Source organism: Neofelis nebulosa, chromosome 3, assembly GCF_028018385.1.
Source record: "Neofelis nebulosa isolate mNeoNeb1 chromosome 3, mNeoNeb1.pri, whole genome shotgun sequence".
NCBI classification, from domain to species: Eukaryota; Metazoa; Chordata; class Mammalia; order Carnivora; family Felidae; genus Neofelis; species Neofelis nebulosa.
The window spans coordinates 101,290,587-101,362,675 of record NC_080784.1 but is presented as its reverse complement, the minus strand read 5'-3'; the positions used below and the strand labels follow the sequence as shown (position 1 = coordinate 101,362,675).

Sequence of the window (72,089 nt, the reverse complement as noted above, 5' to 3'; positions counted from 1 at the left end):
ACAACCTCCCCCTTGGTTATACAGTGTAACAGAACCAATTCCTACCATTCCACTGAAAGTATTCCCTTGCACAGAAGATCGTTGCCTCTGTGCTCATGAAAAGGAATCCTAAATATTCCTAAAACAACTTGTTTTCTTCTAAGGAGACACACGGAAGGGTTTTGTTTGCTTTGTTGGCATTGTTTTAGTATCCTTAGGAGAGCACAAGGAGCAGGTGTTGGTTGGCTCTACTTAATGCTTGAAGGAACTGAAATTTAACAAAATTAAAGGACTTCTGTTGTCAAAGGAAAAAAATCAGAGGCCCAAATCCACCTCCTGGAAGATCTACTTGCTCTGTGCCAGGTCCAGTATTAAATTCCACCCCTCCCTAAGACTTGGCTGTCGACACCTCTTAAGTCTATGTGGCATTAAGCTAAGTATTCTAACTTCTCACCTCTCAACTTCTCAACTGCAGAATGATTGTCACCTAGTTGATATCTCTTTGTGCGTTGGTATAGAGGTTATATGTGAAGGCTTGACCATGACCTTACTTTTTCCAAACCAGAACTTTTAGCAGCCTAGATTTGTGGTAAGAGCTATCTATATTGCCTGGTTATAATAAACACACATGAAAATCAAAGAAAATATTCAAAACTGTAAGCATAAGCAGATAATCGTCTTTCTCACATAAAACTATTTTTTGCAGGTCTTCATAGGTATATATAACTGTCTTTGGGTTACTTAAGTATTTTTTATCACGTGTTTCCTAGTGGCAAATAAACACTACATGCCTAAATTAGAGCCCAGAAATAACTGCACAAGCCTAGGGGGGTGGTGCAAGTGCATTTTCAACACAATCTGCTCTCTAATTATAAGGTCCAGCTTACTCGATGTATCTTGAAACATAATTAATTATGATTTGTTTAAACACTGCTTAAAATACATTATTCTTGATTTCCTAAGAGCTGGATTACAGGGAAAATTTTAATTTTAAAACTACTAGTGTTTATAAACATCTTAGTATAATTTGCATTGTATTGCATTAAAGTTAATGCAATAATTATAAAATTATCCGCAAAACATCATACAATATAAAGGGGTATAAATTACAGGAAAGAAAAAATATTTTTATATCAAATCAACTCATAATGGAAACATTCTTATTTAGATAAAAGAATCCAAATGTTGTTCACATCAGAAATTCTGGTCATGGGGCACCTGGGTGGCTCAGTCGGTTAAGCGTCCGACTTCGGCTCAGGTCATGATCTCGCGGTCTGTGATTTCAAGCCCCGCATCGGGCTCTGTGCTGACAGCTCAGAGCCTGGAGCCTGTTTCAGATTCTGTGTCTCCCTCTCTCTCTCTCTGACCCTCCCCCGTTCATGCTCTGTCTCTCTGTCTCAAAAATAAATAAATGTTAAAAAAAAATTAAAAAAAAAAATCTGGTCATAATTTGCATATTTATTGTTGTAATGTAAAATTTACCATCTTAGCCATTTCTAAGACTACAGTTCAGTAGTGTGAAGTATGTTCCCATTGTACAACCAATCTCTGCAACTTGTTCATCTTGCAGAATCAAAGTTCTATACCCGTTGAACAACTCCCAGTTTCCCTAATCTCCCCTCCCCATCAAGCTCTTGGCAACCACCATTTTACTGTTTATGAATCTGGCTACTCTTAGATACCTCATGTAAGTGCAGTCATATAGTATTTGTCTTTCTGTGACTGGTTTATTTTACTTAGCATGATGTCCACAAGGTTAACCCATGTTGTAGCATACATAAGAATTTCCTTCTTTTTTGAAGCTAAATAATATACTACATTCTGCTTATCCTTTCATCTGCTGATGGCCTCTGGGGTTATTTCCACCCATTAGCTCTTGTGACCAGTGCTGCTATGAACATGGGTATACAAATATCTCTTCAAGATTCTACTTTCAATTCTTTTGGATATTTACCCACAAATGGAATTGCTGGATCATAATGGTAATCTTATTTTTAATCATTTCAGGAACCACCATACTATTTTCCATAGTAACTGTGCCATTTTACATTCCCACTGACACAAAGTTTCCAGTTTCTCTGCATCCTCAACAACGCTTATTTTCTGTATTTTTGATAATAGCCACCACAGTGGGTGTGAAGTGATACCTTATTATGGTCTTGATTTGAATTTCCTTAATGGCTAGTGATGTTGAACATTGTTCCACATGTTTGTTGGCAATTTGTACACCCTCTTTGGAGAAATGTCTGCTCAAGTCCTCTACCTAGAGATAATTTTTTTATCAGTCTCATGTATTTGCTACCTTTTCTAAATAAAAGGTTTGTTGGTTTGTCTGTTTTAAATCAGGGTTAATAAGATTCAATATTAGACGAGAGGAAATTTGTGAAATAGTTCTCAGGAAATTTTGTTTTGTTTTGCCTTCTAGTTTGTCTTCAGACTTCACCAGTTCATAAGAGAAAAGAAAAAGAATTGTGCATTGGTCAATCAGTTGAATTTGCTGAAAACAAATTCTGACCTAGGTTTGACTTGATGAGGAAATTCTTGTACCCTCAGCCAGAAATGTTTACAAAGGTGGATCAACAGTGGCAGTAACACCACAGGCTAGAATACTTTCAGGACCCAGCAGAGGGCCCCACCAGCCCTGAGGCTGTGGTCCTTTGAAGACCAGTAGTGGTTTCAGAGTCCTGAAGTTGCTGAGTTTCAAAGCCAGAATCTCTCACTGGCCTTAACTGTATTTCTAAAGAGCAGTCTTTGTTGCTCTTGACCTCCCTGCCTGGTAATTTTCTAGGCTTTTGTTACAGTCACTTGAGCAGGATACTGCCTGGTTCTTCTCCTTTGGAAGTATTAGTCTCAATCCTCTTCACACATTCTAATTTCTGCTCTTGCTTCCTTGTCCTTGGTCCCTCTAACCAAGCGTCCTCAGCTTAAGCATAACTGATGATTTTTCTTCTCATTCTCAGGTACATTACCTACACCCAGCTGCACAAAACTAGTCCTTTTTTTCTGGCAATCTCACCCTTTTATTTTTCAAAGCTATTATTTTCTCTACTTAACCTTGAATTTTTAATAACTGCTCACATTGATTGGACCCTACCTTCCTTGTCAAAGTTGAGGGTGAGCCAATCTCAATTCTTCCCTGGGAAGAGAAATCCTTCTCTAGTGACAGCTTTATGTGATTCGAAGATTGCCAACCTCTGAAAGAAGCTGATCTACAAACAGAAGAGGGACGGTCAGGAGGGTGTCATGTTCCAAGTTTAGTCACCCCTTAGGTCAAGCTGCATCTTGCCCTTCAATGGCTAGGCAATCCAGCTTTTCAATAAAATCCCCTCCTTGCCAGAAAGAATTTAAATGGATTTCTATTACTTGCAAACCAAAAGATTCAAAATGAATATATTTATCTCCTGTGGCCACTGAATCCCCCTCCCTTTATGAGATCCTAAATCTGGCCTGGTCAGGACTTAGCTTTCCTTTGTTTGGCTGGCATGACCTTTCTACAAGACTTTACTGAAAATATATGAAGCAAATATACTACCATTGTCCTGTGAGAATTTCTCCTAGGTAGTAGGTTTTCAAAGATACTTCAAGATTTAATAATTTTTCCTTTAAGAAGGCATTTAAAACAAAAATTGTCCCTCTATTACCCAGGTTAGAAGGCCTTGCATCTATATGTACTTGTGTTTTCTTTTCTTTTTTTTTCTTTTTTTAAGTGTTTATTTATTTTTGAGAGAACGAGAGCATATGAACACAGGGGAGGGGCAGAGAGAGAGGGAGACACAGAAAGTGAAGCAGGTTCCAGGCTCTGAGCCGACAGGACAGAGCCTGACACAGGACTTGAACCCACAAACTGCGAGATATGACCTGAGCCAAAGTCGGATGCTTAACTGACTGAGCCACCCAGGCGCCCCTGTACTTGCGTTTTCTGATGAAGCATCTATGAACATCAGTCTTGCCCTCTTGGCTAGATAGCAAGTTCATTTAGGTTTGGTATGAGTGCACCTGTCTCATCTTTTTCCAGGCCCTACAACGTTGATTTGAATTTGGACTTTGATCAAAGAGGACTTATGTACAAATGACCTCAGGGCATTACAGGTAAATATACAAGAGCATTCTTAATGTAATGGTTTCAGGACTGTAGGATGGGAATGGGTTTGGGGCACAGGAGCCATTTTGGTTCATTATTAATTTTATGATGAATGTCCATCTGTGAGGGGTAGGGCAGACTGAAGCCCAGTGCTGTAATCAGTCATATATGAACGTAAATCGAAATGTGAAGTTTGTAATGAGTCTACAACCAGGGACTTTTAGCAGCTCACGTCACAGAACTCCAATCTCACAGCCTAGCCCATGTCCTGATTCTGATGTAAGGAGATAGTTCAAATATTCCATGAGAAATACACCTCTGTACATGTTCAGAAAATCCTTTGTGTTCTTTGCTCCCATGAAGGGTAATCCAAAACGGACAAAAAAAAAAAAAAAAACATAAACAAAAAAAACAGGGCAACACCTCTACTCATAAACTAATCATTACTTTACACCTTAGTCTGTTCATGCCTGCTTCAGGCAAATTTCCATGAGAATTCTAAATGTTTTCATTGCTCAATAAACCACTGACAAAATGCAAGGGGCCTGAGCAGCCATAGCAGGCCTCCCCAAGCATGAATTCCCAAAACCTACTTATTTGCCAGCAGATGCAATCTTCTGATCTCCAAAGTTACATTTGCTTGGAGCCCAGCCTTTGTTTAGATCAATTAAAGTGCCCTGGGCAAAATGCATGTCTCTTCCTTTTATGTACTTTTCCCTCTGAGTTGCCTGCAATGCATTTATTATAAAGAGAAATTTACCAATATGAAAACGCTCATTTGGGAGATTAAAAACAAGGCTATTTGGTTCTAGAAATTCAAATTTCCTCTCACCTTTTTATTCACAAATTGGAAGTATCATCAGAACCTTCTTTGGGAGGGGGAGGATATGTTCTTGAATCCTATGTCAATTGCTAACTGAAATATACTATTTCATAGTAAAGGAGATACATGCATGTTTTGGAAAAAAGAGGCTGTTTAAAGAATCTGGCTGTTCCTGTTTTGACTGAACTTCTTTAGGGAACATATGCCTATTCCAGTCTTATCAAAATTAGAGAGGGTTTTGAAACTCTTTGTTGGGACTTGGTGCCATGTGAAGGGTAGCTATGGAGCTCAAGTTTAATCTGGAATTAAAAATAGAAGTGACGGGTTAACCTTAGGGATCCATTGATCATATAGCTTTCCAAAAGGTTAAGAAATGTCAGTTACAGGACAGAAAATACAAGGCAACATTGCCACCACAGCCCAGCATTATAGGGAGGCTAAGCTAAACAAAATGCAAACAGATGGCCAACTACTATCAGTAAGTGAAATATCTCTTACAATATTAGAATATGGATTTCAAATTTTCTCTCTTATTATAGCCTGCTTGTTTTCTTCTTTGTAAATGTTCGAGATTTCATGTGACCTTGTTATTGGGAATATACTGGAATTTATGACTACTCAAATTTAATTCTGAAGATTTTAATTTTATCAAAATTTAGAAATATTACATTGAGTCTCCAGAATTAAAAATTACCTGTATTTTAAATCTAGATATAATATCTCTTGTAAAATATTTTCATATAATCCTATGAAGAGCTAGAAGAACAGGAATTATTATTTCTAATTTATAAATGATAAAGCAGTGTCTCAGGAATCAATATGGAGCAAAGAACAGCAAAGCAGAGATAACTTTTCAGGTCTCCTGGAAACTCAGTGCTCTTTCCAACATAACACAAGCCATTTAAAAAAAAAAAAATCTCCAAATATCATACTAGCAGTGAAACAGTTTCTATAGAAACATATGAAATGAAGTTTTGTTGTTTTAGTTTTTGAAGTGTTCTACATACATTAACATTGATGCTGAAGATAAATTTGCCAAGAATAAAGCTTACATGTAGGTGCGAGAGACTTTCCAACTTAGCATTTGAATCCTTACTGGATGGAATTTATGTTTCATGGCAACAGACATCTCAATCCCATTAATCCTCAAGTTTTACTAAAAGGTAGCAACACCATATTTATCCTTGCTAATTGATGGATCTCTGTGAAAAGGTAGGAACACAGTTTGCTGTTGTCATAGTTTTAATGAATCAGTTGTGGATTGTTTTTATAGGTGTTTGTTGTTTTGCTTTCTCATTTTGCTAAGATGAGGGCTTTAAGGTTGTATCAGGATCCTGCTTCGAAATCAGTTTATATATAGGGGAGCCTGGGTGGCTCAGTCAGTTAAGTATCTGACTCTTGGTTTCAGCTCCAGTCATGATCTCGTTGGGCTCTGTGCTGACAGCGTGGAGCCTGCTAGGGATTCTCTCTCTCCCTCTCTCTGCCCCTCCCCTGCACACATGCACTCTCACTCTCTCTCTCAAAAATAAATAAATAAACTTAAAAAAAAAAATCAGTCTGAGCACCTCGGTGGCTCAGTCGGTTAAGCGACAGACTTCGGCTCAGATCATGGTCTCGCAGGTTTATGGGTTTGAGCCCCGCGTCTGGCTCTGGGCTGACAGCTCAGAGCCTGGAGCCTGCTTCAGATTCTGTGTCCTCTTCTTTCTCTCTGCCCCTCCTCCACTAACACTCTATCTCTCTGTCTCTCTCTCTCTCTCTCTCAAAAATAAATAAACATTAAATAAAATTTTAACAAAAATAAAAATATCAGTTTATATATAATAGCTTATCATATTTTCAACTTAGTTCTTTCCTATACTCAAAGATAACCAAATGCCTATGGCAATGATTCCTCTCTTTATACATTCAAAGTCATGCTGACAACGAACCAGATTCTCACTTTCTGAACCTTGCTGAGAATCCTCATGGATGATTTCCTGACTACTGAAAGTCTCTGCATACAAATTTCAGAAAAGAAAAAGAAACTCATATGATCATCTGGCCCTTCTTTTACTTCCACTGATGCATCATCAGGTTTGGTCATCTTTGCCCATCTCATAACAAAGAGATAATAAGAGATAATAATTAAGAAATCATTTCTTTTCAAATCTTCCCTATAGGCAGATCTTCTCCATCAAAATCATATAACTTTTTATTTTTTAATATTTTCTAAGTATTGTTACCTTTAACTTAAATTCTTCCTATTACAAAGATCATTCATTAATATTAAACATTGTTTTGAATGTGAGTTAAGACCTTTTTTCTTCTTCTATATGTAAGTATAAAACTATTTAACTATTTAACATTTTCCTGATAGTGTAACTATTTAACATTTTCCTGGTAACTATACTGGAAATAAAATTTTAAATTTAATTAAAAAAATTTCTTTTTTGATTTTATGAATTGGGAAATAATACTGAGTCACCCTTCACCTTTTATTTTCCATATTTTCCAGTCTCAGTTTCTGTGACTCATCCATAGACCTCATATTGTCACCTATTTCTTCAGCTTTTCCTTCTACTTAATATTCAGTAATGACAAACACAAAAGCTTGGCGCTGTGTTTTCACTTATTTTTTTGACAATGAACAAGTTACTTAAGCTCTCTAACATGATTTTCGTAATTGATAAAATATGCATAGTAAAGCTTACTTCATAAAATTTTGTAAGGATTAAGTGCAAAGTAATTGTATACGATGCATTTAGCACAGTGCATGTAAGCACGTGGTAGATAGTATGCTCTCTGTAGCTCCTAAGCAGAGGAGAGGAGCATGGGGAAGGTCTATAACTTACGAGATATTTCTCTGTAGAAAAGGAAGGAAGGAAGGAAGGTAGGAAGGAAGGAAGGAAGGAAGGAAGGAAGGACCACTAAATTAGCCTTTACTACAATTCATGGATTCCAAGGAAAGGACTTTCTCCCCACGCTGGTCAGTTCACAAATGCTGTCTGTCTTTTAACTATCCACTGCAATGGTGTTAGCAGGGATGGACAGTGTTTTTGGTTTTGCCTACTGGCCTCATCCTAAGTAGGCTATTTCTTTGCAAACGTATACTCTGATTGCTTTACACCCCTATATTCTGCCTGCTGTTCTCATTTCCCCAACTCCAGAACTGATGTTACTATTCTTCAAATTGAGGGCACCCTGGGGATGGAAACCTGCAGGGAAGCAGAATGAACTTAATCCCATTGTTAGTTTCTATTCTAAACTGCTCAGCAAGCAAAGAGCAACTCCTTACAGAATGTGTTGCTCCTGAGAGTGAAAGGGTAATGAACTGTAAAACCAGATGGCTCAGTCCCCTAAAGCCATTACAGGGTTAACTTCCCACAAACATGGGAGCAGCAAGGGTGCCACCTCCTGCCGATCATCTCCTCACATCCCCAGTATAACTACCCGGGTCTTAAAAGAAGTCTCCTTTTATTGGGGAAAAAGAAAATGTTCAAATTTGTTAAGATGAACAAGCAAGAACACAACTTCTCAATTCAATGTTGTAGAAAACTGAGAGAGACTGTTTACATTTCCTCCCGGTAATTCCAAAGAGTTGATACTGTAATGTGGGAAGGTAGATGGAAGTTCTTGCCTGTGGGTTGGGAGAGCACAAATGCAGGTCAGTCTCTTAACAGTGAGCTCTGTGAGAAGCTCCATGCCAGGGTTCCTCTTTTTCTTTCTTTTTTTTTTTTTTTAATTTTTTTTTTTTGATGTTTATTTATTTTTGAGACAGAGAGAGACACAGCATGAACGAGGGAGGGTCAGAGAGAGAGGGAGACGCAGAATCCCAAGCAGGCTCCAGGCTCTGAGCTGTCAGCAAAGAGCCTGACCTGGGGCTCGAACTAACAGACCTTGAGATCGTGACCTGAGCCGAAGTCGGAAGCTCAACCGTCTGAGCCACCCAGGCGCCCTGGGTTCCTCTTTTTCTTATGACCTTTCTGTCTATAATTTGATGTAAAGAATTCACAGGGATATATGGCCCCTGTAAAAGGCTAATGACAACTGCATATGCACATCAAGGGAAGGTTCTTCTCATGAAAAAAATTAGAGCTTTACTACAAATAAAAGAATACTGAAATCCTAGCCCTGGTCCTGTCCCTTTCTCTCCATTCTAGTTTTTAAATAATTTTTTTACGGACAATGACAGGGACCACATGTGGTATTATTGGTCAATGTATTTTTTTTTAAGTTTATTTATTCTGAGAGAGTGAACAAGTGGGGGAGGAGCAGAGAGAGAGGGAGAGAAAGAATCCCAAGCAGGTTCTTCATTGTCAGTGTGGAGCCCAAGGTGGGGCTCGAACTCATTAACTGTAAGATAGAGACCTGAGCTGAAGTCAGATGCTTAACTGACTTAGCCACCCAGGCACCCCTGGTCAATGTAGTTCTAAAGACATCTCTTTTTCTCAAAACTTAGTGGAAAGTGCCTTCATCCAATAAAGGTAAGATGAGAAGGAGAAGCCAGCATTGTTCATTTGACCCACATTACAATTTTTATTGTCCTCCAGCTTCTTTTTTTCAAATTGTAATACTGTGAGAAATCAAATACAACTACAAATCTTTCAACACTATTTTCATTACAGATTGTTCTCAAATATGGCTATTTTGCTTATGACATGAAATTTCAGAAAACTCTTCCAGAAATTCATTTGTGAGACCAAATGCCATCCCTTTGATATCTAGTTTCTACAAGGCACACACAGTCTTTATGGGAAATCCCAAATAAATCACAGGTTCCCACTGGAGGACATAACTCACAGTTTCATTTTCCTAAGTAGAATATTTCAGAGTATTTATTAGTCTTTGAAGAGAAAGCTTGTTGGTAATGTTAATTTGGCTTTTAATTTGCTTTATCTATTTCTTATTTCCTGCTGCTTACCTTCATTACTAACAGGGTAGGCATCAGGTATAAAATTTTATGCTACCTCTAGTTGCTAAATCCAAGCATGTAGCTGCATCCACTACACTTAATCCTGATTAGTAAGGAAGAAAAAAAAAAGTCTGCACCCAAAACCCCATTTAGCTGTTTTCACGGAATTAACTTGCCCCAAGAAATCTATGAGCCAGCAATCAGTCAGCATTTTGCGAAGGAATATGCTATTCATTTAAACTAGCAACCTACACTGAACATCCATGGGCTGTGTCTATGGTCTTAGTCATAATACCAGAGAAAAGCAGAACAGCTCGTGTGACGCAAGAGTTAAGACGGAGCTATTCACGCTAAAGCAGATCAATGACCACAAGAATTCTAAATGAATGAAGAAGGGATAGTTATTTGATTGAAGTCAGTTAACGTAGAGTATCATTTGCTAAACTTAGCAAGTCAGGTGGGAAAAAAAGGCAACTGGCACCTGTCCCGTGCCTCAACAGGTGTGTTACGTGAGTCAGCTCCTTTAATCTTCACCACCTTGCAGCGAAGGCATTATTATCTCCATTTTGTGAAAAGGAAACTGAAGCTAGCAGGGGTGAAGTCATTTGCTAGGAAATGGGAGATGCTGGATATGAAATGAACTCTGACTAAAAGAGTTTACACCTTATCCGTGGCCTGCTGCCCAGGTAGGAAACCTGTCTGGCATCCTTCACTAATTCATGGGGCTGCAAACAGGGCACACTGAAGAGGTGCTGTACTGGGTCATCGTGGGGTAGTTCCAGCCGGTGGACAAATCGACAAATGGGCCCACTTAACGTACAGGGGAGAAGATTGAATGGGCCCCTAATGAATAAACAATATTTTAAAATATTGACCTGGAAAATGAGTATTAAATTATCCCATTTCGTTGGCCTTTCTTTTTGAATTGGGAACACATTCAGTGGGTAAATAAATAAGAGCTGTCCAGTGTTAAGTGGGCATCTACCTTGGCCCCAAGGGCCCGGTGCCCATCCTCTTCCTCCCATATGTGAACTGTTGTTTATGCAGGTCTTACTGCCATCATTCTTATGCAAAAGGTAGCATAAGATACACATCGTTGGGCACCAAGCTTTTTTCCCATGACAACATGTGGTGGGGCTTTCTCAGTGTTAGTGCCTGGTGAAGCTTCCCCACTCGCATTTGCCAGTTGTACTGCTGAAATGCATAGGGACACAAGAATATATTTAATGAGTCTCCTTCCTATTGATTGACACGCTTTTCAAATTTCTTGCCATCTCAATTTTTGTTTCTTTACCGTGCGTCCATTTTTGTCTCTTTCAGTGAATTAACTTGTACCTTCTTCGTTTCAAACATGTCCAGGCCTATCTGTAGGTAAACTCTCCAAGTGGGATTTCCAGATCAAAGAGAAAATGAATTTGCGATTTTATTACCTAGCAAGTAAATCGCTTCCAGAGGAATTGTAGCAGCCTGTATGCCCTTTTGCGGTGTAGGAGCATGCCTGTTCTCTCGTGGACTTTCAGAAGAGAAGTTTTTAAACAATCAGATTTGGGGATCTTTGTCTGATAGACATTTCTGATAGACAAAAATGTCATTTTTGTATACCTCTTCCACTGTATGTTGCCCTTGGTTGTTGTTTGCATATGTGAACTGCTGGAAATATGTGTTGATTGTATACCTCACCGCTTTATTGAAATCTTTAGTTGCTTATGGTGGTTTTTCCGGTGATTCACTGGGACTTTTCCAAGTATATGATGACAGTGTCTGCACAGCGTGATAGCGTCACCTTTCTTTACAAACTCAATCCTTGTTTTTTTCCTTTTCTAATTGTAATGGCTACTAACTTCAGAACAATGTTAAATAATAATGGTGATAATGAATTTTCTTGATTTAACCTTGACGTCAGTCGGCTGTATCTCCTCTTCTTTATTAAGCACAAAATGATTTTTATGCTGAGGACTAAATTGTATCCTGTTTCTATAGTGTTTTTATCAAGAACCATTGTTGTAATTCATTAAATGTCTTTTGAGAATCCATGAAGGATATATATATTTCTCTTTAGGTATGTAATTACAAGAACTGCTATATTAATAGCTTTCCCAATATTCAACTGTGCTTGAATTCCAGGAGTAACGCACTGGTCATGATAAAATGTTTTTTAATGTAGTGTTGGCTTCTGGTTGGCTTCAGGTTTTTTTTAATAAAAAATGATAAGCTAGTTAGGTCTATGGGTCTATTACTTTCTTTTTCATGTCATTTTTGCCATGTTTTGTACCAATTTACACAGGAAGTCCTCATTTTGCACTGTAGTGTGAAACTGTAAAAATGACCATGTCCCCTAAAACCATGCAAAGGGGTCTTAATAACCTTTGAAATCTGGGCAGATGTTTCCCAGCAGCACCCATAGTTGTGCTAACTGTTTCACCAAATAATGTTAATCAATTCATGCCAACTCCTAAGACAATGAAACCAACTTTTACCGGCCGGCAGTCAAGTTCAGTCTCCTCATAATCACTATATATAGTTTCAACCATAGTGGCTTCCTGTCCTCAGCACATTTTAACTAAAAGATGTTGAAACAACTTTGGTTTGCTTTTTTTATATTTAAGAAACTTTGCTGACATGGTTCGCACTGTAACTTCATGGAGACTTGGATCTCACCTTATCTTTGCTTTGCTGTTGCTATGTTTCCTTTTTTTTTTAATTTTAGAGAGAAAGAGGCAGGTGGGGGAGGGGTAGATGGAAAGAAGAGAGAGAGAGAGAGAGAATCCCAAACTGCAGAGCCTGAAGTGGGGCTTGATCCCATGACCCTGGGGTCATGACCTGAGTGGAAATCAAGAGTCAGACTCTCAACTGATGAGCCATACAGGCACCCCTGTTGCTCCTTTTAAATCTTCTCTTGTATCCAATTCTACTCCAGCATCATCAATTGTCATGTCTTTGCTGCACTTAAACCTTTGTTGGCCAATTTCCTCTTTCAATATTCCATTCTTGTAAAACGATACATGGGTTTGTCATTGGGAAAACAAGAAACAACACGATCTCATGTTTTGCTCTCTGTGCGTAAAGCGAATGACAGATACTCAATGACCCGTCACCAATAGACTTTGAAAGAGGTGACATGATGGACACTGGTCATAATGCACATCTGTTATGTACATAGTGATTTGTGGACAGAGAGCCAGCAGTGAAGTGTTTACTTTATGCAATTACTCATGGTTAATACATCATGGTTACTGAAATTTGAACCCTGTTGTTGAGGGACTAGTGTTATTTAACAAAACTATAATAACAAGTTCATGCATTATGAAGATTGCATACAAAGTGTCTGAAAAGTTGTTTTTTCCACAGTGTTTTAGAACAGTTTTAAGGACATTAAAATTTTCAGCCCTGTCTCAGAATTCTCCCGTGAAATGATCTATTCTTGCTTCTTCTTTTTTTTTTTTTTTTCCCGCCCCAAGATAGTTATATTTCTTCTATGGAAATAAGATGTTTAGAGTTTTAAAAATCTTATCTGGGGTCAGTAATGGTCAATTATATTTTCTAAGAAAATGATCATTTTTCTTCAAGGTTTTCAAATTTATCTGAGCAGCATGAAATAGATAGATCTCAGTGTATGCACCAAATATAGATGGGTTACTTCAGGTTGATCTTTCACCTTAAAAAAGTATGTTTTTGCTTCATTCTTCTGTTATCTGAGTTCTGCTGCCATTGGGCCGTCTTGCTGTCCCCCTTCCCCTGAAACAATATTTGCTGCCCTTCATCCCAAGAAGCTTAGAAGGTACTCTTACCTGATCACAGCACACCCTCCCCTTTTATTTGAATGTGTGGATTATGTCTGTCTTCTGATTTCACTGAAAGTGAGGCATACAGGTTTTATTAATGTCCATCTTGTTAGTCTTGCATAAAATCCAGAAAGACAAAGGGAAATTGCTACCTTGCCTTCATGTTTATACTAGAAGTAGTCACTGGCTTTTCAACACAAAGCTAAACAATTCTTTTTTGATATGTACATTTGGCTCAATAAAGTTGGAGTTCTTAAAACTAAATTATTTGTGAATTCTTTTGTCATGGTAGCTGCCAGGGGCTTGGTTTGTGGGAAAAGTGTGATTATTAAGGGAGAGTTTGATAATGTGGTTTTTGGGGGATGACGGAACTGTTCTGTATCCTGATTGTAGCAGTGGTTATATAAATCCATGTCTGTGATAAAATTTCAGAGAACTATTAAAAAATGAAAAAAAAAACAAACCGTGGGGAGTACAAATAAGGCCTGTGGGTTTTTTTTTTTTTTTAAGTATTTTTCAAAGTCAGTTTCCTGGTTTTAGTAAGTGTACTATGATTATGTAATATCACTGGGAGAATCCAGGTGAAGAGTACACAAAAACCCTAAATCATTTTTGCAAGTAAAATAAAAAGTTTGCTCACATTTGAGCAAATTTTTGCTCTAATTCTTAGATCTATTTCTTCCTATAGAAACTTAGACCTTCCAGATATTTAGATATACCACAAATAGGTAGTAGGAAACCCAATAATATTGTTTAGTCTATGCACATTCAAGACTCATATGTGTTTCATTATGTCATGGTTGTATTTTCATATAACATGGTTACTTTCACTTGAAAAATTGGATAAAAAACTTCTCAAAACTGGGATATGTATGACTGATTTCTATACTGATCTTCGATGGGAAAATAGAGGCATCTCTGTTCAGTAGTGTGATAGGTTAAAGAAGGAAATATGATCCACTTTTCTTTGAAATAATCAAACTTCACTGTGCATTCTCTTATGGGGAAAGAAGAATGTCAGAATAATTAATACAAAAAGTGAAGTGTAAAATCTTAGAGGTTGATGTGGGAGACCTGGGAATGGGAAACCATTCTGCTTGGATTAAGATCTGTCACATGATTGAGATTAACTTTTCTGTGTCAGTTCATTAAAGGAGGAAGTTGAACTAGATGGCCCAAGGCAGCACTTTACAAAGTGTGGCCAGTTTTCAGATAATACTGAGAAGCTGCTAAGGTGGCTGGCTGGGTTTGGAAAGCCACCAATCCAAGATAAATTTTACATCAGAAATGATTGTTTTAAGCAGGACTGTAACAATATCCATTGCAGAAATAGTGATATCCCTGACAACCGATTGAAAAAGTGAGAGTTCTTAAACCAACTCGTAAATTCATTTTCAGACCTTAGGGAAACAGTTATTCTTAATTATAATTGCTTTTTATCCATTGGAAATTCTGGATCACCTTCAATCTTTATTCTTAAGCATTCCCCTATGAGTATATTTGACTGAAATATATCTTAAATAGCAGCTTTAGTGCCATGAAGTCAAAATTTTCTTTGAGATTTTCTGAAGTACATCATTATCATGAAGGAATTCATTACTCAAGATCTGAATAGGGTCACTACAAAGAAAAAAAAGGAGGAAATACTTCAGATAAAGCCTCTATTTGACTTTATAACTAATAACACATTTCTTTATTGTAAGCTTTATTTTATATTCTCTCTAGCTTTTCATTTAGTTTAAAAATGACTGACCAGTTTTTCTTTCCCTTAAAATATATCTTTTAAATTGTTTACCACCTCCATGGGGTAACTACTTGAAGTTTTTACTCTCTTTTCAATCTATATTAGCATGTACTTCAGTAAAAAAGGAAAAAAAAAATATTTTTCTTTAATGCTAATTAAAGACTCCTTTTTTTTTTTCCTTAACACTAATTCTTACCCTGAAGCCATTGACATGTTTTTAAACTATTCCTCTGAATATTCCTGAGAGACACATTACAGGAGAACCAAATACAGGCAGATGACTAGGGGGACATTGCCCACACTTGCCCTTCTTCTCTCACAAAGGTTAAGGGTGTCACTCTGGGCACTGTCATCGCTGCCCTGTGACAACGGCTGGAACCTACAATGACTGAGTTTGGTTTCTTTTCTTCCAGGAAGTACCTGTGAGTTTGGACAGAGAAGATGCCTATATCATACAGAGTAAGGTTTGATGGGGTAAATATTTAGCATGTGGCCAAGCATGATGTGGCCACAATGGGCTTCTCCCTTCTGCTGAAAGGCCTCGACACTACTAAGACAGTAGTAGGGTCGAGGCTAAGAAAGGCCTCGACACTACTCTGGGAATACCAAAGGACAGCTTGTTGAGTGAAGTGTAAGTATCCAGTCACTAAGGCAGTGACATGAAGCTGATCTCTTGATTGAGTCCCAAACAGCTCTGCCTGATCTCCACATATTCTCGCATCTTCTTCATAAATACATTTATATAATTCTTCAAGTTCCACCAAATAGATGGAGGCACACACTGGCAAAAAGATCCATCCAGTTCCTGGTGTTGTCAGCCTGCCTGTCACATTCCAGCAACAAACGACCTTCGGGGTTTGAGGACACCTCCCAACAGTAGCACCAGCTTCGCTGCCTTGTTCCCTCTGAACCTACAAAGCCTAAAGCTCTCAGCTTATTTTACCCTCTAGTCCCTTCGAACTTGAGTTCTAATGTCTTGGCCATTGGTTTCTCTCTTCATTTGATTTGAATCATACTTGCATCTATCAATGTCTCTTTGCCCCCTTCAACTCATCCTCTGACCTTGTTGGTAGACAACTCCCCATGAATCCCTCATGTTTCTGCCCATCTTGTGACATCATTTGTCTGGAATATCTTTTCGAGGATGTCTGTGTAGCAAATAGCCTTGGAAATATAGTATTTCCCCTCAGTGCAGAGGGCAGATTTCTTTGCCGTCTAAGATAAAAACAATGGCTTTCTCCCGAACAAAGTTTGGGCAAGTCTACTAGCGGCACTTTAATAAGATGGAGGGTCCTAGGCTCATAGTTCCTTAGTTGTGCATGTAGGGTCCTCCTGGGTCTGCTTCTGCATCATTCCCATAGAGCCTGGGGCAAGGAGAACCGATGCAAACGCGAAGCCCATGATGCCTGCTGTTCTATGAGTAATAAATGTCTTTGTCCCTGACCTAAAGTCTTGTGTCTTCTGCTCGTGTCTATGAAACTGCGGCACGCTGACTTGTGAGCTTGTAAGTGGGGTGAAGTGTGATGTTACAGTTCTCGATATGCTTCAGTTGACATAAGCACTGTGGCTAGCATTTTCTAGCTGGGGTTTCCTAGCATTTGTGTCCTTTTCCTAATTTCACCCTGATTCCCTCTTCAGAATTCTGTATTCCCTATCGGATGCTATCTGAGGAATATAATTTGATGTTCTGTCCTCTCCCACCTAACAGATGGGAGCATAACCCAAGCTAAACTTGCTGAAACTTAAACAGAATGACAGAAACAATGAAAACAATTAGCATTCTTTATCCCAGCTCCCTAAACAAATACTTCCTGCTATTTCTGACTATCCTTTTCCTAAAATCTATAGATAACCTGAACTCTGCCTGTGTCCTAACCAGTTTTGTGACACTTCCCATGAATTTTTTGAATTTCTAATATTTGCCACATACATTTCCTTTGGCTTGAGTTACTTCTGTTTCCTTCAACCAAAGATTTCTAGAAGAAGCAGCCTGGGTCTAGCACCCTGGAAGTCATAATGTGTTTCATATGTGTGAGGATTGCCTTTTCACACAACATGGTTACCCTTCACTACAGTTTGGGATTTGGAAACAAGACAATATTAGACACATAAATAAAAAGAATAAAGGACTCTAAATTTCTAGATTTTGTAGATCTTTTCTCTGTCTACAAACTTATTTCAAAGCATTAATTTGTATCTACTGAGCACCTCCTTTATACAAAAACTGCTAGGAATATGGCAGTGAACAAAAGAGAAAACGTCTCTTTTCTCATAGAGTTTACAATCTTATTCTATTCTATATCCCATTTTTACTCTTTCTTTAAAAAGAGGCTGTTAAAATATAAATCCTTTGTGGGCATAAACCTTGTGCGTTTTTTATCACTTTTATTGGTGACTAGTTATTAAGTGTCCGACAAATATTTACTGACTAAATACACAAATCTCACTTCCAATGAGAAGTTGCTAACACTGAAACATCTGCATTTTTGGTCACAAATAATTGCCCAAGACAAAGACTAAGAGCATTAGAACCCAAAGGGATGAAGGGATAAATAAAGTTCTCTTTGTATTTAAATGAGGGCAATTTAAAGGTCTTAAGTTAGTATCAGTTTGACAAATTCTCAACGTCTGATGGACACTGAAAGTCATTCTTTATTAAATAAGAATTTACTAGAAACTAAATATGATTACTATTAAAGAGAACAAATAATAAGTATGAGAAATGCAAATAATAAAATAAATGGCATTTTTTGCACAAATAAAATGAAATAGAATTCAGAACTTTAAGGCAAAACCATAGTCTTCATTAATTAGCTTATACAATCTCATCTTGCTTTCTCTTTTAGAGCCTCTATTTTTGTTTTAAGATCATATCTTCATTTGTCTTTCATTCTGGTACTCATTTTTTAAATTTTATGTCATCAGTTTTATTTCATTTTTAGTGCGCTTTTTTTTCTCACATGTCCAACTGTTTTTATTGCAGCTTTCTATTAAAATCTACATCAAATGAATTATTACCAGGTCTCAGATCAGATGTGTGTTATTATTGTACCAGGAGAACTTCTGGTGGATTCTTAGAGAAAGGGTCAGGGAGTGACGTATCTGTGATGTGGAGCAGGGCTGACAGCCTACACTTACCTTGTTGCTTCCCTGAAAACCACTGATAAAAGGTTTGCTACATAATTAAAGGACAAATGGATAAGTTTTCTCGATTTTAGTGACAATTACTAAGTTCTTCTTAAAAGAATAAACTGAATTCAACTTAGCTGTCTCTGGTTACAAAGAGGTCAGGTCAGGTTATCAGCTAAAAGCAATCCAACAGTCAGCCACATATGTTCTAATAAATGTTGAATAATTGGCTTGTTTTTCTGTTATATTCAATACACGCTAAGTGAATGGAACAGATGGGAAAGCAGTGATAAGAGAATACATACTATTTTTTTACTGAGTTTGATCACTCTTAGAGCTTGAGTAAGCTCAGTATGTTTTAACAAGTGGACCAAAATAGCAGAATTTAAATATTTCTCCCACAGCTGTTTCTGAATGAAAAGAAAGTGCCATGAAAGGAATAGTAACTGAATACTTACTATGTATGAGATAACCCAAAAGATACAAAGATGAGTAAGACTCAATTCCTGTCTGAAAGAAGATTGCAGTGGGAGAAAAGGAGACAATATGTTTCACATAATGCAGAAAAAGAACCATAAAAGTATGAAATACGACAGTAATTTAAAAAGCACTTCTCGGGGCGCCTGGGTGGCGCAGTCGGTTAAGCGTCCGACTTCAGCCAGGTCACGATCTCGCGGTCCGTGAGTTCGAGCCCCGCGTCAGGCTCTGGGCTGATGGCTCGGAGCCTGGAGCCTGTTTCCGATTCTGTGTCTCCCTCTCTCTCTGCCCCTCCCCCGTTCATGCTCTGTCTCTCTCTGTCCCAAAAATAAAAAAAAAAAAAAAAAAAAAAAATAAAAAATAAAAAGCACTTCTCTATGGTTGGGAGACTGGGACAAAGATCGATGTGAGCAGAGAAACAGCTCTGGAGGAGCATTGAGGGTTCTAGCAAAAGCAACTGAGTCTATGGGGATTGGGGAGCAGAGGGTTTGGTGTGTGGTCAGTGGCAGGTGGGGGCGGGGGGAAGGGAGTGGTAGCAGAAATGGAGGCAGCAGCAGCAGCAGCAGCAGGAAAGACAGGTGAGAGAGAGTCTGTGCAAGGCTTTCTGTGCCATTCTATAAGACATGATAGATCTTGACGGTTTCTAGGAGCAAACCGTCCTCAGAGCAACGTTCTCAAAAGATCACTGGTGCCTTCCTGAAGGACAGACCGCTGAGGAGACAGACTGAAGGCTGGCTGGAGTCTGTGACCAGAAGAGGGCCATGCTTTAAGAGATGCATCTCAGTTTGCATGGCTGGAGAAGGCACAGCACAGAGGAGAGGAGTGCTGGAGGGACTTCTGGCAGACCAGGTGAGGCCCTAAACAATGATGGTAGAGACAGGCACAAGAATAGGAATGTCTAGAGAGTTAAGAGTTAGAGTCCCCCGGTAAGGACTGCTTTCTGAGGCACCATGAACCTGCCGTGCATTTTCTAACCCATGTTTTAACAGGAATTCTTTAAAAGACTGTGGAGCGGGCCACTCTTCTCTTCACAATTTATTTTTGGGAAAGCAAAAGAGAACAAAACATTAGTCTATGCAAAGTTAAATTAACTTATTTTTTCCTGAAGGACGTCTCAGAGATGTGAATATGATAATATGCGTGTTGACTGCTCAAGAGAGGAGACTAGCACACGGCATTTGGGAAGCCTAGTAGAGCATTAAAATGTGTTTTAGACCTGGCCACGCATTTTGGGAGCCAAGTGCGGTAACGTTACCTTGGAGTTTTAAACCTACGTGCCTGAGAAAGTCATGTGGGAAGTAGAAGCCCTCTTAGTGATTCAGCTGGGATGGGTATTTGATTTTCTAATCAAACTATTGATTATTTAAAATTTCAGTCACAACACGTTGTATTTTAACTTAAAACGTATAGCAGGGCATCCCTTGGTGAATTTCTTGAGGCTTTTCTGCCAAGGTCTCCCTCGGGATTTTCATGTCCAATTCCATGTCTAAGCCATACCCATACAGTTCATCCACAATATCCGATGTCAGTTTCTTTAAAGTAGAATGGAAAACTCTATTCACAGAAGAACAGAGCTGATATTTAGGTAAGAAAGTTGATGGCTATTGGTTTCGATATACTGAACATACAGTGTCTTTAAAAATACACCTGTGGCTTTTTGGCAGGTATTCAGAAATGAATAAATTGCCTTTCCATAGGAGAATTAATCACAATTACCGCATTTAAAAAAAAAATTAATGTTTTATTTATTTTTGAGACAGAGAGAGACAGCATGAGCAGGGGAGGGTCAGAGAGAGAGAGAGAGAGAGAGAGACAGAATCCGAAGCAGGCTCCAGGCTCTGAGCCATCAGCCCAGAGCCCGACGCAGGGCTCGAACTCACAAACTGTGAGATCATGACCTGAGCTGAAGTCGGACAATTAACCGACTGAGCCACCCAGGCGCCCCAGTAGCAGCATTTTTTTTTTTTAATGTATACAAGTGTTTGTGCTTGTTGTGTCTACCTACTAAAATGTACTAATGGAGTTATTAAGTTACAATCAAATCTCATAAAATCAAATGGTCTCGTTTAACCTCTACCTTCACAATAAATATTATTTTCAGACACAGGAGGTTTATATTTAGATACGTGGTTATGGCCTACATCTTGGTCAGGGTGATGGTCAAATAGATATGTTCGGTTTGTAAAAAATTATAGGACCGTGCCTTAAGATTTGCATATTTTCCTGTATAGGTTATCATTCAGTGTAAGTTTACAAACAAAATGGGAGGAATGTACATCAATTCTTTTGGGACCTATCATTAGATCACATTTCAACAAGTAGACCAAAAATAAGTAAAAGCTGTAAGTAAAACTTCTTCTAAACATTACAAATATATTATTCTATGAATGCGTTTCTTGTTATCTAAATTTTGTCGGTATGGGTAATGATCATGTACATTTAAGACTAGTAATCTAGGGGCACCTGGGTGTCTCCGTCAGTTAAGTGTCTGACTCTTGGTTTCAGCTCAGGTCATGATCCCAACAGTTCCTGGGTTCAAGCCCTGTGTAGGACTCTGCACTGACAGTGAGGAGCCTGCTTGGGATTCTCTCTCCCTCTCTCTGCCCCTCCTTTTGTGCTCTTTCTCTCTCTCTCAAATATAAATTAACATTAAAAAGGAAACAAAAAGGAGTATATCTAAATATGCAGTAAGTTTCAAATGACTCCATTGTAATACTGGATAATTTTAATTTTACTATACTAGCAAGATGGGTAAGCAGAGGCCCTATCCTGAAACAGGATTAAAAAAAAAAATTTTTTTTAATGTTTTTATTTACTTTTGAGACAGAGAGAGACAGAGCATGAGCAGGGGAGAGGCAGAGAGAGAGAGAGGGAGACACAGAATCTGAAGCAGGCTCCAGACTCTGAGCTGTCAGCACAGAGCCCAACACGAGGCTCGAACTCACAGATTGAGACCATGACCTGAGCCGAAGTTGGACGCCTAACCGACTGAGCCACCCAGGCGCCCCTATCCTGAAATAAGATTTAGTGCATATATTTGCTTGATAATTGAAAATTTCCCCCAAATCCAGGAATCTAAGCCTTCAGAGTGTATATCACTATTAGTTGGAATCCTTCCAACTACTAGGGCAAAGGAATGGAAACCTTAGTCATTGCGAAGTTCTCACAGTGTATGTCTTTGGACCACCAGCTAGAAAACTCCATAAAAGTTTTAGTCAACCAGTCTGTTTTAAAATGCTTTACTTTCATCACCCATTTGTGTTTAATTAAGCATTGTTATTAAAAAGTTTGAGTTGGATTCTTATTAATACATTTAGAAAGAATGTATGGTAATTACTGCAGAACTCTGTAATTATCATAAAATTGACAGATAATACCTAGGTGGCCTTTTCAGAAACCTCTCTTTCGAATAATATACTGTATGTATTTACACACACGCTCATACATGTACAGGATGTTGTGTTCTGGTGGGAAAAGCAGAACATGAAGCGATTCAGCTTTACCGAGTGAAGAATACACAGAAATTTATTTAGAAAACGAATGACCACACTTGCAATAAACTCCAAAATATAAAATGTGAGATGGCCATACTGCTCTGATGATCACGGAGCACGCACGCACACAACTTATCAGGTTACGCAACCTCAGAGTCATGAAGCCAGACATGGGGAGGTACAGCAGTTACACGGTGATCAGTCGGGGGAGGGGCGGGGGGGGGGGGGGGGGAAGAACACCAGGTCCTTACAGAAACTTTTCAGAGACATAAAGTCTAGATCTTTTTGGTTTTCTACCTTCCTCTGTGAAGTTTTTACATCTTAGTTTTTTTCTTTTCTTTTTTTCTTTTTTGGTAGAATGTTCCCAAATTCATTTTCTCCGTACTCCGTATTTATTTAAAATAAGCTAACAACTTAAAACTAATAGTTGTTTCTACTGTAAACATGTCATGCACGTTCTGGTGGTTCAAGGGTAAAATTAAAACAAGATATCCTCTAGAGAGCAAATATATTTATTATGCACTTTCATATACATAGGGATTTTTGCTTAATATAATACAAGGAATAAAATAAAACTTTTACAATGTGAAATTCAATGTACATTTTAGGCTATTTACATACCCCAAACCAAGGAAACAATAAAAAGAAACCATTTGTCTGCAACTACATTTGCTGAGAAGTGTAAATGGAGCAACATGAAGCAAAACGAACATTCGCATAGCCAAACAATAATGAGAAAACTACTCCTGTTTCTAAGTAGTGACTTGTTTTTGGTAAGGACTCCAGTAGGGGTGGGGAGTGAGGAAGGAGGACCAAAGGTACTGGCATCACCTTGCAGTATGCGGAGTGCCAGTCAGTTTTCCTTCCAAAACCTTTCCTACACACATTCAGATTTTAATTTTTCATTAGTGTTGTTGTTGTTTTAATCGCTTCCCTTATTATCAACTCATGACTTTTAGGGAATGGGCACAGGCGGAATGTTAAAAAGTTATAAGCACACAGCATCATATGAGTGTAGTGACGTCAGGTGATTTACAAAATTGAAGCATTTTGATGTTTAAAATAGCTCTTTAGGCATTTTAAGTTGGGGGGACTAGTTTTTACTCTTCTTAATGAAGCAAAAGCTGTTTTCAGTCATGCTGTTAAATCCCCAAAGAAACAAGTAGGCAAAGCAGGGTATCTCCAGCACTCTTAATCATCCTTATCCTAACTAAAAGCCTCTTCTGTCCTATTCCAAAATGCAATGAATATAAAAACACCCAGAGGACTACTTACTTTTGAAAATCATATTTTCCCAACAGGTTCTCTTCCTACCAACTGTTTCAAGTGTACATAATATGGATACGAAAACATTTAGCTCTTTGAAAAACATAAATCCCTTATGTAATGAGTCATATCTTTGCCCTTTGGCCACAAGGTGCATTTTTGTAAAAAACAATAAAATTAAATAAATACAATTCCAATAATTCAAGGTTAATAGAAAAACTGGCAGCTTTCAGGGTTCTCTTTCTAAAGAAAAATACACCTAATAAGAAATTAGAGCTTCATCTTCTACAGTAATGTAAATGTACTGTATTTGAGATATGAGTAACATTGGTTCTAGTAATAGTATGTATTCATATTTATCAATAGAATCATTAACACTTTTAAGGCTACTTTGCAAGAGTCCTATTAAGTGTATTTAATCAATGTCCCATAGGGACAAAAATTCAATACTTGAAACATTCACATTCGAGTTATCAATATTGCCATGTCACCTTAGTATCGATTGACCTTATCTCCTATTCCTGATTATGACTGATGACACAAACAGAATGTGTTTTGATGACTTTAAAAAATAAAAACAAAAGCCTCACACGAAGATTCAAGTGAGACACTTATCACAACTAATCACACGTTTCTATTCCTGTGAACAATGTATCCCATGTACCCTTCATGTATGAAGAGGACAGTACTGACCTCTGTTATTAACTAAGACATTTTCTAAAGATTGTTTTTCCGGTAGTGGCAATGTTGTTGTGCTGAATCTCCAAATTCTCTTTCCTCATTTCTCTTTCTTATCAATAGCACATGGGAAACAGAATTTCTGGGCTTTCTAAAATTCACAAGGCTTATTCAAAGATCAGACTCAGAACCTTGGCTTCTTAACAATAAATCCCAGCCTTTCCGGACATACACACGGCCCATCTAAGCCAGCTCCACTGGTTTAGAGTCCATCAAGAAGGCCAGGCCGTGGGTCCGATGGTCATCTGAGCCAGTCAACTTTGTGTTCCTTGTCATAGACTTCACCTTTAACCCTGCCATCCAGTTATCCTGTGAGCAATTGTCCAAAGAAGAAAACAGGAAAGAGTATGTGGACAGAAAAGTGCAAATCCATCACTATCGTTTACCAAATACCAGTAAAAAAAAATACACACGTGCTATGACTGACAGGTTAATGGCGTCATCTGTGAAGGATGGCACATATTACACATTCATCAAAAATATTTATCCAATTAACCACTAAAATGGATTCCAGTGATTTTTGAGTTGGGGCTATTTGGGTCATGAAGTGATTTATAAGATAGAAAGGACTGAGAGAAAAGCCAGCATTAAAATTGACACTGGTAAATTATTTTGTACTTCACTGGACAGTTGAGGTAAGTGTAGTCGATGAATTGTTCAGGGATCAAAAATCTACCCTCAGACAGGTGCATCTCCCTCTACGTACACACGCCCTGAGGCATGGCTTTGTCCCTGAGAATTTTTATGCCTCAGAAATGATAGTCTGTCTTCTTGGAGGTGGAATGACAAGCGAGTGGAAGGTGAAATTGCATCCCAGTGAATGAAACAGAACTTTGTTCTGCCTATAGTGTGTTTTTTCCTCTATCTCTCTCCCTTTCATCCTTTCCTCTCTTTTTCTTTTTTTCCTCTTTAGCCAGAGATCAGAAGGATTCTACTGGGAAATCCATATTTAAACTACTTAGAGCAGCTCCCTAAAATACTAGGATTATTTTCAAAAAATCTGTCAAGAAACCATTTTTCACTTCAGTGTGGCATTAAATAGAAACACATTTTCAACCAATGCCGAAGGTGTACTGAACATAAAATAGTTGCATGGTTTATTTTATTGAGCAACATTTTTAAAGATACAAGAAACAAGCCATACACTACAACGATGCAAATGTGAAACAATATGCTTAAGTTTCATTTGCCACAAAAAGAAAAAAATAAAATAAATACAAAGGACACTGCCTTTTTGTATATATTTGATCATGGCACATGCACATTTATCAAATCTTAACTTAAAATACTTTACGCAAATTTTTTTTTCAGCTTTTATCAGGGAACTGCAGTATACATCTGCATTTTTTTCAAAAAAGTGCTTATTCTTATGTAGTGAATACAAAGCACACAAAATGAAATTTTTTAAGCACAGAGGGTTACATTGAGAAGGCAGCCTTACTATTTAGGCACATGACAGTAATTAAGGTAACTGTACTGCAGATATCACATTCTTCACTTTTTTTTTTCAGCAAATCAACAGGCATTTTATGTTTTCATCCAGTAGCTGAAGAACCACTCCAATCACAATGTCTTCTGTTTCACAGAATAGGAAACTAATGCAAAAGTTAAAAAAAAAATTAATGTCTACATTATACTTATTATATAACTACATATAGTTTTAAGACCCTATATAATTATATATATTTATGTATTTACTATATAAAACATAAAGTGGACCCATCTATTAGAGATTCATTATTTAACTTACAATCACTTTTAAAGAATCCACAAAATGTTTACCTTCATTAATGTGTTTTACTGTGTAATATATACGTATACTTTGCCTTTACAAAAGATAGCACAAGAGTTAGAGGGTTGTACCATCAGAACTAAGTATTTTTAAAATAAGTCACATTGGAGAATGAACTAACTACTTTATACAAATTATTTCGGAATGAGATTTGACCAGTCATCCATCGATTCAGATTGAAAGGTGTTTACTATTAGAAAGCACAGGAAATTTACAATTTATAATAATGTTTCACCTAAAATACCCCTAAAATATATCTCCAAAGACAAAAAAAAGCAAGAAAGCAAGAAAGAAAGCAAGAAAGCAAGAAAGCAAGAAAGAAAGAAGGAAAAACAAACCAGAAAGACAAGGGATATTTCAGTTTGCTAAAGAGTACATTTTTTTTTTAAAGAATGAAAAATGATTAAGCAAAGTGGGATAAATATACTTGTAGTATAAAATAGCAAAGATTCCTAATGAAACCATTGGATTTATCTCTAATGAGAGAGCTGTGCTTCTGAAAAAGTATCTATTATATAAAATTATATATATATTTTCTCACTAAATTCCCCTATGTAATTAGTGAAGTGTCCATTGTGGTGGAAAGAAAAAAAAAATGTTTGTATTTAAATCTGATTTTATTTTGAGGTTTAAACATGTAATTCTTATGTGTAAATATAGTGGGCTCTAAATACCCTCTTGTGCATACATCCAACTTAACATCTTTCGTCACCTCTTCTTGGTGTGTGCAAATTTTATTTGGAAGATTCTTAAGAGATCTGCCATAGTAAAAATTACCTTTAGCTGATTAAATCTTTGACTTCTTCCAGGGTGAAAAAGGAAGGAAATTAACACTGACTACCTATCTACTAAGCACTACATATACTATCTTATTCAAACCAAAAAGTGAGTATTACAGAAATGGTCCTCTCCTCTCCCTCCATTGCCACCAAAGAATTTCTAAGAAGGGAAATGACTATGTAAGAAGAAATTCTTACTGAGATTCATAAGTAGTATATTCATTCATCCATTCACCTACTCAATACATTTTTACTGAAAAACTAATATAGGTCCAAACAGTATTCCAAGTACATGGAATATAGCAGAGAACAAACAGATAAAAACCCCTACCTTCACAGAACTTATATTTTAGTTGGGAAGAGACAAATAATAAACATAATAATAAATACATAACGTATGTGAAATAATAAGTTCTTTGGATAACAAAAAAAACAGGAAAGGCAAAAAGAGAATGCTGGTGGTGTGGGGCAATTCAAATTCACAAGGGCACTAAGGGAAGGTACTGCTGAGAGGATGTCATCTGAACTGATTAGGCGAGGGAACTGGCCACATGACTATTAGGGAAAAGAGTATCCTCAGTAGAGGGAACCATACTTTTGATATTTTATTCTTTATATTGATGAAATGTTACCTTTTATAATGGTGTTTCCTTTTTATAGTTGAAGCTAGGGTCAGAACCCTCGATCTGAAGCTTCAGGGCTTGTTTAAGGCTTAATTCCGTCTCTGAGGAAGGATATCCCTCTAACACTTCCTGATGCCCTCTGTCTTGTATTGTCCGTGGGACTGAAACCCTACCAAGAAAGACCTGGTTGCTCTGAAGATGATAATTGGGATTTGTCATTATTCCATTTCTCTTCTTCTGCTCCCCACTTTGTTGATGAATAAGAAATTGCTGTTGAGATCGACCAATTTCTTGCTGAGTTGAAGGTACCATAATTTTGCACTGAGATTCTGCTGGCGTCTGTTTAGGGGGTGCACTAGTACCAGATTTGGCTGTAGGTCCTCTTTTATCAAACTGAGTCATTTCATACTCTAAAACCTTTGGCTGTGAAGAATTATTTTGTTTAGCCTTTTTTCCAGCTGCCCCCGATTTGCTGGAATTTTCTGACTTCCCCCCTTTATTTGTTTTAGTTGACTTCAAACTGGGTTTTACTTGACTCCACTCAAATTCACTACTCGGTGAATTATGGCTCTGTCCCAGGGACTGTGTTGTGGAAGACGGGGAAACGATGGACTGTCGACTTCTACTGCGCGGCAATGAATGCTGCTGAATTTGTTCTGTAAATGACAGGTTATGAAAGCTATCAATTGGCACTGTTTGGGCTGTTGCTGTAGATGAAGTAGTTCTCAAAGATGAGTTTTTTGAGCTTTTCAGGGAATTATTTGACAATGACGACTTCTGACGATCGACTGTAGAATCTGGAGATTCCGAAGGAGAACTGAATGCATGAGCTGGCCCATTAGGTAAACCACGCAGTGAAGGCTGCACATCCCCTCCACCAGTACTGCCAGAACTATTTGATTTAATTGTTAATGACTGCATTTTTGAAGACGCCGATTGTAGAGGTTTTTGCTCCATTGTATGAACAGGAGACGGGGAACAGCCATTCAAAGTAGATGCACCATATTTTTCTAATAATTTAATTATTTGAGAATGTCCATTTTTGGCTGCAACCCGCATAGCAGTGCGTCCAAATTGATCGGCATGGTTTGGATCAGCACCGTGCTCTAACAAAACCTGCACAACATCAATGTGCCCTTCCTGGGCTGCAATACAGAGGGCGGTCGCACCTTGGTTGCACGTATGGTCAACTATGGCGCCATGCTCAATCAGAAGCTGAACCACTTTTACGTGGCCCTGCCAAGCTGCAGACTGCAAGGCAGACCGCTTTTCATTGTCTGCAGCGTTGACGTCAGCATGGTAGGTTATCAGAACCTGCACCATTTCCAAATGGCCTTGCCAGCAGGAAACATGAAGTGCTGTCCTTCCTTCGGCATCGCTTGCTTCTACATTTGCACCGTTTTCTAAAAAATACTCAGCCATCGTCAGTTGGTTTTCTAAGGCCAAAATATAAAGCGTAGGCCTACCATCAGCATCTTTGTAGTTAACGTCAGCTCCGTGGCTAAAAAGTAATTCGACAATGTCCCTATGCCCTTCTAACGCAGCAACACGCAGTGCATTTCTTCCATCATAACCTCTCTGATCAACGTTGGATTTATTTTCCAATAAGATTTGAACACAATCATAATGACCCTCTTGCGAAGCTAATATGAAAGGTATCCGTCCATCGTTATCGATCTCATTTGTTCTAGCACCTTGTTCAATAAGTGCTTCACATATTAATCTGTGACCTTCAAAAGCTGCCATATGCAAAGGTGTCCATCCAGCATCATCTCTGTGATTTTCATCTAACCCTCTATCCAGTAGGGTACGTACTACCTCCACATTTCCTTGGGCTGAAGCTATGCTGAGGACTGTCCTGCCCTCGCTGTCAATGCTGTCCACTGCTGCACCCCAAAACAAAAGTGTGTTTACAACTGACGCATGGCCCATAGAAGCTGCTGCCAGGAGGGGTGTGCGACCGTTGTTATCTGTATGGTCGACATCTGCTCCCCCTTCTAGAAGCAAGTCAACCACATCGACATGTCCTTCATAAGCAGCTACCAGCAACGGAGTCATGCCATCTTTATCACAATGATCTACTTCAGCACCTCGGTCAATTAAAAGACTGACAACCGATGCATGTCCTTTACTTGCAGGCACACAAAGTGCAGCTACAGACAGAGCGGTCCTGCCGTCGACATCCTCATGATTCACTTCTGCTCCGTGGTCCAGCAGGTGTTCCACAATTTCTCTATGTCCCATGTAGGCTGCTGCTATCAATGCAGTTCGACCTTCATTATCAGCTTTGTTGACTTCAGCACCATGTTGTAGCAAATTCAGTACAATATCCTCGTGACCTCCCCACGCTGCTGCTCTCAAGGCTGTTCGGCTATCAGCATCTGCACAATCCACTTTTACGCCAGCATAAAGTAGCGCAGAAACTACCTCCGTATGGCCACCCCAAGCAGCAGATCTTAATGCTGTCCAACCATCTTGATCAGTATGATTAATGTTTGCTCCACACCCGATCAAACAATTAACCACCTTGGTATGTCCTTGTCTAGCAGCTAGGGTAAGTGGTGTATGTCCATGAGCATCTTCTATCTCTAAATCTGCTCCCCTGGAGACAAGTAAATTCACGACATCAAGATTGCCACTGTATGCAGCATTAGCCAATAATGTTCTCCCATTTGAATCACATTGATTTACTGAAGCTCCATTATCTAATAATGTCCGAATGGAATCCTCTCTTTCTAAGGCTTGTCGGACTATGCATGATGTGCGGTCATCTTCACTGTTGACGTGCGCACCAGCTTTAACCAACAGCTGTAGCACTTCTTGTTCCTTGGGTATTAAAGTAGACAGAGAATCTCTGACAGGTGTACCATTCCATATCATCCAGAGAGCTAACTCAGCTGTCTCTAACTGCAAGTTTGAATTAATTAAATGCAATGCAAATTCTTGTGCTTCCAATGGTGTTAAATTCTTGGCTTGACAGGTATAACTCATAGCCAACATTCTGTGTCCTTCTGCTGCATTACATAAATACTTCTGAGTGCAGTGTTTCACATCCAGAAGCCACTCTGCAAAACTGTAGTGAAACAGTATTTTAGTATTTCCTAGTCCATCAACAAGAAGTTTGGAGAGGACATCTAACTTACGTTGAAAGTCCTCCAAGGTTAATGACATATTTTTAGTCCAGACTGCATGATACAATTCCGTTATGGTCAAAGGCCGGCAGGCTGCAAGAATCACATTCAAAATGGGCTGGACTTTTGCAAACTGTTTTCTTACAAAAAGTCTCTGACACAGCCAGAGATACAGACCATTAAGAGTTCCTGGGATGTCACGAATCTCTCTCAACATAATAAAATTTTCTACAACTCCGTCTAGAACTCGTTCTAGATAAAGAAAGCATCCACTGCTTTTAATGTGAAGTTGATTTAACATCTCTGCAGTTTCTTTAGTGAGATGTTGTCGCAAAGCTTCTTCTTGATCTAAACGATGAAGGATGTACTGCTGAACATCCTTAACGATGTATGCCTTCCGAAGGTCATCTAAACTTATTTTTCGAAAACCTACAGAGAGAAAAAAGTCGGTGTCATCAGTTGAAAATGATCACAGAAGTTGCCATATATTCAAAGAGGATGTCTTCAATACATAATAAACTAATAAGCAAATAAATAGATAACAAATCAATTAATACCAATAAATTAACATCTATGAGTATACAAATCAGTTCTCTTTTCCCTCTGTAAACACATTAAAGGTAGATAAATTATTTCATTTTTCTGTCTACGAATGCAACTGTTTCTTATTCTTTTAGTGGCTCAGAGCTCTGCTCAACTTTAGTGATAAGGGGTACTAAACTCAGCATTAGGACAGTCTTACATGCGTATCCATAAAAGCACCTTGGTGAGATTTTCTGAAGTCCCAAATGACCAGGAAAAAAAGTTGCCAGAGAAAACCAACAATACTTGTTTGTTTTTATGAGCTGATTTTTTCACATGAAAAATGTATATATTTCCATCCACATACCTGAATATACGCTAGCTTTACTTATAGGACTGGATATTTACATCCAATTAGAGTATCATCTGTCACTGCCTTTAAATTACCACTGTAAAAGTACTTTCATAAAGAATACATATAAAATGCTTATGATTTGGAAAATAAAGCTCTTTCACCTCTAAATGCTTCGTAATATGAATTTAGATAGAATAAATTTTTTTTAAATGCTTATTGATTTTTGAGAGAGACATGCACACATGGAGGCAGGACAGAGAGAGGGACAGAGAGAGTCCTAAGCACGCTTTGTGCTGTCAATGCAGAGCCCGATGCAGGGCTTGAACCCATGAATCATGAGACCATGCCCTGAGCAGAAATCGAGAGTCTGACACTTAAGTGACTGAGCCATCCAGGTGCTCCTGGATAGAATAAATTATAAAGTTCATCATTCATGATAGTTATCTGTTCACTGAAACAGAACTAAGAATATCTGTTAATCAGTCATCTGAATATCCTGAGTTAAAGTTACTGAAAATAATTACTTTTTTAAAATTGCAACTTCTAATCCCTATACATGTAATTCCCTTAGTATGAATACGCGCAATTTAATACATTGGTATCACAACACTTTTAGCCATTTTTTTTATAAGAAAAGGCTGAAAAATGCTCAAAATTTTTAGGGGAATAAAAACATGATTTACTGAAATGTTGGACCATGTGTCTGTTGAACCACTTTTGTATTACTGAAAATATTTCTTAGGGATGGAACTTCTCAGTGCTGGTGACAGAATGACAGTGATAGGATGTGTGCCAATATTATAAACTGATGTTCACTGCAATTATTTATTATCCTGAAGAATCTGTGAGAACAGGGACTAGTTCTGTTAAATCCTCAGATATGAGTAGATGAAACTTACTTAGAGCCAGTAAAACTCTTAATGTTCTTTCCCTGTAGTGATACACTCGCAAATTCAATTCTGAATACATACATTTCAATTCAAAACCCATATATTTCAACTTAAAACATTAGCAAAAAGCAGAAAGAAATGTATAGGACATATACAAGGAAAACTGAAAAAAGATCTAAGAAAAAAAGTTGAATAAAGAAAAAATATGCTATGTTCATGGATGGAAAGAAAGAGTATATTTCAAACTTCTCCTAAATTAAAAGTTTTAACCAAACTTAATAATTCTTTGGTTTATATCATTAATAGTTCCAATTTTTAAAAGTATGCTATTAAAGTCAATCTAGAGGAATAAAGGTAAAAATATGATTTAGAATAATAATATTGGTGACAAAGAGGGCTGGGAAATAACTGAACAACAACAACAAAAAAAATAGAAATACTAAATCGATGTGGCATTTACACCAAATGCCAACAGATAGTTTAGAAGACATGACACACGGTTTAGAAACAGATTATTAACACACAGAAAGTACACACAAGGCATTAATTACACTTACCAGTAAACATTTTAGTAACAGCCTTACTCTGTTTTCGGGCAGAACACAGAAGCAATAGCCATGGTGGAAAGAACTCATGGTGACCAGCTAAGAGCTCCGCAACAGTTCCAGATAAGCTGGTAGATGTTTGTTCACCTTCAGTAATGTTACACCCTTCATCCACAGAGTCAACAAGTAGATACAGGCTTTGTTGGGGAGGCTTCATTCCCAAAAGAGGGAGTAGAACACACCTGTAAAATACATCTGTATGAGCATTCTCAATATTACTGGCTACAATGTTATTAAGATTTATCATTCAGATATTAGTAATATAGATTATAAATGTTTTAAGAAGAAATAAATTTAGGTTTTAGAATAAAAATATTGTGTAAGTTTCAGTTCCTTACTTTAAGAATACTAGTCCCAAATAGTTCACATTTTCGGTAACAAAATTTTCCACAATAAAGGGTGTGCATGAGTGTGTGTGTATATGTGTGTATTAGTAAGTCAGCATAATTAAGGGGAAGGATAATAGGACCTTTAGGAAACTAGATTTCAATACTCCTTTCCTGATTTTTTAAGTCACCAATAAAAAGCTTGAGTTGCTTATAACCAAGTTAAAATGTGTTGCAAAGGAAAAAGAAAACAACTTTGGGGATCACTTTAATAAAAAGAAAATACCAAGTGTCCTACAGAATTTAGAAATGTTTTATCATCATTTCTCTTATAAAATGACTGCAGGCTATACTAGCTTGTCACATATAAATTTTATTTTAAAAGATCGTTTAAAGATAAATTACTATAACCTAGGTACCATTTGATATATGTTCAAATTTCAATGAAAGAGCAAATTTCTAGGTTTAATTCCACAGAACAATGCATTTCCTACTCAAAATTTACATAGCAATTGAATATAACTTTTTCATAACTGAAACAATGCTCATTCATTTTCTTCAAATGTTTACTTGAGCATGTCATGTGGTGAATAAGGCACTGAAAAATACAATAGTGAAAAGGACATGATCCATATAGTTATTAATACCAAAAATTTACAGATAATCCTTTCTACAACTCTCTTCTTAAACTTTCAATCCCATAGCAACCACGATCGTTTTTATCACCTCGTCCTACCAACATTTCTTTATAAATGTCTCTCAAACCCACCTCAGTCTGTAACATCATTTCTCTCACCTGGACTGCCACAATCACTTGTATGCTCTGTATGTTACATGTTTCCAACTACTTCCCCAGAGTTCCTGCTGCAGCCAAAGAACCTTTTTAGAATATTACTCCAGCCACACTAGCCTTCTTTCAATAACTTTTATTAGACACAATTACACAAGGACCTTTTCATTAGCAGTTTTCTCTGCCAGAAATGTGCTTCTTTTCTCTCTTCATGTAATTAACTCCTCCTTAATCTTTAATTGTAAGCTTGAGAGTCACTTTCCAAAGGTTGAATCCCTATAGTAAGCTTTCATTGTATTAAATATTTCTCTTTCGTAGCAGTGTCAAATTTGCAATGTTATACTTACTAATTTAATGCCATTAATTTTTATTTCTTCCTTTATACTGTGAGCATCAAGACACAAGGACTATGTCAGTTTTGCTCATGAGTGTACCCCAGGACTTAGCATAGTGCTGTGCCCATAGTAGATCCTAAATGAAGACTTGACATTGTTGTACTCTAGAATGGAAAACAAATAACTTCAATGCAGTATACTCAGTGCTATGATAAAAAGCAGTCAAATTACTAATGTGGTAGATAAGAAATGACCAACTCAAGACGGGTAGACAGGAAAGGCAGAGAATGTCAGAGAAATATTCAAATATTAGGTGCTCAAGATGAGTTAAGTTTTGAAGAAACAGTTATTCTCCAGGAACTGGGAAAATTTTACAATAAACTGTAATAAAAGGAAAGCAGAACAATCTTGGCAGAAGGAATATACTAAATTTGGGAAAACAATTTATTGTACCTTATTGTACATATTTCCTCTATCATGAGAACAAAGAAGTTTGATGAAAAGCAAGTACTACAGTAATATATATACTATAATATATGATATACTAATGTACTATATGATCACTACCACTTGATAAATAACACACAATGCTGTGGGAGTACACAGAACCTACTTTTGATAGGGATGGGAGTTGGGGGGAGGGAAGCCAAATAAACAAGCTTAGCCAACAGAAAGAGCTAGGGTAAAGACAACACATAGGACAAAAAAAAAAAAAAAAAAAAAAAATCTAGTTTAGGCAACAGCACATTTATCTTGAAGAAAAGAAAGACTTGTGAACAAAGTCTGGAAGAGAAGAGTTAGGAAAATGAGTAAATATTGTGTTTTATAAACGTTATTATGAAATTTGGGCTATGACCTAAGGGTAACTAAGGAGTCAACTGAAATATTTTAGACAGGAAATTGATACATTTATATCTCTGCTTAGAAAGATAACTGGCTACATTTGAAGGAAAGCCTGAAGCAGGTAAGTAGAAGAAAAGAGTGAGATCGGAGGCCACTGCTTATAAAAAACGGTGGGGCAAGGGGAGAAGCAGGGGGACCACTTCTAACTTTAATTCAGTGTTTTACATGCTTTAAGTACTTTACATACCAATTAACTCATTTTATTCTCACATAAACTTAAGATGAGTACTATTATAATACCAATTTCCAGATAAGGAAATCAAGGCACGTGAAGATAAGTCATTTATCCAGTTAAAGAAAGGAATTCAAGTCCAAGCTGTGACTCCAGAACTTAGGTAAGGATGGACCTTCATCCTGGTTTGCCTAGGACTTTCCAAGTTTTAAGCACGGAGTCCTAGAAACTAGCTGTCCTTCATCCCCACTCCCCACCCCCAGTCCTGGGCAAACCAAGGCAGTCAGTCACATTAGTCTACACTCTTATCTACTAGGGTCTACTGATTATACTTACAGCAAATATTATAACAGAGTTGAGGGAAATCTGGTGGGTGAAATTGATGATTTTATTGCTTTTGCTTACTCTGGGTTGTTTTTCTTTGCTTAGTTTCTTAGAAACTAAAATAATTGTTTCACACTTTTCTTCTTTTTTTAGTTTTTGTTTAATGTTTGTTTATTTTTGACAGAGGGAGAGCGCGTGTGTGCAAATGGGGGAGGGGCAGAAAGAGAGGGGAAGACACAGAATCCGAAGCAGGCTCCAGGCTCTGAGCTGTCAGCACAGAGCCCAATGCAGGACTCAGTCAAACTCACAAACCATGAAATCATGACCTGAGCCAAAGTCCAATGCTTAACTGACTGAGCCACCCAGGTGCCCCTCACACTTTCCTTCTAATAATAATCCCTTAATGTTATGAATTCCCTACTATTTCCAATACCATTTAGTTCAAAATAATTTCCCTTTGATTCCTTCTTTAAATTATAGGTTATTTAGAAGTGGGTTGTACAGCTTTCAAATATCTGGGGATTTCTTAGGTTTTTTTATGTTATTGTGTTATCATTATTCAATTCAACTGTGATGAGATAACATACTCTGTATAACTTACGTACCCTTCAATTTATTAAGATTTGTTTTGTGGCCCAGAATATATCTATCTTACTAAATGGTTTATGGGCACTTGAAAAGAATGTGTACTGTCTGCTATTGTCGGGTAGACTGTTCTACCAATGTCAGTTAGGTCAATTTGGTGATAGTGTTTTTCAACTGTTCTATGTACTCGCTGATCTGCTGTTTATTTGCTCTATCATTATTGAAAGGGGAGTGTTAAAATATCAGAACATAAATGTGGCTTGTCTATGTGCTCTTGCAATTCTATCAGTTTTTGATATTTTGAAGCTTTGTTATTATAGGAATAAACAATTATTATGATTGTTATATCCTTGAGAAATTGACCCCTATGTCATTACGAAAGATCCTCTTTTATCCTGGTAATATTCTTTTCTTCAGAATTCACATCACCTGACATTAATGTAGCTATACAAGTCTTTCCTTTTGATCAGGGTTAGCATGGTATGTATTTTCTCATTCTTTTTCATTTAACTATGTGTCTCTTTATATACAAGGTATATTTGTTGTGGCCAACATATAGTTAGATCGCATATTTTTATCAGACAAACTCATTTAATTAGGATATTTACCATTTACATTTAATGTGATTATTGATATAGTTCAGTTTAAACCTACCTTGTTCTTATACATATCATTTTGCAATGTGTTAAGCTGCAATGTTTTGCAATGTGTATATCCGTAAGATATATTACTAGGATTACAGTTGCTAGGTTAAGGGCATATCTGTGTATACTTTGGTAGTAACTGACAAAATACTCTCCTTAAAAATTATATAAATATACATTCCCAACAGCTGTGTAAGAATTCCTATTTACTTCTTCCACAGATACATAAAAATGGCACCATTATAGTTTTAATTTACATTTGTTTCTCATGAGCCAATCACATTTACATATGCCTAGGAGTCATATTTCTTTTTTTCTTTAAAATGTGTCTTTATATCCTTTTACCCATTTTACAAAAGATTATCAATTTTTCTCTTCTTGGTACTCTTTAGTATAGAGAAAATACATTGTTGTTAATTTTTCCACCATTTGTTATTTTTATTTTTGAGTTTTTAAGGTTTTTTTGGCATGCAGTTTCTTTTTTTTAATTTTTATGTACATCAAAATTAATTTTTTTTCTCTTATGTCTTTTGAGTTTTATGTCACATTTTTGAGGGGCCTTCCCAACTCTCAGCTTAAAAAACATTTCCTCATGTTTTCTTCAAAAGCTTTGAACGTTTAATTTTATTATTTATTTACTTATTTATTTACTTTAATGTTTATTTATTTCTGAGACAGAGAGAGACACAGCATGCGCAGGGGAGGGGCAGAGACAGAGGGAGACACAGAATCAGAAGCAGGTTTCAGGCTCCAGCTGCCAGCACAGAGCCCGACGTGGGGCTCGAATCTGCAAACCACGAGATCATGACCTGAGCCGAAGTTGGTCGCTCAACCAACTGAGCCTCCCAGGTGCCCCTAATTTTATTTTTTAAATCAAATTAATTTTGGCATAAAGATGTGAACTATGGTTCCTAAACATTTTTTTTTCCCCACATGGCTCCACAGTTATCCCAAAACTATTTATGAAATTATCTTTCTCCTGGTGATTGGAAATATCTCTTTTCACAGAGTAAGCTTTCATATATATTTTGGGTATGTTTCATCTCCTCCTGTTGTCTCACCATCTCTTCTCCAAGCACTTTTATTTCTGCTTCATGCAATTGTTTAACTCAGGCAACTGCTTATTAATTACATTTTCATTTAAGGCAATATATTTGGCCACAGATTTCTTTTTGTTCCAGGGCAACATTTTTCTGGTGAGTGTTTCCTGTGTTCCTTCCTCCTTTTGTTCTTGAGATACATTTTTATATATCTACGACAGCTCTTCAATAAGATTAAGTTCCCTCTGGATCAGCAATTGCAGGTTAGTGTATCCAAGGTCCAGGCTTGTAAGAATTCTCCTTATGACTCAGAGCTATAAGCATGAAAAATTTCTTTGAGCTTCTACTTCTCCCCAGCCAATTAAGATCAGAAGCTGTGGGGATATATATAAGGCAGGATTTCTCACCACAAACCCCTCCCGGACTACCCCCCAAATGTTTGACTCCTTCTTCCCTGCCTTCTTTGTTCTTTCTTTCTGCCTAATTGGGTCCAGGGGAACTTCCGGCATAAGTCTGTAACCTGTCTCCATGGTTCAAAAAAAGAGCCTTTATACTCTTGATGATATTCAGAGTGCACACTTATTTTAAAGCATAAATGTTCTGCCAGTTTTGTCTGCATCTCAATTTGATATTAACTTCCACATTTTATTGAGGTTTGGTTTATAGTTCTCTCATTGTTTTACTTTCTTGTTTTTGTGCTATTTTCCATGCCTTACTCAGTCATACTATAAGTCAGAAGCCAATCTATGGCTTTAAAAATGTTGAGATATTTTTTCTAGCCCTGACCTCACCCTAAACTCAAAAGTAAAAATCTCCCAAACTCTCTGCTATCTATCTCTGTGTATGCCCCATAGGCGTCTCAAATTTAGTATGTTTAAAGACGTATCCTCTTTCAATTTACCCCCAAAATAAGTTCTTCCCCACCTGACTTCCCCATGTCATTTAATGTATCTCATCATCCCCTAGTTTCTTAGGCCAAAATCTTAGGATCCATTCCTGAATCCTTCCATTTGTTCCAGCCACGTGACTCTCCTTTCAGTTTTGTTTTGTTTTGTTTTGTTTTGAAGCCGATGTATTTGGTACTCCCTCCTACTAGAATTCCCCCAGGCAAAATTTCTTATCCTTTATGTTTCAACACAAAGTTTAATCCTGAAAGGCACCTTCCGAATCACCATGTCTTAAGAAGCCTTTATCATCACTTACTGCTGTTACTCTAAAGACTCCATCTGACTGTTTTCTTTGTGGCGTCATTCCCATTCTCAAATTAACTTATTGTATTATTTGTGTGATGTTGTAAGGCTAAAGTGAAGCTCTTCCAACTCCATACCTCCTCCCCTAGCACGTGGCTCTCTCCTCCTGCCACACTAGCTACTCTTCTTCACAGCTTCCCAACCTTTCAATTTTGAAATATATGTCAATATTTGTATCTTGGATCTTCTTCCATTCACTTTTTACGTAAGTTTATTAATGCCCTGAAACCAAATTTATATACACAGTCAGCACCTCTTTTCTTCATCCAGACTTGTGAGTCTAACTTCTTACTCCACTTCTCTGCTTAGTTGTCTAATCTTGAACATATTAAAACCTAAACTTCAGACCTCTAATCCTCATCTTGCTCCTACCTTAGTCTTCTTCTTTCCAGTAAAGAGCAATCCTATCCTTTCAGTTTCTCAGGCCAAAAATTTTAGAATCATCCTTTAATCCTTTTTTCCTTTTCATACTTCACATCCAATGTGCTACCAGATAAATCTTAAAAATAATCAACCACTTTACCCAAATCCAAGCACCATTGCCTCTTACCTCCACTACTGCACTGGCCAGGTACTGATTCCCTTGTTTCCACCTTCAACCCATTCTCAAAAAGTAAACAGTGTGATCCTTTAAAATGTTAAACCAGATGATGTTACTACTCTGTTTGAAAGACCTGATGTCTTCCAATCTACTGAAAGTAAAAATAAATGTGCTTATAATAGCCTCGAAGTGCATACGTTGTATGAATCCTATTTCTCTACCTGTCTCCTACACATACTCCTTTGTTCACTCTGTTCTAGCCACACAGGCTCTCCAAAAAAAATCCTGTTTTTTTCTTGGATTATATTAAGCCAACTCCCACCTCAGGAATTTTCACTTAGTACTTCCTCAGTCTGGAAATTCTTGTCAGAAACTTCCTTCACAATATCTTAATCTCCCCTATATAAAATAATAATTCTCCCACAACCTACCCAGTACATCACTACTCTCCTCCTTACTCTAGCTTGATCTTCCATACAGTATTTATTGCCAATAGATATGCTATATATTGTTAACATTTTATTTTCTACCAGCCACGTACTCCAACCCTCAAAATGTAAGCTCAATAAACACGTTTGACATTTCCATTTTTACTTACTAACATATACCAGTATGGCATCTGGTACATTCCTAGCATCAATATATAACTGATAAATGAATGAATGAATGAATGAATAGACCAATGTAGAAGAACTCAGAAATACATATGTATGTATGTGTATCTCACAGTGGTATTATAGATTAATAGTGAAACACATGCCACTCAACAAATGCCAGTAGAACAACCAAGTAGAGAACGCGTTTTTAAATATTAAGACCCAAAAAAGATAAAACATAAAGGAAATAACTAAAAAATACTCACTCTTTACATTTCAAAACAAAATTTTCACAGACAAAATGACAAGTGCCAAAGGATCAAAGATGTTTAAAATAGTAAGATATCATTTCACATTCGCTTTCTAAAACACAAAGAACAATGACAATACAGCACCTGTTGGTGATCTACACACATCTATGAGGACAAACTGATACAATGTCAAAGCTTTAGTGCTATCTCACAGAGCTGAAGATGAATATACATACCCTATGATTCCAAATTTCACTTCTAACTATGCAATTTGGAGTTACCCTTTGCTACTTTCCTCCTAGTATATGTCCAAGAGAGTATCCAAGAATGTTCTTAGCAGCACTGTGGTTTTTTGTTTGTTTGCTTGTTTTGGGGGGGGGGGGGAGGGGAGGGGCACAGGGGAAAAAGAGAGAATCTTAAGCAAGCTTCGAGCTCAGCACAGAGACTATCTTGGAACTCAACCCCATGACTCTGGGATCGTGATCTGAGGGGAAATCAAGAGTCAGACGCTCAACTGACTGAGCTACCCAGGAGCCCAGCAGTACTGTTTCATAAAAGTTAAAATGCTAAATACATCTTAAATGAGTATCAACATGACAACAACAAGTGAATTATACAGACTGGAATTATATATTATATAGTAGTGAAGATGAATCATATAGAACATGTAACAACATGAACAATGTAAAAAAAAAAATGTTACACAGAAAACATTACAGAATACTGCTAGCAACACAACACCATTTATATAGAACAGTGGTTTTCAAAGTGTGGTGTGAGGGTCCCTAAGGGTACCCTATACCCTAGAGCATTTCAGAGTCAGAATAAAACTAAGATGTGATTTGCTTTTTCACTGTAGTTCTCTCTCAAGGACAGGGTGGAGTTTTCCAGAGGCTGCATTCAAAAGCAGAGATGATAATCCAATATATTAAGCCTAATATTAAAAAGATTTGAAAAAAAGGTAAAACAATGTTCTTCTTTTAAATTTGTGTATTTTTTTTGACAATATTAATTCTGTCATTAAAATGTTACTTATGTTCATATGTAATGAATTTATTATTAAATATTTATTAATACATTATTTTAAAATTTTATTAGTTCAAATTTCAATTTTTTTAAATGTTTATATTTGAGAGAGAGAGAGAGAGGGAGAGAAAGACAGTGCCTGAGCAGAGGAGGGAGAGAGAGAGCCAGAGACAAAATCTGAAGTAGGCTCCAGGCTGAGCTGTCAGCACAGAGCCCCAAAATGGGGGTTGAACTCAAGAGTTGTGAGATCATGACCTGAGCCGAAGTAGACGTTTAACCGAATGAGCCACTCAGCCTCCATAAGAGGGGTCATCTTATGGGTGTGAGTAGGTCAAAATTAGCAAGGGATACCAGGGAAGATTCAAATGTAGATTTTTTTTTTTAATGTTTAATTATTTATTTTGAGACAGAGAGGGAGTCTGTGCAGGGGGAGGGGCAGATAGGGAGAGAGAATCTCAAGCAGGATCCAGTTCTGTCAGCGCTGAGCCCAACACGGGGCTCGATCTCACAAATTGTGAGATCATTACCTGAGCCGATATCAAGACTTGTATGATTAACTGAACCACCCAATGTCCCCTAAGATTTTATTTTTAAGTAATCGCTACACCCAACGTAGAAATTGAACCTACAACCCTGAGATCAAGAGTGGCAGGCTCAACTGAGCCACCCAGACACCCCTATTTTTTCTTTAAAACAGTAAATCTAGATTTAAAGTAAATATAGCAAAATAGGTAGGTAGATGCATATTTGTTTTCTTATTTTATTTATTTTCCTGTATAAATGATAAACTTCAGGGATAGGAACAATCATTTTCTCCACAAATTCTTTTTCTGCAACCATTTCTTGTACTTGGTGTCATTAATTTTTGTTTCAATTCCTGTGAAGTCTATGGTGTGCGAGTTGTTTCTCTCGCTAAAGTAGCAATTAATAAACATCATAACTGAGATTTAAGCTACAAACATTTTTTCTTTTCTAATGAATATAAATTTTAAATGATAATCTCAGAAAGATTTATAGGAATGAAACTATGAAACACAGAAGAAACTAGGGATTTATAGAAGATAGGCAAAACGTGACCTCATGATTCACATCATAGAATATAAATCAGATGCCGCTAAAAAGTTTTCCATTTTATAAAAATTAATTTTAGCATGCATTGTAAGAAACAACAAACAAAATAAAAAAAATACTGGTTCAAATGGATCTCTGTCATTAATAACTATATGATCTATATGTATAAATCACTCTGCAGAAAAACATGTACTATTTCAAACGGAATGTGGTTAGAGCAACACAAATTATAAATGTGACCAAATTTATGATGTTTTTTAATTAAAACATAGTAATTCCCTCAATTCAAGAAGTAGTTACTGTCTTCTATAGTCTATGTTCTGGAGATATAAAGTGAACAAGTCAGGTAGGTAGTCTGCTCATTCCAGTAGGTAGGCAGAAAGTCAAAGTAAACACATGAAGCAAAATAACTTCAGATCATGCTAGACACTGAAAATTAAGAAATAAAGAAAACAAAGTGGGAGGATCTGATTTAAGAAACTGACTGGGTGGGGAGATGTCTCAAAGACTTGATGGAAAGGAAAGGCTCTCTGAGGAGGTAATATTAAGGCTGGCACCTAAGTGATACCAGACAAGTAGCCATATAAAAATCTGCTGGCTGGAATGTCACCTATTTCAAAACATGATAAGGGTAATGATGTGGATGCAGAACAATGAGCAAGGATGACAGTGATACAAGCTGAGGTCAAAGGGTAGGCAAAGACTGGACCATGTAAAGCTTAGATTTTATTCTTAAGGTAGTCAGAAGCCATTGGCAGGTTTTAAGCAGGTAACTAATATGACCTGATACTTTAACACTTTGTAAAGATAAGAGGGACAATAATAGCAACAGGAAGACCATTTTGGGAGGCTACTGCAGCAAGCTACGCAAGAAAGAATAGGAGTAGCAGCAATGGGGATGCAGAGAAGTGAAGGTACTTTTATCATTGAAATAAAACAAAGTAGCTAATGGATTGAGTGTAGTGAATGAGTGAAACTGAGGAATCAATGATGATTCCTAAATTTTTGAAGAAAATTACGGGTTTTGATATGAAATATTATTTCCTTAGTTTTTTTATTGTTAGCAATTTTTACAACAGTGGCATATCATTGGTTCCACATCTCTCTCACCTTCTTGATCCAAGAAGCTAACCAAGGCATGTCATTCTCATGGTGATACTAGAAGCAAAGAGGATAAGCCCAACTACTCGTGCACATTTTAAGCCTCTGTTGGGATCCTGTCTACTGACATCCCACCGGCCAAATCAAATGACATGGTTGACCCAAACAGAAAAAGGCAGAGAAGTATACTTCTCCTCTAGTAGAAGAAGGACTTCCAATATCATATGGCAAAGACCAAGAATACACGGAGAGATGAAGAACAAAAACAAATAATTCAATCTACCACAGTTTCCATGTATTCAAATCATGAGTCATAACTGTAAAAGGTCAGTAGTTTCTGGAAAGCTCCAAATCATTCTTCTAGATAGCCACAAGTAACGTATAATTAGTTCTCTTAATTAATACTTATTTTTATTAAGCAATTACATGAGCATTTAAAATCCTTTTTACCAATGATTATAGTTAACTATACACATATACAGTAGAAAAAAATAACATTAGAATATTTCTGAGATTAGAATAACATGAAAGACAAATTGATTTAAAATTTAAGACAATTATATATAGTATGGTCAAAGATAACTAGAACAACTGTAGGGTAAACAGGCAACCAATCAGAATATATTTCAAAGATATATTTTTTAAATTTTTTTAATGTTTATTTATTTTTGAGAGGAGACAGGTAGACAGAGTGCAAGTAGGGAAGCAGTGGAGAGAGAGAAAGGGAGACAGAGAATCCAAAGCAGGCTCCAGGTTCCAGGCTCTGCACTGTCAGCACAGAGCCCAATGCGAGGCTCGAACTCATGGACCGTGAGATCATGACCTGAGCTGAAGTCAGAAGCTTAACAGACTGAGCCACCCAGGCACCCAAAGATATTTTTATTTTTTTAATGTAAGCTCTATGCCCAACGTGGGGCTCGAACTCACAACCTCGAGATCAAGAGTTGCATGCTCTACCAACTAAGCCAACCAGGCACCCTTTAAGATATTTTTAATGGCAGAAAAGTATTTACTTATTTTACTTCATAAAATCAAACCACTTTACCATATAGAAACCATCTTATTTCATATTTTTTTAAAAAAAAAACAGCAAAAATGCTAAAAAAAACCTGAAAAAAAAACCTGTAACATACATAACAAAAAAAATCTATATCCTTATTATATATATGAAGTTCTTACTAAACCCTAAGAAAAATAAGAATATTCTTACTTCTCATATCTCCTAAAGACTTTAACATTCCCTCATATGCTTAAAATGTTTCTTGAAACAATAAATGAACTTATGTGTTCTAATCAAGTTTTGGAAACACGAAACATACTTTAAAAGAACAAAATGAAATTATCCAGACCTTTCAATAGAGGTAGGCAGAGAAACCTGAATTTGTTGTATAAGTTATCACAGTCCTCAGAAGAGGGACCTAAAGAAACCACTGTTTTACTATGGTAAAACTGGCCAACTATGAACAAAAGGAATTAGAAGATAGAGAGGCTAAAATTACTTCTAGGAGTAGATAAATAATATTCTAGATTAGGGTAAAAGATTACAAGAAAAGGATTAAATGCTTTAGAATAAACTAATATAAGAGAAAATAATCAAAGCAAACTCTAGAAACAAGCCTAGGGCAGTGCTTCTTAAACTTCAATGTGCACAGGATTCACTCACTTAGGAAATGGGTTAAAAGGCAGACTGAGATTCAACAGACCTCAGATTCTGCATTTCTAATAACCTCCAAAAGTAATGTTGATAATGTTGATCTTAAGATCACACTTTTAAGCAGAGTCTAGGAAATAAGAATTAAGAAATAACTTAAAGAGTCACTTTTCCCAGATTTCCAAATAATGATCAGGCTTCAGATTATATGCTTTTATCCTGTATCCTTCCATCTTGGCACTTGTTAAGCCTGCATTTCTACATTTATTTTTGTGATTATTTGTTCAATGTACTTCCCTCTTGCCCCTACCACTTAACTGTTTGGCTTACAACTTTAGCCCTGACACTGACCACTTATCTGGCACAGAGCAGGTGCAGAATATGTTTCAGAAATAAATGAGTGAGCCAATGAATAGAAATGCTGAAAGAGATGCTGATTTGAAAAACACAGCAAGGTTAGTGAAGAACACTCCAGTGAAAAGATACATGTTGATCAGGGCGAGGATAAAAGCTGTTGACGCAGATTTGATTGCTATCATACTAGATATGAACGCTGGTAGCCATGTAAATAAATAAAATTATTGAAGGAATATGTATAAAGAGAGAAGATCTAAGTAAGCTTCGATGGACAAACACCGAGAGAGTACCTAGAGGGAGAGAGACCAAAGAACATAGAGGATTTTGAAAGGAAGAAATTACAGATAATGAAAAAAGTTCTAGAATGTATCATCTAAGGCTAAGATAGAGTGAGCAATGAGTTCAGAAGCTACTCTGCACAAACATCTTTCTGTGAATATATACATATAGAAGTCAGACTTCAGTAAGTTAAGAAATGAGGTGACACATAAGTAGTAGGACTTGCGTACACAAATTAGAGATAATACGAAGATTTGGTAGGAAATAAAAAAAAATACACTTTTTGTCAGAGTACTAGGAAACATGTTTGTGTTTGAAAATGCCAGTAGCAGCCAGGCTGGCACATATGAACAGGTGAAGTGGTCGTGGAATAGAATAACAGAGTTGGGGGGATGAATCAAATTAGGGCAAGTAGGCCCCAGCTGAAGACAGCAGCTAACATGGCTCCACTAGATTACTGATTCAAAAGAATGAGAACCTAATTTTGTCAAAATTTCCACTTTTTTCCGAGAAAAACTAGAAATCTGGATGTGTGTATGAAATTTCCTGAATTGGGTAAAAATATTCAACCTGTAGGGAATAACTTTACTCTCTCTGGTCTAAAACAAAACAAAACAAAACAAAATAAAACAAAACAAAACACAAACAGAGTTACTAAGAAGTAAATGGAAGAATGGCCAAGCAGAACTAAAAATGTGACTGATACTAAATAACATAAATATGGAGGAATACGTTATGCCATTATAGAATAAGTGATTAAAGGTTGAGGAACGGTTCAGCAAATTTTATGGAGTACGAGCAACAGGAACCAAAGGAAGCAGCACTTAGATATGAAGCATAAAAAAGAACCCATCAAGGGTAGAAACAAAAGGTTTTAGGAAGGGAAAGTGGGAGGTTCTGAATGAATGGAAGTCCATCTTAAAGTAAAAATAACATGGTCAAAAGCTGGAAACGACAATTTGGTGAAAAATGACTATGTTAGACTAAAAGAAATGTAGAATTTTGATTTTGAAAATTATATTAATTCATTTATTTCATTTAAAATGTGAACTGCGGGGCGCCTGGGTGGCGCAGTCGGTTAAGCGTCAGACTTCAGCCAGGTCACGATCTCGCGGTCCGTGAGTTCGAGCCCCGCGTCAGGCTCTGGGCTGATGGCTCGGAGCCTGGAGCCTGTTTCCGATTCTGTGTCTCCCTCTCTCTCTGCCCCTCCCCCGTTCATGCTCTGTCTCTCTCTGTCCCAAAAATAAATTAAAAACGTTGAAAAAAAAAATTAAAAAAAAAATAAAATGTGAACTGCAAAGAAACTTTACGAGATCTTTTAATCTGGTAATATTGAAGAATGGATAATGATGGCTAGCTTAAATAGTACTAGTTATAGGGGCGCCTGGGTGGCGCAGTCGGTTAAGCGTCCGACTTCAGCCAGGTCACGATCTCGCGGTCCGTGAGTTCGAGCCCCGCGTCGGGCTCTGGGCCGATGGCTCGGAGCCTGGAGCCTGTTTCCGATTCTGTGTCTCCCTCTCTCTCTGCCCCTCCCCCGTTCATGCTCTGTCTCTCTCTGTCCCAAAAATAAATAAAAAATAAAAAAATAAAAAAAAATAAAAAAAAAAAAAACGTTGAATAGTACTAGTTATACCAGACAGACAATGGAAAGGGAATATTTTGCCTTGAAAATACCCCACAAAGGAGGGTAAAAAGGAAGCACACGTTCCAATCTCATTTTGTTCTTAGTCCCTTTGTTGAGTAAGCCAAAAATACTTGCAGCCAGTTGAGACAGAAGATAGACATCTGGCCACTTAAAACTATCTGGACCAATGCCATATTCATACATGCTAAAGAGTACACAACGGCAGGTTAATAAATTAATAATCACTATACCAGTCTGGTCTACACTGAAAACTGACCTAAACAATATAACATTTCAATTCCCTTCCTTATGCAAGAGCTTCAGCTATCCTTCAGTTAGGTTCAAACATATTCTAGATAGGTAAGTAGCTTTATTCCCTCATTCAAATGATAATCATTTAGCACTTACTACATGCAAAGTGCTGTTCAAAGCACAAGTATAAAAAATTAATCAGTCATGAATAACGTCATGAAGAAGCATATGCCTAATAGAAGAGATAACAGAAGATATATGCATAATTAACTAAAGAAGCTAAAAATCTAAAGAGATACAAGTGAAAAACTATAAATGTTCAAGGAGAAGGAAATAAAAAAATCAGAAAGAAGATTCAACCACTTGAGGGTTCCTATTTGACAAAAAACACAAATTATCAGTTTGGTCTTCCAGTTTCCAACTCTTTTCTTAACAAGTTACTTTCACTTAACAAGCCTTTCACTACCAACACAACTTTTTTTTGGCTAAACTCTCAAAGTTTAGAGTCAGTTACCTAATTCTTCATCACAATTTTATTCCACTTACACATTACACAGAACAAAATCTTTTTACTCAAATCTGGAAAATTGACATCACACATTGAAAACTAATAACCTGGTCTGGCAGATTTTAACTAGAAATAAAAATTAGAGAATAGTGTCTACCAGAAGCAAAAATTTGTATTTCCCAGTTCCACATCCATTTAAATCTCCAAGAAGATCCATGGGTGTAATAACTATGATAGTAAGATTCAGAAAGGAGTTTCTAGTTGAATGAAATAATCATGTTCAGTTGTGCTTCTAAACCAGTCACAAGATCTGAAACTACTCCACTCCTTCTCACTTTCCCTAAACTTAGATGCCTTCATACTTCTGTCAAAAATAACTGGGATTTGGCTTACAGTTATATGACTACCAGGAAACTCTAACACAAACTCTAGAAAATACACAAAATATACAAAGTTTTGCAATAAGAGTGTGAAGGGAAAGGCAGAAGGAAAGAAATCAGCCTTTGGTTTTCAGGTAAAAATGTTAATTGTCATCAATTAGACCATCTTAGTTCCACCAACAGAAATGAGAAAAAAAAAAAAAATCTAAACACAGTAACAATAGCTTCGCACCTTAACTAATCAAGATAGAAAAATGGAAAAGGGAAAAAAAGAAATTAATAGGTCTTCATTCATCATTCCCTTTAGCAGATCATATAATTCCTTACACTAGTCTTAAAACATTTATGTGTTGCATGAACACTGTAACAGGCATTTATCCCAAATATTATTTCTCTTTTGGGGCGCCTGGGTGGCGCAGTCGGTTAAGCGTCCGACTTCAACCAGGTCACGATCTCGCGGTCCGTGAGTTCGAGCCCCGCGTCAGGCTCTGGGCTGATGGCTCGGAGCCTGGAGCCTGTTTCTGATTCTGTGTCTCCCTCTCTCTCTGCCCCTCCCCCGTTCATGCTCTGTCTCTCTCTGTCCCAAAAATAAATAAAAAAACGTTGAAAAAAATTAAAAAAAAAAAAATTTCTCTTTATAGAAATAAGATAAATATTATAATAAGAATTTAAGCTCCGTGAAGGCAGGGTATTTTGTCTGTTCAACTCACTGATTTATCTACAACTGAACTGAACACACAGAAGGTTCTCAATAAATATTTCCAGCTCAACTGTGTTTAAAACACCAAAGGCTCTCAAATATTTGCTGTAAGAATTAATGAAAGTCAGAATAAATTTTGTGACTACTATGTCTAAGAATTGTGATATCATGTCAGAGGGGAAAGAAAGTAGCAGCATTTAACTAGATTAAAATGACATTCCTCTCATTTTTCTTATCATAGAGAAAAAGTGATTTCAATACACCAGCAATTAACAAGTTACCACGTAGGTATATGATTTCATGTAAGAAGTTTTTTTGTGGCACTACATATTCTATCTAGTATCATTAAACATAAAAACTACGTAAATAATTAGGAAGTAAAACTGAAGAAAAGTTTATAAAATGCATTCATTACGGAATCACTTCTCTGCAATTTCCCCAACTTTGTTCATCTGTCAAGAACTAAGATTTCTCTTTATCAATTTTCTATTACTATTAAATTGTTTTACAAATGAATATATGAAACCATTAATATTATCAAGTGTTAGATAGATGTTAAAAAAGGAATAAAGTGGGTTTTGAATTTTTTTTCAAAAGCAAAAAAAGATTTTACTTCTCTTTGTTTATATTTCATCTCCCATCATATCACTTTGATCTCTGTCTCTCTCAAAATATTATAACTTCTTGAAAGCAGTGATTATCTACCTGTTGAATTACATTTCTCCCTGCCTACACAAAATAGATTCCTATTAAAAATCTCTAAGGCCTTATTTAACAAAATCAATCACAAATAGAACCTACTGTAATAGAACCTACAATAAAATCTTGGCTATCCAAAAGTAAAGGCTTAGATTATCTAATGCCATAGATGATGCAAAAATATTTCTCTTTAACTGTGATTTGTATTCTCATACTTGCATTTGACTATGGTTATATGAAAGCTTCAGAGTCTTAGAGGAAATGTACTCTATGAATTATCAGAAACAGTTGTTACAGTATCAGAGTTACCTAATTTATTTAATGATTAACTACTTTAATGATGAAGAAAGAAAGTAACCCAGGCTTTTGAAAGATCCAGAAGGAGATTAAGATCACCAAAATGGTCCAAAAAGAAAGGCTGTGCTTCCTCTACCAAAGTACAGCCTGGGAATACAAAGTGGTTAGCTCCTTCTGTCAATCAAAAAATCAGCACCGGTGTGGTTTTCACATATAGCTCTAATTGCTTCTCATTTCTCTTCAATTATTTGATAACTAAAATTTACACAGGAAAAAAAAAAAAACAACAAAAACAGGACCATCTCAGTAGACGGACCTTTTTCAGGAAAACCTATGATACCATACAGAAAGGTCTGCTCAAGATCAGAATATAGCAAAAATGTACAATTAGACATGATTTTAAATATTTAAAGGCATTAGAAATTTACATGTAAATTTCAATAAAATAAAATGTATAATTACTGAATTTAGTCGGACTAAGTTTAACGTAGTTAGCTAAGCTCTTTGAAACTGATTTTCTAAGGTGTTAAATCCAAGTAACTTCTAAGAAATGAAATTATAAGAAATGAAAATTCAGCTCTTCAACTAGTGACAGCATCTTCAGAAAAAGTAGGAAGTCAATAGGAAAAGAGCCGCTTATGCCCAGAGACTTTTAAGTCTCTTAAAAGGTAAAGTTTTACATATTGAAGACTACGTTATTGAATAAACACAGTCCATATTTAAAACTGTCCACTGAAGCCAGTATCTCCTATTTGTGCACCGGTTATCACCTAACGGATTTCCTTCTTATTTAAAAATGATTGAATAGTTTTAACCCTGATGTTGGTGGCTAAGAGCAAAAGATAAGAGATTGGCCCTGAATTTTACTGGACTGCACTTAAACATTAAAAAATCTGCAAGAATAGCATACCTCTCAAAGACACATCTCTTTGGCTGACTTTAATATACCCCTCCCACGTTTGAATTCCATACCACTATCCATAAAGATCATTCCAGACTACTACTCTGTCACTTACATGGGCAATCTGAAAACTCCACTCAAATCACAACTGTGACACACCCCCCTGTCCTCCACAAATTCTAATCTACTCTCCCCCTCTAGTCCTTCAAAGAATTTCTACGATTACAAACCTGTATACATGCACACATTCTTCAAATCCCAGCTCTGCCTGCCACATACAAGACTGTAACCTTCGACAAGTTACAAAGCTTTCTGTGTCTCAGTTTCCTCATCCATGAAATGGGAATAATAACAGTACCTACCTCATAGGATTGCGATGAAAATGAAGTAAGTTAATATTCGTAAATCTTTTAGAACACTGACACATAGCGTTTGCTATTATTGTTAATATTTTCAACACCACTTAAAACTTACGTTTTTCATACCATTAAATCTGAGGACATCATAAAAATAAATATCACTCATTTCACAGCAATTCAAATCCTACTCAAAAGACTCCTAGAGACACACAGAGAGACAGACACATACAGCCACATATACACACACGTATGCTAACTTCCATCGCACAGTATACCTACATCTTTGGGGAACAAACTTCCACCTGCTAAGAGCTACTTACTGTGTAGAAATAAAAGTATACACAAAATGAGTAATTCAAGCAGCAGTGAGTCAATAGCAAGCACAAAAATAACAATCTGCCTGCTTCTTTTAACAAGCAGAGGGTTGATAGGCAAAAAATTATTTTCAAGGCATCATGTCTTCTTGAATACACTTCGAATCTGCAACAACTCTGAAAAGCAACTTACTCCCCTCCTAGACCACTCCATTTACCAAAGGAAAAATGCTTAATTGAGGTTAGAAAAAAAGTTGTTTTTCATATCACTCACTAAAAGTAGTAAAATTATGCCAGATTTTCATTATTTTATAAATATCACATACTTAAAAGTACTACTTAACTTTTTGTTTACTCGATAGGGGAATAAATCCCAAACATAGATTTTCTTCAGATTCTCAATGGCCAATGATCTCTTTCAAAAATAACTTGAAGAAAGACTACTATAAGCAAAAAAGATTAGATTCTACACTGAGAGTTCCTTTAAATTCAGCACCATTTATAATATGCCTTCCCTGAAAATGCAGCCTATTTTCCAAGCAGCTAAATGGTTTTTTCTACCATAAGAAATATCCCTTACCAATTATAGATAATACTAGAAAAATAAATAAGTAAATAAGCAATTGTCCTAAGTTTGAAATAAAAATTAAGTTTCTGTTTCATATTGTTATTGAAGAAGTAAAAGAAAAGACATACTTTTAATTCATATCCTATGCAACATTCAAAGCTTAAATTTTGTTTTCGATACTCAAAGTAACACGTGTATTTACAACTACAGATTATCCCCAAATGCACAGTAGTACAGGTACCCCACAAAATTTAAACAGACAAAAAACGAAAACAAACAAACAAAAAACCTAGAAAACACGTTAATTTTTGCTTAGAAACCAGAATCATGGCATTCTTATTGTTACCTTTTAAATGCTTCAGCTGGGTTCCTTTCACATTCTCCAGGCTGTAACAGGCTTTGGACTGCTGGATCCCTTAGCTTATCCTCATATCCTTGGAGTAGTCCACTGCGGCAGATCTGGGCAACTAGACCTCTAATAAACCCTCCAACACACAAAGTATCAGAGTCCTGGGCTTTGCAGAAATGAAAGGCCAAAGCCTGGCGATGTAAACCTCTCTGCAAGCTCGTAGGTGAACTTGGCCACAACAGCTCAGTACATAGGGCTGTCTTGCCACTGCCAGGCCCTCCTACCAACAACACACCCCAGGCAGCTCCTTTTCCAGAGACAACACTAGTATTATTCCCAGAATTCATTACAAGGGATGGTGTGTTGACAGCACTATTGCAGCAGTTAGTTTTCTCCTGGAGGCAATGCTGAAGCTTGTGGAAAACCCACTCCCTACAGTAAAACTGCTTCCCCTGCAGTAAACTCGTTTGAGCCATTTTGCAGACTTTCTCTTCCCAAGGATTAGTCATAATAGGTTTCTTATCTTCAACATTCGCTAGATCCTGGATACGTCAACACAGGTCTTTACATCCATTAGGACATAACTTGCATATTAAGTTGACTCTGAATGATACAGTAATGAGTTACAGTAAAACTCAACAGCCAGAGATGCCATTTGCCAATCGAATGTGCATGACTTTATTTAGCTCTTTACTCTTGATTATCAGCAGAAAATATATTAGTTTAATTGTTGAACTGGTGGAAAATTGCCTGGTTCCAAAGCGTGGCAATACTTTTCCTAAATCTTGATGGGTCACATAACTCCATGGTTATATCTGGAGTTTATGTGATTGTGGATGTTTCAAGTGTGCAGATGAGACAATACATCTGGAAAACTAAAGATAATGCCCAATCTTTCAATGTGTACAAAATGCTTCTCCAGATTCCAAGTGTTAATTCTGTATCTGAAAATTAGATGCAGAAAAGATGTCCATTACAGTAAATGCCATCAAAGCGATCCCACGTATACAGTTGATAGGTAGCTCTGTATTTCTTGTTGAAGGATAGTCACTCAAAGTACTAGACCTTGCCATTTTCAGGCATCTGGGCAACTGCCAGGGAGGGAACTGTTTTAGATTAGGGTCTTTTATGTGGCAGAAAGGACAGGCCACTGTTAACACATCCTTAATCCAAAGTACTGATAAAATGCCATTTTTTTGGAGAGCTGATTCTTAATGAACCTGTTCACAGGTTCCTAGCTTTAAGATATCTGGGAAATCAACAATTTCTACAAGTAACTCAAATAAAACAAAAATATCTTAGGGCATAATATTATATGTTAAGAGCTTACTTACTTAAAAGCTTACAAAAGGATATAATTTGCCAGTTAAAATAATCTCAAAAACCCATATACTTTAAGAAAATCCATATACTTCATCTTCGGCACTTTAAAAAAGTTGGACAATTACCCCCAGAATCATAATTCCACTTTCCTTTCTGTATTTTACTTTCTCTACGGTTATGCTTCCCAAGCAGCTACATTTTAATCCAGTTACCCTGGATTTTTAAAAAAGGCTTTATGCACACACAGTAACATCCTTAACTCTAGCCAAAAAGGTCTTTCCGACAAGCTTGGTAGAACAGCGCCAGTTAAAGGAAGCTCTATTAAATTGCACAGTCCAGCCAGTCAAGGACTCTGTTTACTCGACTAGTCACACTTCTTTGTTGATAGTTTGCAAAATCCAGGGGATGATTACTATGGTTGCGGCTGGATGGGAATGGGTTAAAAAAAAATAGAGGGGGAGGATGGGAATAATCTTAACACGAATGATAAAGCCAAATACAAGTACAACGTGAATCCTTCCTTCCTCTGCGCCAAAGATAAATGTTTCGGATGGGGGTGAGGAATGGAATCTACTACTGTGGCCGGAGAAAAGGCTGCCGGGGAGAATTCCTTCCGAGACAGAAAAGGGATAAGGAGTAGAATGCTTCAGGGCTGGTGGGTGTTTGCCTACAGTTCCGGCCTCTAGTTTCAGCTGATAGACAAAAGGAACTCCGGGATTCCCAGAGACGGGAACCACCTTCGGTTTGAGCAGCATCAAGGAGCCACAGGGGGGCCACCTCGGAGAGGCCACGGACGGAGGTGCAGCCTCTACACCGAGGTCTTCCCTTCCAGAAGGCTGGGAACGCCCCAACGCCCCGCCCCGAGATTTTGGGGTGTGTCTTTTGGAGGGGGAGGGGGTGCCCGACGCCCTTGCCAATCCCAGATGAGGGGTCGCCTTCCAGTCGGCTCCCAGTTCTGCGCCCCCACCCCTCGCGCCGTTCCCGCCCCCACCGGACCCACGGCGGAACGAAGGGGACGGGGACTGGAAAGGGTGGGTGGGTGAGTCAGCCTCGAGCCCAGCCACAGCCCCCGAGCTTCCGACCTGAGAAGGGGCCTCGCTTCTAGCGCCGACGCCGCCCCTCGGTTACCTCGGCCCCAGCCGCCGCCGTGGCCGCCGCCGCCGCTGCGGACTCTAAGCCTCAGACACTTGCTCCTCTGAGAATCCGCGGCCGCCAGCGCTCTCGGGACTCCAACTGCAGCCTCCTCCTCCTCCCGGCCTGGGGCACGCTCTCAGCTCCGGATCCTCCTGTTGACCCCCGGCAACTGCCAGTTCCAGCTGCCCCAGCAGCCTCGGTGGTGCTCCTCCCAACCCCCACCAGCCAACCGCCGCCGCCGCCGCCGTCAGGGCAGTGACTGTCTCAGGCAGCCCGGGACTCGGCCGGCTCCGCCCCGCCCCACTCCGTGGCCCCGCCCTCCAGCCCAGGCCCCGCCCCCACCCGACCGCTCGGCCTTTCTTCGCCCGCCGGCTCCTCCCCTTACTCCTCCCCTCCCCCTGCGCGCCGGCCCATCGCCGCCGGTGCCTGGGCGTGTGCGGGCGCCTGGACCCGCTGCCCGCCTCGCGGGGGAACCTTACTGGGGGTGGCTTTCGGGCCCCGCCTTTGTGGGGGGAGGAGAAATGGGCGGGGGCTGCGTTCTCACGTCCCCGAGCTCACGCGAGTCGCTGCCCCCACCCACCCCGTCACCACTCGGCCCCGAGCCTTTCTTTGTCTTTTAGGCCGAGGACTCGCTGGCTTTGGGGGCCATATCCGCTCCTACGAAGGGCAGTTGAGCTGGGAGAGTTGCCCCTTGCCGCCTTCTTAACCCCCTTGTTCCAAAGACAACTCCAGACCCGTCCTATTCTTCAGTCGTTTGGGTTCCCTTTCAATCCATTAAATTCCGGTGATACTTTTACTTTCTCAGTCTCAGGCTGAGAGAAGCAAGGAAAGGACTGGGAAGAATATTGTAAGAATAAAAAATAGTGGGGCTGTAGCGCGACATTCCCATCGGCCTCATGAAAAGGACGTGGCCTCCACCAGGTGGAGGTTGAAAGCAGTCATGAATCGGTCTCAGGCTCCTGCCCTTCTGGACACTTGGATGACCCGCAGAGGCCACTCTAAGGGAAAGAGTCCATGGTCGAGGTCAGACTGTAGAATCAGATAAACTGTCCTAGAGGGCCTGACTACAGGCAGTTACTGTTGAACAAGACAGGCCAGTTGTTTGCACTCACTTGGACCTGGGTTATTTAGATTCCAGGTTTCTGCTGGGAAGGTAAATGTACTGTCATCTGACAGAGTAGAAAATGTGCTATCTTTATTATTTTATTATTTATGCTAAACCCATGAGTTCTCCATCTCCCGTTCTCCATTAATTTCAATGTTTATTTCCCAAATGTTAAACCAGCCTCCCATCTGGTTTTTCTGGAATTGCCAAGTACAGCTATCCCACTTAACTAGAAAAGCGTATAACCAAATAGATTGTACTTGTGCTTACCCTTCCGTTCTGTTTATTACTAGCCTATCCATGGCATTTGAAGCTTGTTTATCTTAACATTTAGTTCATTCTTTTGTGACTTCTGAGATTCTTTTCCAAAACACAAGCAAAAAAGGCAGAAGATATAAATTCTCCAGAATTAGATTAAAATTGATTTTTTTAAAAAACTACAAGTTTGATTTACATTTGCTTAAGCAATTTTAATTACCACTTAGCTTGTTTGCCATGCAGCTTTATAGTCATTGACTCCTTCAATGACATTTCATGGCTGTAATATTATATGTTTAGAGAAAAAATTTAAATAAGTATGTACATTAAACTATCATTTCCATTAAGCTATTTGCTAATACAATAATTAAAATAATTTCTGCCCAATAGAGAGAGAAGTTACAGAAACTTAGTTTAGTGGGCCTATTTTTTTTATGATAGCTAACCATCTCAGAATGCTGGTTGAAATAGCATCAGCGATAACTGAGCTTTAATTAACCTTCAGACTCATTTAGAATTTTTTTGCTTTAAAGTTTATTTCACCTTACACTTTTATGGCTTTGGCTTTTCCTAATAGAAACATTTCTGAAGAACAGGGTCTTTGCCCTACACAGCCTTGCATTCCCAGCACTTAGCAAGGTTCCCTACATGTGAAGCCTGTCTGTTCTTTCATTCTGACAATTACTTATTTATAGCATTCCAATGTACCTGGCATTATGCTGTGCTTAGTGGTAGGTTATACACAATTGTGGCAGGATGAACACAGTTTCTTAAAGTCTGGGGGTGTTGTTGAAGGGCAAAGGAAACTTGGGTTTACTTTAGCCTTCCTTTCTTTTCAGAATATCCATTTATCTCCCCAATTTTTGATATGAAGCAATGATGTTTTCTGTTTCTTCCACCTCCTCTAGACCATATTTCTGCCTTCAAATCTCTCTCACCAAAATCCTGAAATCTCCCTTTTTCGGGGAAAAAAACACATATGCATGTATATTAGACATGTATTTAGACATATATTAGACATGTGTACATGTATATATCTAACATGTGTCAGAGAATCCCAAGCAGGATTTGGGATTTGTCAGTGCAGAGGCTGACCTGGAGCTTGATCTCACAAACTGAGAGATCATGACCTGAACCAAAGCAAGTGTTGGACACTTAACCAACTGAGCTACCCAGGCACCCCAATGACTTTTTTTTTTTAATTTTCTCTGTAAGTGCTGAGGTACCTAGTAAGTTCAAAGCAAACTCTAATAAATAAAATATATTCTCAATTTAAAAATCTTTATGAAATGTGCAAAGTTTTCAACCCAAATCTTTTCACAGGTGTGTTCTCTTTTTAACCTCACTCAAAGTAACATCATTCCACAAACATTTTTATAAGACAAAGCTCATCATGTACATTCTCTTTATGTGTATTTTGATAGTTTCAACTAAATTTAGATACTGCGAAATTATAGGTCTTCTCATTTTTTGATTTATTTATTTTGATTTACTTGTTTTGAGAGAGAGAGAGAGAGAGTGTGTGTGCACACGTGCCCGGGGGAGGGGCAGAGAGAGAGGGAGAGAGAGAATCCCAAGCAGTCTCTGTGCTATCAGCATGGAGCCCAATTCTGCCTCAATCTCATGAACTGAGAGATCACGACCTGGGCCCAAATCAAGAGTGGGATACTTACCTGACTGAGCCCTCCGGGGTGCCCCAAGGTCTTCTCAGTTTTGATCCACTGGATACAAAATAGAATTTTATTCAGTCAAAAACAGAAGGTCTATGAAAATATTCTCCTCACAAGTTGATTGAGGTGTTCCAAAGCACAATTATAAATTTGGAAACTGGGTCTTTGATAATATCTGTAATCTGTCTCTCTCTCTCTCTCTCTTTTTTTTTTTTTTTAACATTTACTCATTTTTGTTTTATTTTTTTATTTTTATTTTTAAAAATTTTTTTTAATGTTAATTTATTTTTGAGACAGAGAGAGACACAGCATGAGCAGGGAAGGGGCAGAGAGAGAGGGAGACACAGAATGTGAAGCAGGCTCCAGGCTCCGAGCTGTGAGCACAGAGCCCGACGCGGGGCTCGAACTCACGAACTGTGAGATCATGACCTGAGCCGAAGTCGGATGCTTAACCGACTGAGCCACCCAGGCGCCCCATATTTACTCATTTTTGAGAGACAGAGCCAGAGCAGGGGAGGGGCAGAGAGAGGGAGACACAGAATCTGAAGCAGACTCCAGGCTCTGAGCTGTCAGCACAGAGCCTGATGTGGGACTTGGAGATCTCCAAGAACTGTGAGATCATGACCTGAGCCGGAAGTCGGATGCTTAACTGACTGAGCCACCCAGACACCTCTGTGCTCTTCGGTTCCTTCTTTGATTGGTAGAAGTATATTTCAACATCCTCCTATTTGCAACTTTTGTTTTCAATAATTAACAGTATCTAGAAGTTGCAAAAGTCTAATATTTTAATTTTAGAGTTATGATGATTTTAAATGAAATGCTATGAATATTCAAAGGATTAGTTTTAGTCCTCTAGTTTAACTAATGTAGGTCATTCAGATTTGTTGACAAAGTAATTCTTTAAATAAACATCGCTGGCGATCTTCAGACAATGCCACAAATTTAAAGAACTCTGTTTACTGCCCCAAACATTGAGCTTATTTGCTATATGCCGTACTACAGAGTAACTCAGTCTCTATTTCACATATTTCAGCTCTACCTTACCCTTAGTTTTCCATATTTACCACTGATTCTCACAAGTGGCAGCCTGGTGAGTTCATGCATGTCAAAGCAGCAGCCGCAGCAGGCCAGAGCACATCTGACTGGTGTACCAAAATGCCTGGTAGGATCAGCAAGCTTGAAAGTTTGTCTATTACAAAGACCGAGAGTTGGCTGTACCTAGCCTCCCATATCAAACTATTTTTTTCCCCCATCTGGTATCCTGCACACTATCCTTGAAAGGAAGGGGTTAGTTCCGTTGCATCAGGAAAGAGTCCGGAAAAGAGTTATTGCTGGCAGTCTTCCAAATTTTACCACAAATTTAAAGAACTCTGTCCACTGCTAATAATGTATCTCACGCACTATGAAACAAGACCGTAGCAGAAGTTGCAAATAAATATGAAGGTCTACCAAACCTCACCCAGACTATTTTAATAGTACTGCTAATAACAGTGCTTTGTTTACACAAATATGCACAAGTTACGTTACTTAAAATGGACCTGATGTGGCCTTGGACTATAGAAGTCTTTGACATAGTAAGCATAATGATAGGAATATCCAGCTGGGGCTGTCTGCTTAAATACTCTTTAAAAGAATGCTTATTTAAGCTTTACGTTTTAAAATTACTGTTGCCAGCTGTATTTGTTTCTGTTGTGGAAAACAAGCCTAAAAATAGTTTTTGCTTGTAAGATTTGTAAGGTATAGTCCTTTCCTTCAAGCGATTAAACAAACTCCAAAATAAGATATATTTTGCAGATTTACAAGCTAACTGGAGTAAAAACTCATTAGCTGTGGTTACTGAGTAGCTGGCTACAATGCTCTACCTTATCCTACAGGCTCCTAGATAGAACAGAAAACTCTCGGTAGACCCTAAGATTATACCTATAGTACACGTGATAGTATGAATCTGAAGTTCATACCCTTGTCCACCTCCCAAAGACAGCAAGGAGCTTAAAGAAACAAACTATAATCTTCTAAAATATGTTCCTCCCTTGGATTCTCATAACTGCTTTTTCCTACCTTTAATTTTAAAGGCTTATACATAGTTTAAATGCCTAGGTCCAACCACAAAGTCACTATCACCCTTTTATCAAATCTCTTATCCTGATAAAGGTCATTTGTGTATTCTCTGAACCACATTTTAAATATCTGAAACAGCTGAAACTGACTTAGTAATAAGTTATATTCCCGACTTTTGTGTCGTATGTGAAAATAGCAATAATTACATATAATAATTTTGAAATAATGCAAAATGCCATTGGTCAAGATGGACCTCCCTAATTTTATTATGTCTATGTACTATGAATTCTTTGATAAAATTTCAGTGAAATATGAGAATTAATGTCTTCATTTGGTGCACACAATTTGTCAACTTGATAGGTCCCCAGGTAAATGAGAGATATTATTTTATTTATTGTCCTTAATCTCTCCACTTTTCTAGAAACCATACCTTATTTTGCCTTTTTCCAAGACTCTGTTATTTGCTACACCAGTTTACTTTGGCATCAGCAACCTTTGAGAGGTAGGTTGTATCAATTTGGAGGACTAATACTAGAAAGCATAAAAATAAGCTGAAGGAAGAGTCTGTGGGAGTAACTCATCCTAGAAAACATTTTCCTAAGGTCACAAAGGCTCCTGTGAATCCCACACTTCTCATCCCACACAAGCTGCAGGGAACTCATTTATATTTTGCTGTAGTGGTGGAGGCAGGGAGAGTCGTGTAAAATAGTAGTGTCAAGAGGCCTGTGGCAGGGTGGTTAATTACCCAGAAAGTTTGTTTTGTTTTTTTCTCCATTAGGCTAGATGGTAAATGACCTCCATGAGGTAACTCATAATTTCCTTACTAGTCAGTTTTATCTACATGCCCATATTTCTTATTAGCACACTTCAGTTTAGCCTAATATATGATCATTCCTTTAGATCATTCCTTTTATTTTCACTTAATTTTGAATAAGCCTCCTCTATTTTTGAAAATTCATCTGATGGAAAAACGTGACCAACATCCCAAGTCTAGAACTGAATTGGTTGAAGAGCACCCAAATAACAAGTCTTTTGAAACACAACATCCTGTCAGAGATGATTGGTAAACTAGAAACTACCACCCCAAGACTATTTTCTAAAAGACACATCTATAGATTTCCACACCGGAAAAAGGAAGCAACATTTTTATGCTTTCCTTTTAGCTATTCATGATACATATCCTAGGTAGCCTCCAAAAATGCCCTCAAGGAACCATGCTTACTGGACTCTCCACCCTTAAGTAGTTGCCTCACATTGTATCTGGTTTGGCCCGTGACTTGCATTAACCAATGTAATGAAGCAGTAGTGACACTATACCCTCTGCTGACCTAGATGTGAAGCGGACTGGCAGCTTCTGTGTCGTGCCTTGGAATGGTCACCTTTGGGAACCGCCATTCAAAAAGTCTGGCTCCCCTGCTGAAGAGACCATGTGGAGATACCACACCAGGAGGCAACATGGAAAGGCCTTGAGATCCTCTGGAGAATCAGAGAGGCCCAGCCAGCCCATCATCCTGCTTGGGCCTTCTGATGACTCTAGCCACAGCCGTCGTTTACTATGACTCATGAAGGACCCTGTGTACGCCCATTGCAAGATTTATCCAGCTGAGCCCAGTGGAACTGCAGACTATAAGAGGTATCAACCTGATTGCTATTTTACACATCTAAATTCTGGAGTGGTTTGTTATATAATGATCAATAAGTAAAACACTATATGATAGAAATGAATCTAGTATTCCACAAATACTGCATATGATTTCTCCTGTCCCTCTCTTCATCTAGTCTCTCGGGCAATTTAAATAACTCTGGGGAACTGAAACAACACACTTTCATTTATACCATCCTACTTTTCTGTGGTGTATTCACCGTCCATTTGAGAACTAATTAGAAAAATGAGACAGAAGTTAAGTAAACTTTTAAGATCATTGGACCGAATGATAATTTATATTTATTTACAAGTGTCTTTTCTCTCCATTGCATATTTCTTATCACATTAGAAACTTCCATTCAATAAGAATGTCTCTGACTCTAGCCTATCGGATAGCCATATGACATTTCCAAATATATAAAAACATCAGGTTCTAGCATAATACTTCATAAGAAATGAGATTTAGAAGATGCCCTCTCAATTTACCTCTAAAGTTTTACTTTCCACTAGGATGGTATGTTGGGAAAGGCAGGGAAAATTTAAATATGAAGTACGTTATTGCAATAATGTTGATTTAAATTCTGAGTGTTTGTAGCTAATTCAAAATTTAAAAGGAAAAAAGTTTTTTTGTTTAGCTTTAACTTTAAATAAGGGCTTTTGTTTAATTTGTTTCTTTTTTCATAGAGGATTCTATATTTGCTAAGAACGTATTATTAAGAAACATATACAAAAAATATAGATCTAAATTTTGGATGATTCAGGTGAACTAGCTCATTGATAACTTATTCCAAATTTCATTTTTTGAAATAATTTTTTAAAATATTTATTTACTTTTTGAGAGAGAGAGACAGCACACAAGTGAGTGAGGGGCAGAGAGAGGGAGACACAGAATCTGAAGCAGGCTCTAGGCTCTGTGCTGACATCACAGGGCTTGAACCCACAAACCATGAGATCATGACCTGAGCTGAAGTGGGATGCTTAACCAACTGAGCCACTCAAATACCCCTTCAAATTTCATTTTTTTCACTGGAGTATTTAACATGGAGGTAAACTAGTTTACCCAAGGATCATGTCTTTATGTGAGTGTTTCATCAAATTTATTGTTGCAATCACAGAAATATAAAACTAAATATTTTCAATCAAATCAGATAAATTAAGACCCCAGAAGAGATGGGAAGGAAAGCTACCAATGTCACATTTGGAGAGGTACACTCTGAAAAGGAGAAATAATTCTTTTTTCTAAGAGATCACATGGAAGAAAAAAAGGGAATATAGTTTGGGAAATTTTGAGAGGGAAGGTATTTGAGAAACAGCATCATCTGCAAGGGAGAATCATCTTGGAACATTAGGAGGTTTGCAACTTTAAAAAAGTGTAATTTTGGTGCTGCATAGGCTGTGTGCTGCCCACTGCAGATGACACCATTCAGATAGACTGTCATGTGCTTCATGTAAACCAGAGTGCATCAAGGAGCTAGTGCAGTTAGAGATCGTATTTGAGCTTCTGTAACAAAACCCACATCCAATGGTTGGACACATAAGGGCTTATTTCTCTTGTGTAATAGAAGCCTGGATGGATGGCGTGGCTTATACAGTAGATTTAGAGTGCCATCAGGAATCACCCTTCTATCTTTCTCTTCTTTCTCTTTTGCTATCCTAAGTGCGTGTGACATTTTCATGGTCACATCATAGCAGGATGACCAAAATGTTCTGGCTTTAAAACTGAGAGTTACACATCTAAGAAAACTCCTTAGTCTCAAGTAAACCAGTTGGTCCCCCTACATGGTCTCAACATGGCATTCTACCTCTAGCTTTTCATGTTCACCTCATGTCTTTCTTCTATCTTGGAGACAGGAAGAAGATAAGGAGGAAGAGAATAGGGGGTACACAGAAAAGTAAAAGTTTTCCAGTAATTCTCAGCACACATCTAATTTACCAGAACTGCACAAGGTAAGCTAGGAAATAGATTATATTAGCTAGACACATTGCTACCCGAAAAAATCAGGGTTCCACTGTAGGAAGAAATACAGAAAGTTCATTAGGAAGACAAAGCAGGATTGAATAATTTTGTGACTTTCTTTAGGAATGCTCAGCGTCCCAGCGACAAAAATAGAGAAGGTAAAGGAGGAAGGCAAACCAGGGCTGGAGATTGTCAAAGAAAGAATTTCAGAAGGGTATGGAAATACGTTATTTCAGGATATGCATATCATTATTAAAATGGCTCATCATGCAATGCATACTGAGGAAAAAGTGTCACCTACAAAGAAAATTGATAGAAGGACTAGAAGTTTAGAATAAAATGTTAAAATTCCTTCTAAATCCTGGGGAGAAAGCCTTATGAGAAAGTCAATGATTTATTTTATTTTATTGGTGTCAGATTATTTTCCCTCAACTTGATATTCACCAAGTAGTTCTGTTTTGTTTAACATTCTAAACTTTAGGGGGACGTTTTTATTTAAATTTGTCTTAAAATTATCAAACTTCTGTCACACAATAATAAATCAATAAAGTCATTGACAATGAAAATCTAATAGAAGACCAGGTGTTAAGTTAACTGAAGGATTAAAAAACATTTTAATGAAAATGTGTGTGCAAAACTAAGCTATGTATTTTAATGTCACATAACAGTTGAATAAATCATGGGCTGAAAATCAACACCATGTATCTTTAAATCATAAGTGACAACTGAATTGCGATCACCTTCTGCTTAGATTAGACCACATTTAAATTCATATCATATGCATTCAGACTGGAAGTAAACAGGGCAAAGAAGATATAGAATAGGTGATATAGATACATAACCACTTTTGAGGCAAGACTTAGTGAACATAAAATGATCGATTTCTTGGAGGGAGACTCCTTCCCCATGATAGCTTTGAAAAGCTCAAATTGGAAATTATACATTTTTGCATAGAGAGGGTCAGGAAATTGCACTGACAGTATTTCAAGGGGGATGAAGAGAAATAAGGAGATAAGCTTACAAGGCAGCTAAAGAAAGTAACTGCCAGTCTAAGAGCAATAGTTGCATCCTGGTTTGTAGTCTGCTAAGATAGAGAATTCTTGTGCTATATACAGCACACGATTTCCCAGATTTGGGCTCTATTTCCTACAATGGTATAGATCAATTTTACCCCAAAGGATTCCTTAATTCTCCAAGCCAATGAGGAAAAATCAAGGGAAAGGAAAATTCAGAAGAATAATAGGGCAGAGCCAATATTACCTGCAAAACGGCTGCCTAACCCAGAGAAATTGAATACGGATTTAGGCCCATGAGCTCTTGTATTGACAAAATGATCCTGGAAATGTTGACACCTCAAACAAACAAAAAACCAAAAAAAACAAAAAACAAAAAAAACATTTATATATCATTTTTATTTAATAAAATTATTACAAAAGTATTTTTAAAATTACAAAAACCTTGTAAAATAATACTTTTTTTCTGAAAATCAATATTGCCTCCTTTTGAGATTGGAAGAAAGATACCATTAAAACATTGACAGTCTCCTTTTTTGACACATTTGTCAAAAGTAGCAAAGGAAAAAGTATTTGAAAGTAAACTTACTTTCTGCTTCTAATCCAGCTTTTTGAGGCATATTAGATTTTTGGTGAATCAGTTATCTGTTGTTACATCACATACCATAACCTAAAGTTTGGTGGTTTAAAACAACACTGAATTATTATTTTTCACATTTTGTGGCTTGACTAGGTGGTTCTGCTGGTCTTACCTAGGAACCCTCATATAGTTGTATTCAGCTGGCTTCACTCCCATGTTTGGGTCACCAGCTGGGTCGGCTGCAAAGAATGAGGTGGCTGGGCCTTCTTCTGATGGCTTTTTCACAGCAAGGTGGTCTCAGAGTTCCATGAGAGCTAAGGCAGTATCTGGAGAGTCCCTTGAGGCCTTTGTCTGGAACTCACACTATGTCACTTCTGCCATGTTTTATAGGTCAAAGCAATTCCGAGGACAGACCAGTTTCAAGGGGTGGAAAAACAGACAGACTTCACCTTTTGATAGGTGAATATTATCGCTATGATTTTTAAGTACTACAAATAGAAAACTTGAGAATTTGACAAATAATTTAACTCTCCACCAGGAAAAAAAAAAAAAGGCAAATGTATGCAAAGTCTGTGTTAATTTTAAAGCAATAATGCCCTTCTATGTGATGGGAGTTCAGGTTAAGAGTCCCTGATTTAAATAGCTCTCCCTTGGAGTACCTGAGTGGCTCAGTCGGTTAAGCATCCAACTTCCGCTCAGGTCATGATCTCATGGTTCAGGAGTTTGAGCCCCGCGTTGGGCTCTATGCTGACAGCCCAGAGCCTGGAGCCCACTTCAGATTCTGTCTCCCTCTCTCTGCCCCTCCACAGCTTGCGCTCTGTCTCTCGCAGTGTTTCAAAAATAAATAAACATTTAAAAAATAAATAGCTCTCCCTAAATTCAATGTGCAACTTAACATGAATAAACAAGAATACAGTCAAAAGGATTTGTGAAAGGTTAAAGAAAAAATACAGCCATCTGCACTGACATTTTTCTCAGTTTTATATATCCTGTGTCAAAAATTATGTTTTTACTTAACAGGACTTTGAAGAGTTAAGGCACAAAAAACTTACATCATAGTTGAGTAGTGACTGATAATTTACTTCACTTTGAATGAAATTATTACTTATATAAATTAATACATAACAAAAGACAATATTCTGTTTTCTAGTTCTTTAAAAATCTTCTGATTTTAATCAACTTGTCACTCTATCTGCAATTAAATTCTTTTAATTTAAGGAGGTTAAAAGCAATCTGTTTTTATCTTCTTTAGTTACTGGTGGTTGAAGGATCTTCTCTAAACAGGGAAGTGAAGTAGAGTTTTTGCATAATTTTAGTTAATAATTAAAAAATTAACTAGTGCATGTTGGGGTTTATATCAACATGAACACGTCTCAAAAATAACTTCCCATGTAATAACTAACATTAGTAATATATTCTGAAGACATAGTTTGTATTTAATACAATCTGTGTGATATGAACAAGTATTATAACACATGGTAGTTTAATTTGGCTAAATCCCAATTAAAATAAAGAATATTTTATTACTTGTATTAATATACATCTACTATTTGCTTGCAGAAGAATTTTAAAATGTCACATAAGTAAGTGCCTGGCATTTCAGCCTATAATCTGTAATTGATAAGATAAAAGCAAGACTTTCAGATTAGGTACACAGGTTACATAAAGGAAACTCTCATATGGTTCCTGCAATTTGAGAGGAACAGGGTGCTGCCGTTTGATAACAAGAGGTAGAAGCTGGAAAGAGGAAAATACCTTAATCAAGATATACTCTCAGACCACGGCAGCAAAAATAAATGAAAAGTTCATGGTGGGGAGTTCATATTAAAACCAAAGTCCACAAATGACATGCTAAATAGAAATGAAAAATCTATAGTTCAAGCCTCACAGTTGGACTAAACCCAACTATAAGTGATGATTTTCAGGTAAAATCTTTTTTCTTTTGGATACAAAGAGATCTGAAGTGCGAGAAGGATTGTGGACTTTGAAGACGGAGGGAGGGAGCAACGCGCAAGGACTGGATGGTGGCTCTTAGTCCTACGGCTGCAAGGAAAAAAAATTCTGCTGATAGAAAGAATGAACCTGGAAGAAGAACTTGAATTCCAGATGAAAATGCAGCCAGTTGACACCTTTATTTAAGCTTTAAATACTTGAAACTCACTCAACGCTGCCTGGACTTCTCAAGTGCCATATGAAGTGACATATTCTGTGTCATATTCTTCTGTGACATATTAAGTGTATATTGTTTCAAGCTGCTAAATTTGTGATAATTTTGTAGCAAGAGAAAACCAGTGCAGGTTTTGGTACCTATGGTGCCCCTAGGGCAAATACTCACAAATGTAGAAGGGATTTTGGAATCAGGTAATGAACCGAGGTTGAGGAACATGATAGAAAAAGCCTAGACTGCTTTGAGAAGACCGTTAGTAGAAATATGGACACTAAAAATGCTGCTGGTGAGGGCTTAGCAAGAACTGAGGAACTTGCTACTGAACAGTGGAGAGAGATCCTTGCTACATAGTAGTGGGAAGTTTAGAAAAGTTGTTCTCTGGGGCACCTGGGTGGCTCAGTCTGTTGAGCCCTGACTTCAGTTCAGGTCATGATCTCACGGTTCATGAGTTTGAGCCCGAAATCAGGCTCTCTGCTGTCAGCTGAGAGCCCACTTTGGATCTTCTGTCCCTCCCCTGCTCACACTCTCTCTCTCTTTCAAAAATGAATAAACATTAAAAAAAAAAAGTTGGGGCGCCTGGGTGGCTTAGTCAGTTAAGTGTCTGACTTCAGCTCAGGTCACGATCTCGCAGTCCCTGAGTTTGAGCCCCGCGTTAGGCTCTGGGCTGATGGCTCAGAGCCTGGAGCCTGCTTCCGATTCTGTGTCTCCCTCTCTCTCTGTCCCTCCCCAGTTCATGCTCTATCTCTCTCTGTCTCAAAAATAAATAAACGTTACAAAAAATAAAAATAAAAGTTGTTTCCTGCTGTTATATAGAAAGCAGAAATTTGTAAATCATAAACTTGGGTATTGAGTTGAGGAGATCTCTAAGTAAAGTGTGGAAGGTGAGGCCTGATTCCTTCTTTCTCCTTATAATAAAAGAAAGGAGAAAGAAATTGAAGCAAGAACTGTTAACTAAAAAGGAATCAGGGCATGCTGATTTGGGAAATTCTCAGCCTACAGAGATGGCAAAAAGATCCTAAAATTAAGAGATTACCCCTGAAAGTGTAGCACAGCGTAAAAGGTGTGGGTGTGTGTTTAGGACATTTTGCTACCACCCTAGAAAGATCAAAAGGTCAGAGTGCTCAATCACCAGAGATTAAAGGTGTGCCTCATAGATCTCAATCAGACTTGAAGGCCTAAGAAGCTTATTAGCAGTGTCCCTTAGCCATCCTAGCTCAAACCAAAAAATAGAAAAGGAATTATCTCAGAAAAAAAAAAAAAAAAAAAGAAAAGATCAGTGAGAGAGCCTTTTCTCTGGTGGAGCAACCCCTCCAGAAATCCACATCAACCCACAAGGTACTTGGGAATATTTTATCAGCGGGAGCACCACCAGCTGGGATCGAAAGAGACAGAAAGAATATGAAATAAACGGAGACTCTCAGCATTCCCAAATTCTCTTGGCCGGAAGCTGGTTCTGATGATACAAGTCAGCTACAAACAGGATCTACCTTTCATTAAGAAAGGAAGGATGACTCAGAACTAAGATCCCAGAAGGCAGAGGTGAAAGCCCCAGAGTATATTCTTAAGCCTTGAAATCTAATGGGGCCTTCTCAGCTGGATTTAAAAAAGACTCCATTTTCCTAATTTTTGGGCCAGAATGTTTGTAACCACATTCGTTTTCTATTGCTGTGTAACAAATTATCACAAAGGTAGTAACTTAAAACAACACAAATTTATTCTTTCAGTTCTCTAAGTCAGAATTTATAATGGCTTATCTGGCTTCTCAGAATCTCACAAAGACAAAGTCAAGATCTCAGCCAGGCGGGACTCTTCTATTCAGGTTCTGAGGAAGAGTCTGCCTTTAAGCTCATTCAGGTTAATGGCCGAATTCAGTTCCATGTAGTTCCCCATTTCCTTGCTGGCTATCAGCTGGGGTCCAGTCTTATCTCCTACAGATTGCCTACGTTTCTTTGCACATGAAGAAAGGCCCCCATCTTCGGGGACAGCAAAAGCCCATCGAATCCTCCTTGTGCTTTGAATATGTCTGATTTTCTCTTCTTCATTTCAAACTTTGCTCTGGTATTTGAGTGTATGAACCCATTTTAATTGTAAGCAATGAGAAGCCCTCAGTACTTTAGCCGTACACATAAAATGTGTCCTCTCAGTTAAAGTCAGAATCACAAGCCAGTGTTTCTGATGGACCCTCCCTTTGATTTTCTAAGTGTCCGTTTCTATAGACACACCCTCTCTACACCACCAAGAATGATTGTTATCTGAAGAATATTGATGAAATAAAATGACAAATAGTAAACAGTACTCTATTTCATTGGCCCTTGGGATAAAGCTTTAATGGATTCTGAGAGAACAAGGCCTATCAGAAGAGTAACCTAAAAATCCAGACATCAGGTTTCTGATTCTAATCTTGAGCAAATCAATTAAGTTATTGCATTCACTTTTCGTCATAGGTTTTTTTTCATAATAAAAGCTTTAAAAATACTAAACAAATGCGAAGCAATGTATTCATATTAGTTATTATTTCTGTGGCACTGCTGCTACTTCTGTAGTTGTCTCTGATATGATCGTCTCTTCCACATTTTTAAAGAGACATCTGGCTCCTGCATCTCTCTCTTTCACGATTATTCTACTTGTATTCTCTGTCCCGGCCATGCATATTGAATAGACACTGCCTGAAATTCCCTAGACATGTTCTTTGTTCTCTTGTGCCTCCTGACCTTTTTACTCTCAACTAACTTGCAATGTTATTTGTCATGTTTTTTTCCTCTGCACTTTTCATCCTTTAGAAATGAGATCTCTAAACCTCTAATGCTTTACTTAATATATTTAGGTGCCCTTCCACATGTCTTTTATAGACTGAATTGTGTCCCCTCCAACATTCATATGTTGAAGCCTTCATCCTCAATGTTGGAGGTGGGTCCTTTAAGGAAGTAATTAAAATTAAATGAGGTCATAAGGGTGAAATCTTAATCCCATAGTATTGGTGTCTTTATAAGACAAGAAAGGGACGTATACAAACAGAAGAAAGGCCAGGTAAAGACACAATGAGAAGGTAGTCATCCTCAAGCCAAGGAGAGCCATCTCACCTGAAACCAACACTGCCAGGACCTTTATCTTGGACGTCCAGCCTCTAGAACTGTGAAAGAATAAGTTTTTGTTGTTTAAGTCATCCAAGCTGTGGTGTTCTGTTAAAGTAGCCCTAACAGGGTGATACAGTGCCTTTGTAGCTCCCTGTGAAGATCCCATCAGTTGTTGTTGTTGTTTTTCCTAGTAGTAAAACCAAAAGTGAACAATAACCATGATACCTACTTATAAACACAACTAGAAATATGAAGGCTGAATTGTGGGCTGTGTCCTTAACTTCAAACTTCCAGAAATATTAGGCCAAGTTTAATGTGTCCAATGTCTTACCTTCCATTTTCTCTGAAACTTCTTGTCATTTAGCTTTTACCTGCCAACTCTGCCAAAATTGGTTTTCAGTTATGTCATTAATGACCTTCTAATGAGCCATTCCTCACTCCCCATTAATCAATCTCACCGTGTTGAAACAACACTGTTAAGTTGCCCTTATTTCCAAGTCATCTTTCTGTTGTTTTTCTCATCAACCCTTGACTATCACTTCCAGTCTTCTTTTGTTCATTCATTTTCATCCATGTTCCCCTCAAATGAGGATATTCTCCGGCATTCTATTCATTGTCCTCTTCTTTCTTTCCAAATTCTCATTCAACCCTTCAACTTCTGCTATTGTCTCTATTTGAAGGGATCCCCCAAATAGATACGCCTGGTCCAGCTTCTCGGTACTATGCTCACTACTGCATATTTACATTTGGATTTTTGCACAGGATCTCAAACTCATTATGTTCAAAATTGAATGCCAATGATAACTTTAAA

At 37.7% G+C, this 72,089-nt stretch overlaps 1 protein-coding gene across 4 annotated transcripts; it reads right to left on the bottom strand.

Moving 5' to 3' along the window:
• Positions 1–22,896: 22,896 nt before the first annotated feature.
• Positions 22,897–55,981, bottom strand: ANKRD50 (ankyrin repeat domain containing 50). 4 transcript variants are annotated; one of them, XM_058721432.1, is made up of 5 exons: positions 55,746–55,980; positions 53,292–54,238; positions 33,054–33,283; positions 27,608–31,158; positions 22,897–25,999 (listed from the first exon to the last, which is right to left on the bottom strand). In XM_058721432.1, exons 2-4 carry the CDS (start codon positions 53,801–53,803, stop codon positions 27,611–27,613), a joined length of 4,290 nt encoding a protein of 1,429 aa, XP_058577415.1. In that variant the 5' UTR covers positions 53,804–54,238; positions 55,746–55,980; the 3' UTR covers positions 22,897–25,999; positions 27,608–27,610. The 4 variants fall into 4 exon arrangements, with proteins under 4 accessions (XP_058577415.1, XP_058577417.1, XP_058577418.1 ...); XM_058721434.1 differs by lacking the exon at positions 55,746–55,980 and adding an exon at positions 55,700–55,717; XM_058721435.1 differs by lacking the exons at positions 53,292–54,238; positions 55,746–55,980 and adding an exon at positions 34,565–35,099.
• Positions 55,982–72,089: the final 16,108 nt, after the last annotated feature.

Bases quoted from the DNA above. Each gene is read 5' to 3' on its own strand.
- ANKRD50 (XM_058721433.1), bottom strand. From the start codon at position 53,803: ATGACTAATCCTTGGGAAGAGAAAGTCTGCAAAATGGCTCAAACGAGT. The intron at 33,284-53,291 runs GTAACAATAAGA...TGTATTTTACAG, and splicing joins CCAGCTGAAGCATTTAAAAG to GTGTGTTCTACTCCCTCTTT. The intron at 31,159-33,053 runs GTAAGTGTAATT...TTCTCTCTGTAG, and splicing joins TGTTACTAAAATGTTTACTG to GTTTTCGAAAAATAAGTTTA.